General features: G+C 37.3%; 3 protein-coding genes across 9 annotated transcripts; all 3 read right to left on the bottom strand.

Moving 5' to 3' along the window:
- Nucleotides 1-8076: 8076 nt before the first annotated feature.
- Nucleotides 8077-37290, bottom strand: LOC110450922. Of its 5 annotated transcripts, none has more exons than XM_021498727.1 (9): nt 37157-37290; nt 20724-21000; nt 18044-18235; nt 17644-17704; nt 14376-14461; nt 12610-14135; nt 12025-12149; nt 10480-10675; nt 8077-9291 (listed from the first exon to the last, which is right to left on the bottom strand). In XM_021498727.1, the coding sequence occupies exons 3-9, from the start codon at nt 18154-18156 to the stop codon at nt 8717-8719; spliced, it is 2682 nt and encodes an 893-aa protein (XP_021354402.1). In that variant the 5' UTR covers nt 18157-18235; nt 20724-21000; nt 37157-37290; the 3' UTR covers nt 8077-8716. The 5 variants fall into 5 exon arrangements, with proteins under 5 accessions (XP_021354402.1, XP_021354401.1, XP_021354405.1 ...); XM_021498726.1 differs by having other exon boundaries at nt 20730-21000; XM_021498730.1 differs by lacking the exon at nt 37157-37290 and adding an exon at nt 33527-33599 and having other exon boundaries at nt 20730-21000.
- A 6639-nt stretch (nt 37291-43929) lies between these two features.
- LOC110450921 (serine-rich adhesin for platelets-like) lies at nt 43930-52572 on the bottom strand. Of its 3 annotated transcripts, none has more exons than XM_021498724.1 (5): nt 52495-52572; nt 49206-50746; nt 47169-47746; nt 45846-46063; nt 43930-45173 (listed from the first exon to the last, which is right to left on the bottom strand). In XM_021498724.1, exons 2-5 carry the CDS (start codon nt 50725-50727, stop codon nt 45083-45085), a joined length of 2409 nt encoding a protein of 802 aa, XP_021354399.1. In that variant the 5' UTR covers nt 50728-50746; nt 52495-52572; the 3' UTR covers nt 43930-45082. The 3 variants fall into 3 exon arrangements, with proteins under 3 accessions (XP_021354399.1, XP_021354398.1, XP_021354400.1); XM_021498723.1 differs by lacking the exon at nt 52495-52572 and adding an exon at nt 52256-52318; XM_021498725.1 differs by lacking the exon at nt 52495-52572 and adding an exon at nt 51417-51769.
- A 3646-nt stretch (nt 52573-56218) lies between these two features.
- On the bottom strand, nt 56219-57478 carry LOC110450945 (neuronal acetylcholine receptor subunit alpha-2-like). The gene has a single exon (XM_021498759.1). It carries the CDS (start codon nt 57476-57478, stop codon nt 56219-56221), a length of 1260 nt encoding a protein of 419 aa, XP_021354434.1.
- Nucleotides 57479-67012: the final 9534 nt, after the last annotated feature.

The raw sequence follows: 67012 nt of genomic DNA, 5'->3' as shown, positions 1-67012 counted from the left end.
AAAGGTTCAGAATGAAAAAATAATGCCTGGATGCACAACTTCAGGTGGTAGTTATCATACCTGGAAACTTTCGTTGAAATTGGCACCCTAGTTTTGGAGGATTTGTCTGGACAAGGATTTTTCCACAAAGGGACATAACTTTGTAAAAAAGGGTCAGAATGAAAAAAGACTACCTGGATGCACAACTTCAGATGATACTTATCATATCTGGAAAGTGTCGTTGAAATCGATCCGTAACTTTAGAAGGAGTTGTCCGGACAAAAAGTTTCAGGATTTGTGAAACAAAGGGCCATAACTTCGTTTAAAGGGGTCAGAATAAAAAAATAAATACCTGGATACACAACTTCAGGTAGAAGTTATCATATCTGGAAGTTCCATTACTTAAGAAGGAGTTGTCCGGACAAACTTTTTCAGACAGACAGACAGACTTTATATTTTAACTTCGGGATATCCCAGTCTTTGTTCGATAAAAAAAATAGCAGAGTAAAAAATTAACAATACAAAACATTTCAATTTAATATGTTTTTATTTTTATGTTGTTACACATACGTAATGATTCGATGACACATGACATATTTATTTCACAAAATGGTATATTTGTAATATACAATTATCTAAATGATGTCTAAATGAGATTTTTCTGATGATAAAAATAATGCTAAAACAAAAATGAATGAACTTCATCGTCACTACTTGTGTATAACCTCTGCTGTGAACACTAAACTGTCTGTATACATTTGCATTTTGCACAGCTTCTATGATAATCACCATATTTTTTAAGCAATATAATACTTGAATATTTATTTTAATGTTAAAAGAAAAACTTGTCACATTTACAAACAAAACATGACTAAACACAGTCGTACATTTTGGTTCGGATAATTTGCCTGTTCAAGTTTATCTTAATACATATGACCCTATAATCTGAGGAAGTCATATGTCAAATTAAGAAGTTAATTCAAAATTGAAGCATGTACAAAACTAACTAAAACTTGGGAAAGACTTACTAAAATACCAACCGCCTAAAATCTATATATGTGCTTCCTTCACTTAGCTCAAAGAAGACCTACAATCAATATTCCATAAACTTAATATTAATAACTCTGTAAAAGTATGATGGTGTCAATATGATAGTCTTGAGCCGTACCAAAGGCTAAAGGAAATCAAGATTGAAATTGAAGGGATAATTTGTCCTGATAAAATTAAGTTCCTCCTTGCACACAATGTGGTGAAATCAATATTAGTGAGAATACACATCTTCAAACTCTCCATATAATTCTTACTATACAAAAAGGCATGGTAGAAAAACTAGAATAACAACCAGGGCAAAGAACAGTGGTCACATGTTCTTAGGTTTTCTTTCTTTTTCTTTTTGAGTGTCAAAGTGAAACACCTGCCTATTTTAACGCTATGAAAACTAAAGGTCCTCAATGGAAGAGTATCCTAGGAGATATTAACCCTTTCACCCCTAGGTAACTTTAGTGAACTCTACCATGCATTTATTGGGATGAGTCCATTATGGTCTACAGTGGTGAAAGGGCTAAACTAGCCCACAAACGTTATTCATTGTTTTTGCTGTAGCAAATTAAACAGTAAGTAGACACTTTGTTATGCTAAGTTAATCAACGACTATAACTTTTAAAAAGCACTGAAAACAAACACATGCACAGGTTTATGTGATGGTAGGGAAATCTTTTAAAATTTGATTAAAATCAATCATGAACTTAATAAAGGGTAATCTTGATGCAATATTGTCCACAGACGGACAGACTATCCACCATATTGAAGTATATTTCACGCCAAAACTTCTTAGTGGTCTAGTAACAAAACATGATTCAATCTAATAATTTATTACTGGTTTTATGGTCTCAGCAACACACCAAGTGCTATGAAACGTTTGGTACATTGGGCAACACAAAATAGAATTCAGGTTTTGTGGATGTGGACACAAACTACAGGTAGTTACAATTTGGGGTTTTGTGGACTTGGACACAGACACAAACACAAACTAAGTACAATGAGTGGTTTGTTGACTTAACCCTTTCACCACTGTAGACCATAATGGACTCATCCATATCAATGCATGGTAGAGTCTACTAAAGTTACACAGGGGTGAAAGGGTTAAACACAAACCAGGTTTGACATTGAGTTATATGGACTCATATCTATCTGTGGTTAGTGCAGAGAACGTCCTGTGGCATTAGGAAGTTGGTCCAATAAACTCTTTACATCAATTTTGCTGAAGGAAAGCACACATTTTATACAACACAAAATTGTCTCAAAATATGTTCTAGTCTTTCAATTAACCCTTTCACCCCTAGGTAACTTTAGTAGACTCTTCCATACATTTATCTGGATGAGTCCATTGTGGTTCACAGTGGTGAAAGGGTTAAGCAATGGCAGAGTCCCTCTTTTTGATTTTTAGGGGAAGGGTCAACGACTTATGTTCAAATTTGTTTAACTTCCAACTGTCACTAGGACGTAAGGCATCAGGGTAAGGTGTGGACATTTGAGACAATTCTACAGAGTTATCTACCCTAGTTGCTAAAGTAACACAAACATTCCCTGTTATTTATATTTTTCTGATATGCCAGAGAGTTTTCTGTTCTAATTTTGTTTTTGTTCTAAAAAGTTTCTTGTAAACCTGCAGAACCTGTAATGTAACAATGTAACTCAAAACAATTATTTCTGGCTGCTCATTTCAAATACGTTTTCAGATATGACACTCTCCTGTAAAGTTAATTATAGAAGAGGGGGGGGGCTTATTTCTGAACGTGGGCTAATCAAAGAAAAAAACAACCCTCACAGAGAGATATGGATTTCAGACACATTTTGTTTTGTAAAGTTTTCAAAAATAAATAACAGTTTATGAAACTACACATAAAAAAATATATAACATAGTAATACACATGAGATTATAAGCAAAATTTCATCTATTTGATGATAATGGTATTATGCTAACATACATCATGGATCGAATTTCTAAATTTAACCCACATATTGCATCCCATCTTTGAAACATTTAACATATCAAAACATATGAGAGAAACAGCTGTTATGAAATAAATACTTGAAATCTTTTATTTCTAACCTTTTAACACAGAATGCTAAAAACATTAAACTAAAACACAACATAGAAAACAGTGTATTATTCTGAACTCATTCACCCCTGAAGACACATTTGAACTCTTCCAGTTCAAAGGTTGGAATTGTTCATTATGAAATTTCAGGGGCGAATGAGTTGTAATTGTCTTCCTCAATAGAAACATTATCACTATTTTCCCATAAACTTCACTTGAGTTCTATATATAGCATAACCCTAAGGTGTCACAATCTAATTAAAACAAGATCGCTGATTCGGCTCGGATACTCTACAGTCGGGGAAAGTAGAGTATCGGAGTGGAATTAAAGATCTGTTTTAAATCAGATTGAAGGCACTGTAATAGTCAAGCTATCTGTGGCATCAACAGAGCCTAGCATGACCTTATTTAAGGATTGACGTACCACTGCCTAAAACTATAACTCTGCAACGGAAACGGAAACTCTTTTTCCAGCATACTTTGCAGAAACTAAAACTTTGGAAAGACTTACTTGAAATACCACTACAACCCCCTAAACTCTATATATGTGCTTCCTTCATTTAGCTCGAAGATATGTACAAGAAATATTCCATAAACTTAATATTAGTAATTCTGTAAAAATACGATGGCGTCAATATGCCTGTTGCATATAAGATGGTCATAAGTCGTACCAAAGGTTAAAGGGATTCAAGCAAGATTGAAATTGAAAGGATAATTTTTCCTGATAAAATTAAATTCCACCTTGCACACTATGTGGTGAGAATGCGCAACTTTAAACTCTCAAATTAATTCTGGGTCAGATGCTGGTAAAGGCGTCCTTACCTGCACACTCTTGTGAATCCCGATGGGTCATTTAAATCTGCCCCACTTATAGTAATTGATAAGAAATGCCCAGAAAGCTTGACCCATATCAAATTTGTTTTGATACCTAGGGTGTTTACCAAAAGTTAGCACTCAAACTCGAGATTGCGTGAGTTACGCTTACTTTCGTTCTCTTCACCCCTGGTATATATAGAAATAAAAGATTCCCTAAGTGTCTCCTTGTGGATAATACAACTAGAATAGTTTGATCCTTTGATGTATACGAAAAGAATTGCACGGCAGCGACGCAGTAAAATTGCCTGGCCTTGAAATCAGGTGTTGCTCCTGTGTAATCTTCAAAGGACAGGTATCAGCCTAACGATTGGTCAGGATTTTTTTTAACTGCAACCAATCAAATAGCTTGTTGTGTGCCTTCGATTGTTAGATATGACAGATGTTCTCATGATTGGTAAAACAACCTGAAGGATAGGATAACTGAAAATCTGAGTATGGGGGACCGTTTAACATTTTGAAATTTTTGTTGATATTACAAGGATTGTTTTCAATTTGTAGAATAAAACATGATGCAAATAAACATACAAATAATAATAAAAAATTATACACAGGAGTCTGTATATACATTGTAAAAATATACAAATGCCATATACCTGACATCATAATATCTTTAACTTAAAAAGTGTGAATCTGCAAGCACTTGTAGCCATTGGTATTTAAGCTAACTTTTGCAAAACACTATTTTGCAAAACACTATTTAATACAACTGTTCTTACAACAAGACAAATTCAGAAAATGAAAAAAAAGAAGTTTTGCCAACTTTATAACCTACCTTGACCTTATTTTTTATTTTTTATTTTTTTACAGGAAAATGGAATAATTCACACGCCTTTAGCTTTATTTTCTGCAAAATGTGCCTTCCTTACTTGCACCTTTACAATAAGGCAGCTGTGCAGATACAATACACTATAAAATATCTCAACAACAATGCAGTGATCAGGGGCTAATATCAATCGGGAACCGTCAGAACTTTCCGTAAACGAGAAAATATTTTCTTGTTACTGAAAGTGCCGATGTTACCCGATTTGGGTAAACACGACCCCAGACATTCTTGCCCCCTAGCCCCCCGATTGACTTAGTATACCCCACCCCACCCCTACGACTTGAATAGGTAAATCCCTCACACACAACTACCCCCCTCCCCTACCCCCTCTCAAATGGCAAGTCAATGTATGTTTGCAAATAATATATCATCCACAATTTTTCATTAAATGAAAACCAAAAATTGCAAAGCTCTAGCACAGCTCCTCCGGTGAGAAAGTCATAGATGTCAAAACACTATTGTATATGCTATATGGAGTAAAACCTTGATATAAAGACATTCATTTCACTTGTAATTTTGTGTAACTGTTAACATATTTCAAAGTTCTTAACAGTCTCTGTAGATATTACCACATTATGTGGTCAAACCTCTTTATAATGACAAAAATTTGCCAATAGATCTACAATGTCAGTATAATAAGGTTTTACTGTATTTAAACATATAATTAAAAATATAAATAAATTAACACAAATACATTAAAAAATACAAAATGAGTCTTGTGCTTTTTCTCAAGAATATCTATTGTATCTTCTGTTACAGCTTCAAACTTTAACTCATTCACCCCTGTAGACACATTTGAACCCTTCCAATTCAAAGGTTGGAATAGTTCATTATGAAATTTTAGGGGTGAATGAGTTAACCTACAACAGATTTGTTTTAACTCATTCACCCCTGAAAACAAATTTGAACTCTTCCAATTCAAAGGCTGGAATAGTTCATTATGAAATTTCAGGGATAAATGAGTTAATATATTGAAATTTCCAGTTGATTTTGCCTTTTATGTCTGTGATAACTTAGAATCAGTCTATACCACTTAACCGTTTAGCCACTGTAGACCATAATGGACTTGTCCAGATCAATGCATGGTAGATTTTATTCAACTTACATATGGGTGAAAGGGTTAAGGTAGATAGAATTCAGAAACATTAGACATAACTGAATTATTGTAGTTATTAGTCTATACCACTTAACCCTTTCACCACTGTAGACCATAATGGACATATCCAGGTCGATGCATGGTAGAGTTTATTAAAATTACCTTGGGGTGAATAGATTCCAACCACTTTCTTTTCTATTGAACATTTAACATTTGTTTATTGAACAAGTACCCTTTGTGCCTCTTTTCAGGGTTTTTTAATTAAATAAAAAAAAAATCTACAACATTGAAGGAAACGATTATCTAAAATGGACTTTAAAAATTACTACAATAAATGTAATGTTACATGTAATAATTAAGGATCCCTGTACCACTGGATTGTGTTTTTTTTTCTCTCTAATGCATAGTTACCTCCCCTTAATTTGATTTTGGATGCAATTGTAGCATAATTGACAGTTCAATTTACCAGATAGCTCAGTTATTATAGTGACAGTATGACAAGACAATTTGCAGTTCTGGGTTCGAATCCCGGTCTAGCCCCGCTGAATTTGTACACCTAGAACACTGTTGTTGGTTATTCATCTTTATTTTTTTTCCATTTTATTATTTTTTCATTAAAGTCTTGCAAGGTATGATTTTCTTTTAAGAAATGATTTATCAAAGCTATCATCATGCCAGAAAAATAAACAGGTTCAAATGCACAGTCACAGTTTTTGGCAGTGGTACAGGCATCCTTAAAGAAAAGTAGTACATGTACATGAGTTTTGTAAAGGTCAAGGTTTGGAATGATATGAAGTCTGGTTAGAAAACTGACCAAAAACTGACACAATAATTTGACCAAAACAGTTGTAAAAAGCGTTAGCAAACAGAAAACCCAAAATGAAGGTTTGTTTTTCTGCGATAATTTAAAAAAAAAAAAAATCTGTTTATTTCCATCACAATAACAATACAGTATGTAATAAAAAGAAATAGTGATGGTCGTTTTACTTGTATGCATTGAATTTCACGACGAAATAAGTGAGTCAACAATTTTTGAAAAGGGGAGATAATTGGGTAATTCCCCCTTTAATATTTATAATGAAGTATTTATGAAGGCAATTATTAAAATGAAGCACCAGAAGTTCTTGCAGACTTTGAAACATTTTATAAAGTTTACATAATTCAACTCATTCACCCCTGATATTTCATAATGAATTATTCCATTCTTTGAATTGGAAGAGTTCAAATGTGTCTTCGGGGGTGAATGTGTTAGTACACAGACACAATGATGTACCGACACATAAATATAAAAGACAACATTAAAAGTATAGAGTATGTACAGTAATTTTCTACACAGAGTTGTCATCACTTACAATCACTAACACTTCTGTCATTGGCTAGAAAGTTGTCTGCATTATAAAAAGCTTCTGATCATGTGACACTTGGCCATGTGCCGTCAAACTGTACAATATGGCGGCCTTGGACAAGATTGACCACTTTATCATCAGGTAAGTTCACCAGAATGTCACTTTTCTGTCATACATATTCCAATACTTTGACCTGTTTGCCTGTTAAAACTAAAACCAGGTTCATATTTGTTTGCAATTTTTTATAATATAATCTCCGACACTCATCACGAATCCAACATGTGCTAACAGTGTGATCTTATTTATGTGATGTACGAAGATACCAAGCCGGATTACACAATGGCGAATGCAAACATAATCTTCTCAATTTTGTGTTGAAAAAAATCTTGCTGTTCCATATTTGCAAGAAATTAGGTGTAATGTGTTTAATGAATTGATCATAAAAAACGCTGCTGAAATATGTAGTAGATTTAGCCAATACAGGTTTTCAAAACTTTGGCAAAATTCCCTGCATTCAGCCGTTGACAGAGGTGTGATTGAATGTAAGGAAAGACAACTCTGGGTAGTGACTGATTTACATTAAGTCTGAAACACAATAATGATGCACGTTCATCTATATTGGTTTTGCCTGAACAGGAGAAATTGCCAATAAATTTTAACAAATTACTTTATACCACAACCTTAATACTGTGGAACCCCGCTAAACCTAAACATTGTTATTCATTACTTCAATTGTATGACAGGCCTTACTCTAAGCAGACATCATGCTACTTGCCATTAAAAAAAAATAAAAAATTGTGCTGTTCAGAATTATGCATATTTTTTATTCCAGAAATTATTGATAAAGTTACTGGTAGTATACATGTATGTACAATATAGCGGCTAAAATCAGTACATGTACTGTTTTTAAATGTTAAAATCAACATAAAAACAGTATTGCATACTGCTTCAATCAGTATATACTGTATTGTAAACTGCCAAAATCAGCATAAATTCTGTATTGTATACTGCTGAAATCAGTATATGTACAATATTTGTATACTGCTTAAATCAGCATATACTGTATTGTATACTGCAAAAATCAGTATATTTACAATACATGTATTGTATTTTATACTGCTAAAATCAGTATACATGTATGTATACAGTATTGTATACTGCAACAATCAGTATATAAACAGCATTAAAAGACCAATTCTTGCAATTATTGTTTAAAAACTATTGTAAGCAAGCAAAGCAAAACAATCAGTTTCCAATTACCATAAAATAATTGTTAAATTATAAATTTCAATTTCAGCAGCATTTAAACTTTTCCCCTCCCAACTGAAATTGAGATTTATTTTTATTTTGTATTGAGTGCATTTAAATCGGGCAGTATATATATATTAACTTTTTATCATTTGGTTTCTGGTAGGAATTTGAGATTACTTGTGACTTTAAGATTCTGTGTACATGGGTAATAAAATCATAACATGAATGAAATCAATTATATTTTTCACATTTTCTTGGATTTTGAGATTACTTGAGACTTCCTATTCAGTTCACGTTTCTGCTCCTGAACTTCGTTAATGTCCTCGTACATGTGAGAGCGTAAAGCGCGCGTCTGATTTCCTCTTGTCTCTGACGACGGTTTCACCTCTTCATAAACGTGATTTCTTTTTATCTTGGTGTCCGTCGAATTTTGTCCGTTTTCTTTCTTTTCTTCCAACACAAATGCTTTTGCTTTTGCTTCCTCTACACTTTCGTAATTGGGGTCAATGTCACAGTCAAGGTCAGGGTCATTGACACAATCCCTGACAGTCTGGTAATTGGGGTCAAGGATCACATTACCATTAGTGCCCCGGACATTGGGACTGGACACTTTTGGCTCTGCGTAACTTGTTCTGGCCGATGCCCCATATGGAGGCGAGTTGACAAAGGCGCTTGGCGACAACTGCTCTGGTATGCTGTGTCGAAATTCACTTTCTTCTGTGGATGACCTTGAACCTTGACGACCTTCATGGTGTGTCTTTGTCATGAGGTGAAGACTATCCAATGAGGGTGGGGCTGGAACACGAGCTTGCTGTTCTCCTGGGAATCAAAACATGTATATAAAGATTACTGTATTTATCCGGTACTAAGCCCACTCTTATATATTGCAGTTAAGTAGATTTACGAAAAAACAAAATTCTATTTTCCTGTAATAAGCCCAGCCACTTATTTTGAATCTGAGAAAATGTGTTGGCCCCTTAGTTTGTTTGTATTGTTTTATTAATAGATATGGTCATTTGATGATGTGCCAGGTTTTGATGGTTGAGGAAAGCCAGACCCTGAGAAAAAAACCCGACCTGCGGCCAGTACCTGGCAAATGTCTTGCGTAGGACTCGAACCCGAGACACAGTATTGGAGGGCTAGTGGTTGTAGACGGTCAGATGCCTTAACCACTCGGCCACTGTGGCCCTTAATAAATTAAATGAGAGGAAATGTAGTAAATACAGTATTTGTCCCATCATTAAAACTGCCAGTTCATTTAAAACTCCTTCTTACAATGTAGGTGGTGATGGATGACCCCTGTCACAGGGCGGTTGGTCAGTCAAATGATACTAGGATTGTTACACTGAAATATTACTGTTTGTCTATATTAACCAACCAGTTTTGTGGTCAGAGGTATCTGAACCCTGCAACTGTTACAGATTTTATTCATTCGACTAGGTAACTTACCAAGTTAATGTCAATTTTTAAAATATTTGATTTTATTAACTATATTTAAATTCTAGACTACAAATAGATTATACTCAAAGCGTGGGCTTCACGGGATACCCCTGTCTCTCCGCATATCTACAAAGTTTAGAGACCATTCATGAAACAGTGGCTAAGATATGCAGTAGAAATCTGAATTACAATTAATTCAGTACTTGAGGTGAAGGTCAAAGGTAAATTGAGGCCACAGTGACCTCGTATTAGGATGCGACACACAACTTTACTATGATGTACACATGTATTAACAAAGGTTGATGCCCATTCATGAAACAGCGTCCGAGATATGCTCTTGAACCCACAGTCAGAACGGCCGGATGGACGCACAGACACAGCAAATACATGTACTATAAACCCCCGACTTTGTCGAACATTTTCTATTCAGTTTCTCTAGAACAATACCTGGTAAGACAAAATTCATAAAGTAATTATTTGTTTATCTCATCATAATATTATCTGGTAATGTTGTGCTTTTATTAACATCCCTTACGAGTGATATTTTTACTGTTAATTTTCACATACCCGATGCTCCAATTTCTGCATAAAAGTCATTTGGCAGGCTGTTTCTGTTTGGTATAGGATTTGGGGAGGGTGCTGGTACAACCCCATCACCTGAACCCCCAATTTCTGCATAGAAGTCGTTGGGGAGGCTGGCTCGGCTAGGAACAGGATTTGTGGGTGCAGCCTGAACAATCCCATCTCCTGAACTACCTTCCACCTATAAAACGCATTATCAAACAAGTGATGTCATTAAAAAAGATAAATGGCAAAGTTTTCATGCATGAGGTGAAAGAACTGAATTAGCTGTGTATCTATATATAGCATTGCTTAAAACAAATGAAAAGGCAAAGGCATTAATGAAAATTAATAATTCAAACAAAAACACATTTTTTGATATTTTGTGTGAAAACCATGCTGATTGTTGAGCGGTTTTGGTTAGTTTGTGTTTTACGTCCTATTAACAGCTATGGTCATTTAAGGATGTGCCAGGTTTTGGTGGTGGAGGAAAACCGAAGTTCTCGGGGAAAAACTACAGACCTATACAGCCAGTACCTAGTGAGTGCCCCATGGAGGCCTAGAACCCGCGACCCAGTGGTGCAGGGCTTTTGGGAGCAGAATGTCAGATGCCTTAATCACTTGGCCACCGCGGCCTCTCTAGGAACAGGAGGTAGCTCACAAGCATGTATTAAACCTTACACTTCCAAATTTTGATAGCACTCCTGAGTATTACACTGTCTACTCAAATATTGCGTGGAGTATCGTATAGATACTGACATTGTTATTCTTTGCATATCATATTATCATTATGAGAGATCTAATGCTTAAAATATTGTACAGTCAGTTACTTTGATGTATAACGAAAGGTGTAAACAAAGGAAGCGTGGAGAACGATCAAAGTTGGTTTCGAAATAAGCAGCCAAGCATTCAGTCCGCATTTGAATCATTTGGTTTGTTTGTGTTTACGTCCTATTAACAGCTATGGTCATTTAAGAATGTGCCAGGTTTTGGTGGTGGAGGAAAGCCGGAGTTCCCTGAGAAAAACCATGGCTAGTACCTAGCGGGTGCCCTGCGTAGGCCTCGAACCAGCCACCCAGTGGTCGAGGGCTAGTTGTCGCAGAATGTCAGATGCTTTAACCACTCAGCCACTGCAGCCCCAATGAATCATAAAATAATCTAAAATGGCTCTGGCAAATAAAACTCTTAATAGGAACCATAGTATTTTCTAGATGTTGATCTGAATATAGAGATAAGACCACACTATATAGATTTCAATAGTAAGTATTGATATGTGCCTAGGCTTTTTTAGGTATGACAAGCTATTCAGATGAAATCGATTTTGCTTCAGCATTTTCTTCTTTGCCTTACAAAATAATGCCTGTGACATGTCATTTTAGAGAATTACTTGCCATATCTTGCAAATCATTCCATCAGGGAAAAAATGTGAAAATATTGCCCGGTAAATAAAAAGTCTTTTTTTTTTCAGGATGTTTGACTTTGATTAACATCATGTTATGCTAATCTGACCCTGAAGGACTTGGCCTTGATTCTCTCTAGAACAATACTTACTGTTGCATACATGTTTTCTGTCTCTGCCACAGTTTCGTACGTGTTGAGAGAGCGGCGTGCGTTAATGCTAGCCATCGACTCTCTTGACGTCAGCTTGATGTAGCCAGGTTCCCGGCGAGGAGGACCTAGAAATGCAAAAGGCAGGCTATAAAGTCATAGATGCTGAACGATAATTGGTAATGATATTGACTCTATCCTACTATCTTTAGAAACAGCAGGTCAATATTCACTTTATAACGTCATTTTAATTGTAATGTCACAATGCCCTCTGCCAAATGCTGTAGTTTACTCATGACAATTTTTATACCTTCTATCTTTTTTAATGATTTGAACATTATTTAGCATCTCATTTAATGTTACAATTAAATAAGGACTTTTGTTTTGGTTCATATGTGATTATATGGACCTGAAAAAATTACATTAACCTTGGCTTTGTCTCGCTTAATATCACTTTTTCAAGTCCATAAAAACACATAATCACCTCAACAAACGTCCATAATTCATAAACAATTTGCCACCCGTAGTGTACATTTAAATTCAGTGTTTTACTCATGTACTAATGTGTTGATTTAGCTCGTTACCTACCTGTGTCCTGCACAGCGTCTCCTTCAGCAGGTGAGGTTTGACTCACACTTGTAGCAGCTGAGGTCTGTGTTTGTGATTGGTTGACTGAACTGACTGGTGGCAGTGCGGATCCATGAGTTGAAGGCGGAGCTTGTACGGACGTTTCCTCACTCCTGTAATTCCTTGGGGGTTCAGGGGGCAGAGTATAGGGGCTGACCTCTGGGGGATTGTCTGTGACCATCGACTCGGTCACAACAGTGGCCACCGATGATGAGTCTGATCTATTTTTCACAACAACAGCATATTCATCCGTACCTTCCTCAACTTTGAATGTATCTACAACTTGGGGGGCACCAGCCGGAGAGGCAGTGGGCTCCTCAGCACCGTTATGAGTCACTGTAATTGTTGTCACCTGTTTCGCTTTCCTATTAGGATCAACCATGGAGTAAGGATATTTCGGATCCTCCGTAATATCAACAAAGTCATCCTCATCTACTTTGTTGTAAGGATCATCAATATCGTCTCCTTTTATTTTATTATAGGGTGGGTCATCCCCCTTTATTCTGTTGTACGGATCAACATCTTCAACCCTGTTGTAAGGGTCAACATCCTTGACCTTGTTGTATGGATCAGTGTCCTTGACCTTATTATAGGGGTCAACATCTTTGACCTTATTGTAAGGGTCAAAATCCATAAATGAACCACCTGACTCTCCTTCCTCTTTCACCCTGTTGTATGGGTCATCGTCCTTGACCTTGTTGTAGGGGTCATCTTTCTCTTTAACCTTGTTATAAGGGTCGTCATCTTTCACTTTGTTGTAAGGGTCATCTTTCTCTTTGAACCTATTGTAAGGGTCATCTTTCTCTTTAACCTTATTGTAAGGGTCGTCTTTCTCTTTGACCTTATTGTAAGGGTCATCTTTCTCTTTGACCCTATTGTAAGGGTCGTCTTTCTCTTTGACCTTATTGTAAGGGTCGTCTTTCTCTTTGACCTTGTTGTAAGGGTCATCTTTTTCCTTGACCTTGTTGTAGGGGTCATCTGGCTCTTTGACCTTATTATATGGGTCCTTTTTATCTTTTACTTTTGCGTATGGATCCTCTTTCTCTTTAACTTTCGCATATGGATCTTCTTTGCCCTTGATATTTTCCGGTAGCATTGGTTCCCTTTCATCACTGACCATTGCATATTCGTCCTCGTTTGAAGTCTCCAGAATGTTTACACGAGCCTTATTCGCCGATGTTTCCTGTTCCTTGACGGGTGTGTAGATGTTTTCTATGCTCACCTCGGCATAATCAGTATCACTTACAATTTTCCTTTCTTTGATTTTCACCGATCCATCCTCTCCGAGAATAACATGATCATAATTGGACCCACGCTTGTTTCCCGGTTTTACACTTTTTTCCAAATGGTCGTAATCATCACAATCGTTTTCGTCCATTGGAAGTGTTGGATTGACTGCGCCGTTGCTTTGGGGCGGTGCCGGGAGCTGTCGCTGGTTGGCGTGATGAGGGGAATGCCCAGGACTCCTTTGGCTATTGTTACTGATTCTGTGATATGAAATGTTCAAACAATGTCAGTAATGCAGGGAAAATATTTTCAGAAAAATATATAAAAGTCACTGTTGTTGACTGCCCCCTGCTTGACCATTCTCTTACCTTAGACTGCCCCCTGCTTGACCATGCTTTTACCTCAGACTGCCCCCTGCTTGATCATTCTCTTATCTAAGACTTCCCCCTGCTTGACCATTCTCTTACCTAAGACTGCCCCCTGCTTGACCATTCTCTTACCTAAGACTGCCTCCTGCTTGACCATTCTCTAATGGAACCAGACCATTGTCGACATCCACAGTCACGCTCTCCACAGGATTAGCAGCCTACAAGAGTAAACACATCTTACAGCTTATAGTTGAGACTACAACCTTTGTTTTGTCATAAATGTATATCACCATCCAAATCCAAGGGTTCTGAAGACATCCTGTTGGTAAGCTTAACAGGTACTTTATGATTTACAAAAAGGTGTGTGTGTGTGTGTGTGTGTGTGAGTGTGTGTGTTACAGTTTGGAGGGCTTATTACCAGGCATGGGAATATCACCAGTAAAACACAGTAGTTACCTTAAAATTAACACATGTCTGCTTCCATTCTGGATACTACAGATCTGTGATAATGAACACTGTAATATTTCATGCTGAAACTGGGTGGTCGGAGTGTTATATTACAATCCCAAAAACCGCTGTTTGACATAAGTTGAAATAAACTAATAGTGGAGGAGAGGCTAAAAGTGGTCTCTCAGCAATCTACCACTGGCAAGATGATACCGGTGTTCTAACTTCCTTCAATGACAAACTGTTCCCTGACAAACTCACTTCTGATTACTAAATGTTTGCGCTTCTTGATTGCTAACCATCTATCAACTGGTGACAAAATGTTTCCCATTTCCTAAACAGTTTGTATTGTTTGTATTTTATGTCCAATTGACAGCTAGGGTCATTTTAAGATGTGCCAGGTTCTGGTGGTGGAGGAAAGCCGGAGTACCCGGTGAAAAACCACTGTTCTGCAGCCAGTACCACTACCTGGTGACTACCCCACATAGGCCTTGTACCCACAACCATTGGTGGAGGGCTAATGATCAAAGATAATTGTTAGGCCACCACCTTAGCCTCCTTTCCTAACCAACTGACTTCCAATGACAAAATGTTTCCGTTTTCTTTACAAAATTTCTACAGAGGAAATGATGTATCAACTGTCCAACCAACTCTCTACCGCTGATAAGTGACTACCAGCTGTGTCTTAATCAACTCTCTACCACTGATAAGTGACTACCTGTGTCTTAATCAACTTTCTACCACTGATAAGTGACTACCTGTGTTAGAATCAACTTTCTACCACTGATAAGTGACTACCTGCGTCTTAATCAACTCTCTACCGCTGATAAGTGACTACCTGTGTCTTAATCAACTTTCTACCACTGATAATTGACTACCTGTGTTTTAATCAACTTTCTACCACTGATAAGTGACTACCTGCGTCTTAATCAACTCTCTACCACTGATAAGTGACTACCTGTGTCTTAATCAACTCTCTACCACTGATAAGTGACTACCTGTGTCTTAATCAACTCTCTACCACTGATAAGTGACTACCTGTGTCTTAATCAACTCTCTACCACTGATAAGTGACTACCTGTGTCTTAATCAACTCTCTACCACTGATAAGTGACTACCTGTGTCTTAATCAACTCTCTACCACTGATAAGTGACTACCTGTGTCTTAATCAACTCTCTACCACTGATAAGTGACTACCTGTGTCTTAATCAACTCTCTACCACTGATAAGTGACTACCTGTGTCTTAATCAACTTTCTACCACTGATAAGTGACTACCTGCGTCTTAATCAACTCTCTACCACTGATAAGTGACTATCTGTGTCTTAATCAACTCTCTACCACTGATAAGTGACTACCTGTGTCTTAATCAACTCTCTACCACTGATAAGTGACTACCTGTGTCTTAATCAACTCTCTACCACTGATAAGTGACTACCTGTGTCTTAATCAACTCTCTACCACTGATAAGTGACTACCTGTGTCTTAATCAACTCTCTACCACTGATAAGTGACTACCTGTGTCTTAATCAACTCTCTACCACTGATAAGTGACTACCTGTGTCTTAATCAACTTTCTACCACTGATAAGTGACTACCTGCGTCTTAATCAACTCTCTACCACTGATAAGTGACTATCTGTGTCTTAATCAACTCTCTACCACTGATAAGTGACTACCTGTGTCTTAATCAACTCTCTACCACTGATAAGTGACTACCTGTGTCTTAATCAACTCTCTACCACTGATAAGTGACTACCTGTGTCTTAATCAACTCTCTACCACTGATAAGTGACTACCTGTGTCTTAATCAACTCTCTACCACTGATAAGTGACTACCTGTGTCTTAATCAACTTTCTACCACTGATAAGTGACTACCTGCGTCTTAATCAACTCTCTACCACTGATAAGTGACTATCTGTGTCTTAATCAACTCTCTACCACTGATAAGTGACTACCTGTGTCTTAATCAACTTTTTACCACTGATAAGTGACTACCTGTGTCTTAATCAACTCTCTACCACTGATAAGTGACTACCTGTGTCTTAATCAACTTTCTACCACTGATAAGTGACTACCTGTGTCTTAATCAACTCTCTACCACTGATAAGTGACTACCTGTGTCTTAATCAACTCTCTACCACTGATAAGTGACTACCTGTGTCTTAATCAACTCTCTACCACTGATAAGTGACTACCTGTGTCTTAATCAACTCTCTACCACTGATAAGTGACTACCTGTGTCTTAATCAACTCTCTACCACTGATAAGTGACTACCTGTGTCTTAATCAACTCTCTACCACTGATAAGTGACTACCTGTGTCTTAATCAACTCTCTACCACTGATAAGTGACTACCTGTGTCTTAATCAACTCTCTACCACTGATAAGTGACTACCTGTGTCTTAATCAACTCTCTACCACTGATAAGTGACTACCAGCTGTGTCTTAATCAACTCTCTACCACTGATAAGTGACTACCTGTGTCTAAATCAACTCTCTACCACTGATAAGTGACTGCCTGTGTCTTAATCAACTTTCTACCACTGATAAGTGACTACCTGTGTCTTAATCAGCTCTCTTTCGCTGATAAGTGACTACCTGTGTCTAAATCAACTTTCTACCACTGATAAGTGACTAACTGTGTCTTAATCAACTCTCTTCCACTGATAAGTGACTACCGGTGTCTAAATCAACTCTCTACCACTGTTAAGTGACTGCCTGTGTCTTAATCAACTTTCTATCACTGATAAGTGACTACCTGTGTCTAAATCAACTCTCTTTCACTGATAAGTGAATACCTGTGTCTTAATCAACTCTCTTACACTGATAAGGGACTTCCTATGTCTGAATCAACTTTCTACCACTGACAAGATATAACTAATGAGCCGAAGCATTTCAATGAACTTAAGTTCCATGAACTGGTTCTACTGTACACAAATCCCATCCTTACCGTGTCCGTGTCCCGTCCTGATACATATTTGCCAGTACTCAGCGATGTTTCCTTTTGTTTCCTGTAAGAAAAAAATAAACCACAATATGTAGGAATGTCAAAATACACCTGGAGTGTATCATGATATAGTTTTTATCGCAAAACCTCATTACCATTCTTATATTTTCAAGAAAGTATCCAGTAAAATATCTGTTATGGAGGGTATTTTTACCAGCTTCTGGCTACAAATGAAACCCCTGAATATCACAGGTTATACCTGTTTAGTAAAAATCAAATTACTTTTTAATTAAGTAAATTTACCAAACAGTATATGAGGTGGAAAAAATAACCTACATCAAATTGAGTCGGCACATTTGATAAAGGGGAATAGCTCATTCATAACAAAATTAAAATCACTTACCCTCCTAAGCATAAACAACCCCCTACAACGTAGACGAGGAGAAAGAGGCCCACAACACCTCCGATCACAGGTATAAAGAACCCGTCAAGGTTCAAGGCCAACTCCACAGTCATGGCGATGTCAAAATGAAGGTCAAATGGCTAGGATGTATGTCTCTGCTTCATGACTTGTGTGTGTTTGGAGTTAATTACACTTGAAAAGAAATAGTAAATCATAATAATTCTATTATAGAAATTCAACATTAGGTAACAACTCTAGTCCTCACCACCACTTTTTTTAAGGATCCCTGTCCCATTAATTGTACCACATTTTTTTGTTTACACAGTAGCCTCCCCTTGTTTTGGATATAACTGTAGCACAGTAGGGCCAGGACACTACAATTCACCAGGTACCTTAGCCATTAAAAGTCAAGGTAAAACAATCTAAATTTTTGGTCCAAATCATGAAACATATGTATACCAGTAAGTAAAATCTCAAAAACATGAGGTCCAATGGGCCTGTACGGTCACTAGTTTTTGAATAGTGTTGGCAATCACATTTCACATCTATAGATCCGAGACCTTCAAGGGTCAGGGTAAAATATATTTGGGCAAACTCAATAGCAGGCTACTTTATACTATACTGGTACCAACGTACATCATTACTTTATACTCTATAGGTCAAGGAGATTTATGTAAACAAACTTGATAGACTGTACTCTAGTCCTTTTGGAGCTTCAACAGTCTTTTTTTACCCTTTTTTATGGATTCATTTACTCTTCTATCATTGACATCAGTTGAAATTTTTTCTTTCTCAGTTAACTTAGACACTGTGGAAGTCTGTCTTTTAAATATTGTATACTTTACAGTATACCAGGACATTTTTTGCCCAGTCAAAACTTTACCTTATGCCAATAAAATCTGTATTTGTTTGAAAATACTATGTTTATCATCAGTGATAGTGTTTGCCTGACTTTACAGCTGACTACTGACTGCTTCCCCGGACACGAAGGTGCTCTATTTACCCAAAATTTGGAAAAAAATGAAGAATATTTTGTCAATTTCAATGAAAATTATGTTACATTTTAACCATTCATGCATGCAGGAAACAGGCTGTTTTAAAATTTACATATAGAAAAACACTTATGTTGTTGACTGTTGTTCATTGCAATGTAAAATTTATCCTAATTGAGGAAGGTAAAAACGGCAAAAGTTGTACTGTAGGAAATATTTCCCTGTACACAGTATAAGTGATGATGCATGGATATATAGAACAAGCAAATTCGTGGAATTTATATCCCCCGCTTGCAGGACATATTGTAGGTAAACATTATTGAGGTTAGGTTTAAACATGTGAGTATCGTGCTGTTGAGACATAATGTATAGCTTGAAACTTGAAGAAAATAAAAGCCCTATACCTCATTGATTATCCGTAAATATGCACAAATCACATCGGTTGGCAAACTTAGCATGATTTTTGATTGAAACATCTGAACAGTATTTACAGCAATTATCACACGAAAAGCAAAAAGTGCCCAAGATGGGTGGAAAGACAAAGGAACACAAACATTGTCATCAAGTCTAAAGGATTTTGGCTAATATTTGCTAGAGTTATCAAGCTGAAACTGCAGATAATGACGTTTTCGTTAATCAAGGGGCCATAACTCTGCCAAATGGGGTCCCCTGAAAGTGGTCATCAAACTGTGCCGAGCCCTTAATGCATTAAACACTGTTACCCAGTTTAAAGACAATCGGATAATATTTGCGAGAGTTAATTAACAGAAACGGCAGATAATGACGTTTTTCATTATTCAAGGGGGTATAACTCTGCCAAATGGGGTCCTCTGAAAGTGGTCATCGAACTTTGCTGAGCCCTTAAGGCATTTAACCCTGTGACCAAGTTTGAAGAATGTCTGTTAACATTTGTTGTAGACAGACAGACAGACAGACGGACAAACCCAAATTAATATCCCAAGCTTCGGTGAAAGCGGGGCATAAAAATATAATATTTCTCTGTAAAGTAAATCTCTAAAGCCAGATATCACACTTTCCCCTGAAATATACTGTTCCCTATGATGTTAAGTAAGACAATATAAATTTTATTTAGCAAGCATTTATAAGATACCTTTTTAATGCACATTCCTGGTATAATGTGTAAAATAGCAAATATTCTTAAGGGAGGTACTGTAACTCACACCCAAGGTATAACGTGTAAGGTAGCTTAATACCATATACCTAAAGGGAGATAACTCTAACACACATGTGTAAAGCTAACAAATATCTTTAAGTCTTACACAAGTCACAGGTATAATATACATATATGTACATGTGTTAGTTAAAATATACACATCTTAGTAAAATAACTGTACCACATTCACATATCGTCGGTAAAATTTGCAAGGAAATGCGTCAAATCGGTATTGGAGAAAGACAACCCAATCTCAAGAAAATTCCACATAAAGAAATAACGTTTTGTGTCCGTGTCATTCCATGTCATTGTAGAATGCTTCAGGCTAAATTCCTTTCCGATTAGCTTTCACTTATCATCATCTGTCAACAGTGATTAATGTATGGCCATGACTGTAGGGAAATATTACACGATCAACAGCACTTCATATTGCATGTCTCAAATGACTGTGAGTGCACAATATTTCCCTTGTACACACTGTGCAATATAACCTGCTTGACATTTATAAACTTACACATACTTCAAACTTCCCGGCCGTCGTAGTAACCATGGTGGGTAGAACTGTCGCAAGATTTGTCTGAGAGTTCTACATCTTGACCTTTCACCTCCTCCAGTGAACCCTGCAATCGGCCTCTGTAGCAGCTATAGTTAACCTCTGATGACCTCCAACTGTCAGCCCACTGAGAAAAAGATCACCAAGTCATTGCTGGATGAGGATGGACAACATCTTATGACCTCTGACCCCTGTCACTTTAATCTTGAGCTAACATCAACACTCTAAAATCTATTGACTGAAAGAAAAAAACAAAAGTACACTTAAATATAGAATTCAGAGATCCACTGTTATATATTGTGTTATACATAAATACCAGGAAGAAATTTGCAATACATATAGTTTGTATATATTCATAACCTGATTGTTTCATGTTATTCAGAGATCCACTGTTATATATTGTGTTATACATAAATACCAGGAAGAAATTTGCAATACATATAGTTTGTATAATTCATAGCCTGATTGTTTCATGGTTTTTTTCTCTTTACTTTTTACTTTATATTATGACAATGGGTCTGTTATATACGCACATTTACAAATGTAATACTGGTATTTGTCATAAAGGTTGTTATATTTTTTCTATACCTCCCTAGGAGTCAGACCTGGGACTTTTTGTTTACTGTGTTTACACTTGACCGAATCTGAATAATATAGAACCCTGCGTAAACAAGTCTATATTTTCACCTAGCTACCATTGTATACTATACATTTCTATGCATATATCTTTCAATTATAGAACCTGTACACATATACCGGTAAATAAAACCAAAAACAAATGTCAATCATAAACAACAAACACCCTTTACAGGTAAATTTAACCTGCCCAATTAAAACCATATGTGTATAAGATAACCTGCCCAATTAAAACTATCTGTCTATAAGATAACCTGCCCAATTAAAACCATCTGTCTATAAGAAAACCTGTTAATATATAAAACCTGTTTATATAAACCATCTGTGTATAAGACAACATGTCAATAAAGACCACCTGTCTATATAAACCATCTGTGTATAAGACAACCTGTCAATATAGACCACCTTTAAGGAGGCATGGTAGTCCAGTGGTAGGACGCCGGGCTTGTGACCGAAGGGTTGCGGGTTTGCGCCACGGCACGGCAATGTGTTGTATCCTTAAGCAAGATACTTTACTCCGCTTGTTCCAGTTTACTCAGCTGTAAATGAGTTCGTGGCTGGGCAGTGCTAGAATTGTTGAATGGTAGCTGTTAGCGCCGAAATGGCAGCTCCAGCTGTATGCTCCCAAGGGAGTTGAGAAATGTACTGGCTAGTTGCAAAGGCCCTATAACCACGGATAATAATTTGTGAACCGCTTTGAGACGACCTACGAACTAGGTTGTGATAAAGCAGTATATAATAACCTCCAATTATTATTATTATTAATTATAAGATAACCAGTTAATATATATAACCTGTTTATATAAACCATCTGTGTATAAGACAACCTGTCAAGAAAGACCACCTGTTGAGAATGACAATCATAAGATTAATGGTATTTTCTATATAACAAGTCACCCCTGCAGGTGGGGGATAGGGAAAAGAATACACCAGCTGTTACCCACTGCATATATCGTAGGAGGCGACTAATGAGGGAACACCCTGCAGAATTGGGGATTTGCTTTGGTGTCCTCTATTTGGGAACACAAAAGCGACCAAAATATATCGACTGCAGCCATTGAAATATTTGGGATCTTTATCTTTCTAACTACCTTTTATTGCCTAACGCCTTGCTTGGCAACACCTCACGTTTGGCCTTAATGTTGAGCGTTCACCAACGTGGGAAGGCAATGGGTTCTATCCCTAGGCCTGCACATACCACCCTTAAAAATGGTAGTTGTTATTCCCTGCTTATAACGTTCAGCATTTAGGGGAATGGCAACAACTGGTTCACCTGTTGTCAGTATAAAGTGACCGGCGGAATGCTGTGATGGGTGCCTTCTGCATGGTATTCAGTGAGATAGCACTATAAAGTTGGCATCAGATCTGTGTAATCACAAGGAGGTAAGAACACCAACATAACCTGTCTCCTGCATACACACACGCAAGCACGCATATACACTACACATATGGAGACACATCCTTAAATGACCTTAGCTGTTAATAGGACGTTGAACAAAATTAAATCAAACCAAACTATATAAAACGCTCTTAATAAAGTTTTAATATTTCGCTTGAGTGATCTCAAGGGGTTTTACAGTTAAATATAAGCTTTGGCAAATTTTCCTTTATTCTGAACTGAGTTTTCTTAAAAAATTCAAAGGCAAATTTAAATGCACGTGTCCATAGAAAACAAATTTAAATATTGTTTAGGGAAAATTAGAATATGCAGTGATTATGAAAAAACATCTGAAACTTCTATGGGGAAAGTACTGATGATCTTTTCCACCAAATATACCTGCTGGTTTAACTAGAACTGTAAGCCAAAGGCTAACTAATACCCCCGCTGCTATATAAACCAGAACTGTAAGTTCAAGGCTTACTAAGGCAAAGCATTGCAAAGCAATCCATAGTCTCCCACCAGTAACAAGTTTTTCGCACAAAGGGGCATACCTCCATCAAAAAGGGTCGAAATCCCAAATTAAAACGAGGGTGCACAACTGCATAAGATACTGATCATTCATGCAATTTTTTAATGAAATCCACCTGTAAGTTAAGGAGGTGTTGTGCGTACAAGTTACTGCGGACGACAGACAGACAGACAGACAGGGTGATTCATGTATACCCCCCCTAACTTGGTTGCGGGGGTATAATTAACTCATTCACCCCTGATCATGAAGACACATTTGAACTCTTCCATTTCAAATGGTTCATTATGAAACTTCAGGAGTGAAGGAGTTAATTTGTAGTAAACTGCAACCTAACATGCAGAGACTGAGTGCCAAATATTGATTTAAGGGAGAAAAAATCTGAACTTACATTTTTCTGGATAACAAGTAAAATTGTATTTCCACTAACCATAATTAAGACGACGGTTAAATAAGGCAAAACAAAAATGGTGAAGCTTCAAAAATGATTACACTGGTAAGCCAATACATACATACATGTAATCTGAGACTACACTTCTCAACTAGGTCTCCAACATCCTGGTACAAAAGATGGGTAACTCATTAGATAAGATTAAAAAGCAATTTGAGATGTGCACAAGTTTGGAAGGTCTATATTTACATCATGTCCTATGTCATCTGAGGTTATCACTGCAGTAAGCAAACAACTTGTTTTTATCAGTTCAGCTTCCCACTTCATGTGTACAGAGTCTCAGTTTGTGTTTATACTCACTCTGAGATTAGACTGTGATTCACAATGAATTACTTCATATCAAGATTAAATGCCATTTTTTCAATGTTCATGCTGGTATGAATGCAAATTGGATACATTCATATTCAATGAGCCTGCTGCAACCTAAGTACTGGCATGAACATTGAAAAATGTCGTTCAATCCTTATATCTACATTAAAATTGTTGTAGTTATTATTGATCTAAAGCAGGCATTCACTTCTATTTTCCATATTTAAGTGTAACAGCCTATGATTACCAAAACGTTTGCACCTAATGATTGTTTCATGTTTTTCGAGGAGAAGCTTCAAGATGAAACTGATTAAATTGCGTTCATACCCCTATGAATGCAATTTATTCTAGTAAAGCTTATAGAGGAATGTGCAGAGGAAATGTAAATATACATATTTGATGTACAGCCTTAGAATTTACATGCAATAGTCAATTGGCCTATGTAATAACAATTTCTTGTAGACCTATTGAAATTTTCATAGCTAGCTTAGACCAGCTTTTGACCAACAAATTTGCTAAGTTTGAATAGTTTCATTTAGTACATTGTAGGAAATTACGAAAGTACATGTAATTATAAAGAAAGAAAGTAATTTTAAATGTTTTCGCTCACTACTATATACTGTTTATGTCATTGAACCATATACACATCATAGGTAATAACACCATAGATAATAGGTCTATGAAGTTAACCGTTCCCAATTTCCGATAGCTATATATACATGTATATATAGACCTACAGTGTTGTCTATGCTGGTGGTCTATGGGTCTATAAGCAACAGTAAAGTGCAAATATGGAAAAATAAAAATTTGCAGATAATATTTTACATAGAAATTTTACAAGAAGCATCAATCATGCCATACATAAATTAAACCTGTCGTAGAGTAGTCATATTTCCGAATGAGTCCTCATCAGTGGTAAAGATTTATGTAGATATATAATATAGCTGTATCATAATGTCAACGTCAAGTAGTTCAGAGGTTATAAGACACCAACTAAACGTCATCACTTCTACGTCCCCTTCTTCCTAGCTAGCTATATATACCAGGATTGCCACCTTCCTGCATTCCCAGACCTGTTTGTAATATCCGACGTGGCGTGAAGGGTTGTTAAAAACATATCTGTAATGACATGTTGAAGATGAGCTTATATCATGAAGAGAAGTAAAGTGCCACTTCACTTCAGTTTAAAAATAGGTTTCCAGTCGTTAAAACCAGGAAGCAATCAAAAAGTTAAAATAACAAATTGTGGCCTGCACTGAACACATCCCGCATAAAACCGGAAAGGCATGATACATATGTAGACTTGTATAAATGGGTTTTATATGCAAGCTTAAGGGTGTTGAATTGCTATTTTGACAGATTTTGACAGATTTTGACATATAATTACACGCTCCACCTGTATTTTTAATTAAAGTGTGCATTGAAAATTTTCACATTATGAATAGGGAAAACATAGCATTATTTCTACTGTTATTGAGAATACATTCCTTATTTTTTGTCATTTTGTGAAAATAACTAAGGTACCTTTTAGCTATGGGAAACAGCATGTATTCTGCTGTAAAATCTGGGCAAAAAAAAAATCACTGAAACCTTACATAAAATCTAGTCACAGACATTAGGCATATGAAATTATACACCTCAGATGTGATTATATAATAATAATAATAATTCCAGGATCTTATATACCGCTTTAATTTATCCCAACCTAGTTTGTAAGTTGTCTCAAAGCGGTTCATAAATTATTATCCATGGTTACATAGGGCCTTTGCAACCAGCCAATATCTTTTTCAACTCCCTTGGGAGCATACAGCCGGTGCTGCCATTTCGGCACTCACAGCTAGCTTTCAACAATTCTAGCATTGCCCAACCACGTACTCATTTACAGCCGAGTAGACTGGAACAAGCGGAGTAAAGTATCTTGCTCAAATATACAAAAAAGTGCAGTAATGTGACTTGAACCCGCAACCCTCTGATCACGAGCCTGGTGTGTCCTACCACTAGACTACCGTGCCTTCATGTGTTTACATCATAGAAAAGTTGTGTACACGCACACAAACATTTCACATCTGATTCAATTTTGGAATTACATTCAAACCGTATTGAAATAGCAGCATACATTTATTTATTAATTGTAATTACTTTGATTACATTACAACATAAAAAGGTAATATACCTGAAAAAATAGGGTACAGGTAGGTTGGTAGGCAATTTTTTGGTTTGTTTTTATTTTTTTATTTTCATGGATCAATTTTATGGTTTATATTAAATTTTACAATGCATTTCCAAACATATCAATGGCTATTTGTCAATAATAGGGTCAGACTTTCAGAAAAGGAAGAAAGTACATTTTAATGAGCGCGTTGCTGTAAACTTTAACTTACTTATAAATTGTGTTTTGCAACAATGTTTCATGAGTTCCCAAAAAAGGTTAGCCTTTAATGTGTGGACGCATTTGTCACTGGCCTCGCTGCCATACTTATATCTACATCAGATAAGAAGTTATAAGTACAAAATATATCTTTTTCACACGGGGAACACTTATGTCATATCTACTTGCATATTAACTCATGAAATAATTAACACCTATGATCAGGTATCAGACACACTAATGACTGAATGTGTTTCTCTCTCAAATGTGAATATAGATTTTTTAGATATTATTATTACATCACGGATCCCTGCCCTGTTGCATGCAAAAACACTAGACAATTCCACACTGTAGTTAGTCATATACACAGTAAACTCCCCTTAAATTTCTTTCATATAACTGTAGCGCAAAAACTGGGCCAGGTGACTTCAGATGACCAGGTATCTCATGAAGTTAATAAGGATGACAGTATACATGCACTGTGCATATGATCAGGGTTCCAGGGTTTGGATTCTGGTCTGATCCCGTTGATTACTCTTTCTTTATTTCATCTTGATTCATACAAGTGCTGCATGCATGGATCTCCTTTCAGAAATGATTTATCAAAACTTTTGCCACGATGGGAACAAAACTTTCCATTGCTTAGTTACAATTTTGGCGGTGTTATGGGCAGGTGATCCCACACACAATAAACACTAGTACTACATGACAATATTGTGATGTGCATAATTATCTAGCAGAACTGGAGTGGGTCGATCACTGGCGAACAAGTAGGTCAGTCGATAGAGCAGAGCGTCCATTTAGAGTTCAGAGGGGCTTGGGTTCAAATCCTGCTCTGGCAGTACATTTTTTCCTCTCCTGTTACATTTGGCCTCCAACAACATATACCCACTGAAAGTGGTTAAGGGTCTCATGTGTCTGTATAGTCAGGGACTTTGTTAAAGGAGGGAGGAATGTTGTGGAACTGGACTTGGTTGATCGTTGGCAACTAGATGTATAGGTAGCTCAATAGGTAGTGCATCCGTCTAAGAGTTTGGAGGGTCCCGAGTTCAAATCCCAGTCTGGCTGTTTCAAATGACGATGCTGATGATAATCGGAAAAAGTCTATCTTTCCTCAGTATCCACATGTATGTCCATGGTATGTTCGTAGTAATGTGATAAAAATTCATGAATTGTACATGTATGTTGTTGTATTATTTTAGATTTACGAGTTGTCCTTAATTTACGTTTTAACTCTGCATAGCCTAACTTAACAGTGCTCAATATTCTAGACTTGTATGGTAAATCTCACATGAAATGTCAACCCTATATAAATCTGTATACTTTACCCCGACATGTTCGTCTGCTGGATAACCGAACTACTGGGTAGTGAAGCGGACGAAAAACCTATCAATCAATCAATCAACCTTGACATGCTATGCTAAGCCTTGAAAAATATTACGGGTGTAACAGGATCGCTTTTAAATTTTACTTATTTAAATGTATAGTCAGGCCACAATGACCTTTTGTGTTGACCTTTGATTAGTGATTACCAGATTGACTGATTGGTTTGGTTTGATGAGATTTATCATCCTATTAGCAGCGAGGCTATCTAAGGATGTGGCTCTATGTCTGTATGTGTGCTGGAGGCAGGGTATATTGGTGTATTTGCCTCCTTGGATCCCGGATCTGACGCCGATTTTAGAGTGCTGTCTCACTGAATTACCACATGTCGAAGGCACCCAGCATCGTATTCCACATAGTCACAATTTAATGTTGACAGGTAAAGAAAAATCAATATTCAAACTTAAAAAGTTTTCGCTTTCGATACATATAGACATACCAGTATCTTCTCTGCATCCTTGGAATATGTCGTGACAAAATCAAGGTTAAGGTTCTTTACGCTATTTATTACGGATGATACATGGTCATTAGCCTAGTCTAAGGTCATACCCATTGATGAATATCAAATGAATCATGCAGCAGCATAATGGTATAATCAACAAGCCTTGAAGCATCTTCAAAAGACAGGTGTCAGCATAGCGATTGGTCAGATATTTATACCTAAACTAATCAAATAACTTTCTGCAAGCCTTTGATTTTGTTGTGACATATTCCCAGGGGTGTACATATTACGTAGAGATCAGAAGATATGTATATCAAGATTGTAACCCTTGGATGTCAGAGATCAGAAAATATGTATATCAAGTTTAACCCTTACATGTCGGAGATCAGAAGATATGTAAATCAAGTTTGTAACCCTTGGATATATATATCTAAGATGTTGGCATGGTAATATTAATGATACTTGACATATTAAATTTAATATGATCATGAATAGATGCACATATATCTGAAAATAAAAGTTTATGTAGTCGTCCAATAAGAACAAGTTACGTCGAGGTGATCAATGTGACAGTCGATCACAAGTCGTTTTGCTTTGGCTTTTCTTGACTGTATTATCTCAATGCACAAATAAAAGCATCAATTCAATCAAACTATTTTTAATCCTTAACACTCTCAAATGACTAGCTATGTAGGGGAATACTGAAATACTGAGCATGGACTAGACTATTGGTAATTATTATCATCAATTGATAGTTATGTTACAACATTGTTTGTGCTTTACATTCTATTAACAATTATGGACGTTTAAGGTGTGTCAGGTTTGTGGTGGAGGAAACCGGAGTACCGGAGAAAAACCACTGACCTGTCGCCAGTGCATGGTTATATTACCGACCCAGCTGGTAGGCCTCAAACCTGCGAGCCAATAATAGGGGCTAGTGATTTATAGATGGTCAGATGCCTTAACCACTTGGCCACTGCCAATGATACATCAGGTCAATATGCTACATAATTGTTTTTTCTGTACCTTTCAAAGACATGATACGGAAAATGCACCAATCCATGCTCCTGGGGCGTTGACTATCACCTGGTTGATAGTTTACAAGCTATCACGTGCACCTTCTGTATGACTATCAAATCCATTCACATTTTGACAGTTTTTTTTTCTCTACATGTGATTGGCTGTTTCTGAGCATTGATGATGTATATTAAGTATACTGACAGAATCAAAAGGACAACAAATTAAAACATTTATCAGCAGGCTGTTTGTAAGCTGATCAGCCTGAACTATTTACCTCAAGCTTTAATTTGTCCTCAGCAAACAGCTCCAGCCTCAAGGTTAACTCAATCACCCTTACATTTATGAACTGGACTTACCCAGTCTTTCATTTGGTAAGGTTCAAATGTGATTTTAGGGGTGAATGGGTTAATAAACACGCTCCTCAAAGCCAGATGATAATATAAGTGTATATTATCATGACTACATACCTGTATGAATACATGTATATGAATCTTGTTTGTGTGATGACAAACACGTTTAATTTATCACCATAGATACATACTATACCTGTGTATCATATCATATATCCAGGTAAACTATGTATACCTATATATAGATCAATACAAGAGGATAGAATTCCTGAGAGGTGACCAATGGTCATTTCTGGTCAGTGACCATAATATGTCTATTATACATGTATGTATTGGTCAAATATAGTTCAAAGTATTCGTATGGTCGTCTGAACATGATCGTATGAAATTCCGATTTAACATTTAATACTGAAAACAGATATGTTTATTCTTTAAGAAGATATCTGATTTTTGTTTTATCTCACATATATCTTGATTAATTGAATATATTTCATTCAAAGATATCTTCCATTTTATTTACAATCAAGACATCTCTATTTCATTGAGAGATACATCTCTGTTGCAATTGAAGATATTTTTATTATATTTAAATCAAATTGTCAGTTGTTATTTTTCTGACCTGGAGTTGCACTTCCATTTATGATAGAAAGCTTAAGACTGTAATACATGTACAAATATAAAACATTTATCCATCATAATTTTGTTTTTTCCGCAAACAAACTGTTTGGTTTGTTTGTGTTTTACTTCCCATTAACAGCTATATGGTCATTCAAGGACGTGTCAGGTTTTCACTGTGGAGGAAAGCCGGAGTTCCCAGAGAAAAACCACCGACCTACGGCCAGTACCTGGCAGAGAAAAACCACTGACCTACAGCCAGTACCTGGCAGAAAAAAAACACTGACCTACAGCCAGTACCTGGCAGAGAAAAACCACTGACCTACGGTCAGTACCTGGCAGAGAAAAAACACTGACCTACAGCCAGTACCTGGCAGAGAAAAACCACTGACCTACAGCCAATACCTGGCAGAGAAAAACCACTGACCTACGGCCAGTACCTGGCAGAGAAAAACCACTGACCTACAGCCAGTACCTGGCAGAGAAAAAACACTGACCTACAGCCAGTACCTGGCGAATGCCCAATGTAGGTCTCAAACCTGTGACCATTTTGATTCCACTAGGAGGATTTGATCCACAGACCACTTGGCTGTAAAGCAGGGATCAACCATTCTGCCACATGATATACAACATTACCGGGAACAGCCTCAAATTGTGTTAACTCCCTAAAAAGGCTTGCAACATAGAATTTGGTTTAGTTTGGTTTGTTTGTGTTTCACGTCCCATTAACAGCTATGGTCATTTAAGGATGTGCCAGGTTTTGGTAGTGGAGGAAAGCCAGAGTTCCCGGAGAAAAACCACCGACCAACGGCCAGTACCTGGTGACTGACCCCCGACCCATTGTTGGAGGGCTAGTGGTAGCAGATTGTCAGACGCCTTGGCCACCACGGCCCCAACACATAAAACTGTCTGTATACTGATATAGAGGTACATGTATAATAGATCTAATAGTAAAACAGCAGTAACTTTCTTTATTAAATCATATACATTTGAAAAGTAGGAGGGGGGGGGGGGGGGGGACACTACCTTATATACATATACAATATGCATATTTATATATACATATATACACTGTACACTATACAGAGATGGCATGTCACTTCAACTTACCTATACACATGAGCCTTAATGTTGCATATCAAGTACTTGATATTCTACCCAACCCCCCATTTTCTGTAACATCCACCCAACAACGGAAAAATATACAATACTTCCGGGTACATCAACTACACACACTTACATCTGTGGGGATTAATGTACAAGGATGGCAGATCAGTTTTTGGTTGTGTACACAGTTTATATATATATTCTACCGTAATAGAAGCTGAAAAATGCATGGCCAGACTGGGATTCGAACCCGAGACCCTCTGAACTCTACACATGTCACTCTTGACCCCTTAAACTAGATCTCTGACCATCAAAATATGATCAGGTGTAAAACTTGAAGTTAAGATACCATGCAGTATAATATATGAATATAAACTGAATATTTAATATGTCCATTAAATGAAAGCCTTTTAACTGTTTTGAATGGACGGGCATGACACATTGACATACCAATGAAGCGATTTCTTTATATATACCCCTCCACTCTATGAAGGGGATAGAGGAGCGAGTGGAAGGGTATAGGGGGAGGAAGGGGAGGAAGAGAAAGGGTAGGGGGAGGGAGAGGGAGGAAGGGTATAGGGGGAGGAAGGGTAAGGGGAGGAAGGGTAGGGGTATGATTAAATTTTACAGATTAATATTTTCATTACCATTTCGGAGGATTAGAGATGACTATATATAGAGCACTGATACAATCATACAGTACTAGTGCTGTCACCAGTAAATATATATTGATAAACATGACCAACAGATTTATATATCATCACCTATTTATAGAATGTACAGTCATATGAAATAGGTGATGAGGTATTCACTTTTTTGATACATACATGTACATGTTTCGGAAGGAGGAAACATATGCTAGGACCTAATAGTTTGTTTTTTCTTCCATGTTAAGCTATATTGTAGGTACATACACAAATATATATTTATAAATCTGTGCCTCATGTGTATTCATTAATACTCTTTGTTTTTGTACCTAATAGTATGAACATCATCCTCGATATCCGGGGGTTACGCTCACTTTCACTCTCTGCACCCCTGGAATACCCTGGTATGTCAGAGCAAAATTGAAGGCACCAAGATAGCTGTTTGATTGGTCTCAGGTGAAAAAAACTGACCAATCGCTAGGCTTCTACATACCTGTTCTTTGAAGATTCTTTTGATGTATATCAAAGGATCGAACTAGTCTTCTTGTCTCATCAACAAGGTGGTACACACTGAGCCTTCAATTTTGCCACGACATATTCCAGGGGTGTAGAGATCTAGAGAGTGAAAGTGAGCGTAACCCCTGGATATCGAGGATGTATAAACATGTACCTGATGTGATATCCCAGGGTTATCGGAGATTGAAAAATTAGGGGTGTCACAATACGACAAGAGTATATCACAATATATAGTAATACAGAATGAATGTATTGTGATATGCATCCCGATATATTGTCATAGGAAGGATGTGCTCAATTTTATAATAAGTTGTTGTCAAAATGTTATCAAACTTAATCATATATAAAATAGATTACATAGATTTAAGATTTTTGTCAAACCAACCATCGATTACAAAATGCTTATTTGCATATTAGAAATTATCTGTTAGAATTTATAGTAATTTGCAAAATTAAAACACCAAGCAGATACACATAAAAATATGCTTTTGAAAAATATTGTGATTCAGCAATATTTTATCTCTGTATTGTGGTACGAACAATATACCCGTCTATTGCGCCATGTGATATATCTGTTTTCCTATAAATTGTGACAGCCCTAGTGAAAATGAGTGTAACCCCAGGAGTATCGAGGTTGCCCAATCATATACAAAGATTCCTCAGTGAAAAGTATAAACACCATGTACAAACTTGCCCATGATTCAATCGACATTAAATTAATTCACCCCTGAAGTCACATTTGAACTCCTCCAATTCAAAGGTTGGAATAGTTCCTTATGAAATTTCAGGGTTGAAAGAGTTAAGATCAGGACTTAAAAAACATTTTCTACATATTCCACCCAACAGAATCACCCCTTTAAATGATGTTACTTATATATCTTCTTCTAAAAACACCTTTAAGCACCCCCCCCCCCCTCAGTTATCCCTAATTTGATTTCTCTTTTAGCCCATATGACTGACTTGGCATCCTTCAGGTAGAGTTAATGACTTTAAAGAACACAATCCAGACTGACCTGTTTCCAATGATCAAATGCAGGAGCTGTGCGCATGCCTGTTGGATTTGTTCCAAGGGGCCCCTAAAACAGCCGGACTGGTTTATATAGCTGTTTGTTAGATAGGGCCAATTGCAGGAAAAACACAACACACACACTCGTTGCAAAAATGATACCATGTACCAGGTACATATATATGATTCCATTTTTAAGCAGAATTAATTATATGGCCCCTTGGCCTCTGCAGTCGAAAATTTTGACATTTGACAGAACTTAATATGTCTATTGTTATGTACGGGGAACTCACATACATATATATATATATGATAAAACATTATATAATGCAGTGCGTGTGGATCTAGCTAGACATCAATGTTATTGTGACCTAAACTTAATTTACATGCCTCCCTGTACCTGACGCTGTACATGTGGATACATACCTTTATTATCTAAATAATTGTAAATGATAAATTGGCTACGTCGTCGTAAAATGGCCATGACCTCAAAATGTAGCACTTGTTATACTGTCACCATTCAATCATGTATTTTGGTTATGATGCACAAAGGCATTTATGTTTATTGCTAAATAAAGATATATGTATATCAATATTTGTATTATTTGTCAGGATAATGGAACGTATCTAGATTCAAATAAATAACATGCTTTATTTATAACAATTAAGTGACCATGACTTTTATTCCATGGCCCTGAGCTGAAAATTAATTTGAGGTACTTGCATGTTTACTGAACATGCAGTTATAATGGCAGTCAATATTTCAGTGGGATTGACAAATGACCATTTGGTGAAGTTCATCCCTGAAATCCAAGGGTTTTGTTACTAGTACACATCCTGTATATCGGGAAAACTTCACAACAGTGTAACTTTCGCCAAAAATGGGGAAAGTTTCCCAGTATACAGTCTTTAGATCTCTGCACCCCTAAAACATGTCTTTCCTCAATATCCAGGGGTCACGCTCACTTTCGTTCTCTACACCCCTGGAATATGTCATAACAAAATCTGATCACTTTCGCTCTCTACACACCTGGAATATGTCATAACAAAACCGCTCACTTTCGCTCTCTACACCCCTGGAATATGTCATAGCAAAATTGAAGGCTCAGTGTGCAACACCTTGTGGATGAGACAGAAGACTAGTTTGATCCTTTGATGTACATCAAAAGAATCTCGTGGCCATGGTAAAACTTACTGGCTTTAAAATTTGGTGTTGCTCCTCTGTAATCTTCAAAGGACAAGGATCAGCCTAGTGATTGGTCATTTTTTTTTACCTTACACCAATCAAATAGCTAGCTGCATTCCTTCATATTTGCTATGACATATTCCAGGGGTGTAGAAAGCGAAAGTGAGCGTAACCCCTGGATATCGAGGATGGAAACATGCCATGACAAACTTAAAGGCCCTTTACACAACATCTAGCGGAAGATACAAGTAGATTAGGCTGTTTGATGATTATCAAAATAAATCATGTGGCAGCATAATGGTAATATCATGAGGCTCTAAAGTTGGTTGTAGCTCCTTTATATAATCTCAAAGGACAAGTATCAGTGATTGGTAAGGTTTTCATACACTGAAATAAATAGCTTCTTGAATTGTGAGCCTTCAATTTTGTCATGACACATTCCAGCAGAAAATTAAAAGATACCAGGATATGTGTGTTTCGAGAGTGGAACCCTCGATTTTGAAGTTGGGTAAAGTTCTAACTTATGTTATATTATAACAGGAAAGAGACAACTGACTTCCACCAGGGGTTAAACAAGTGGCTCTCAGCTTCCCAGTCACACAGATACAGATACACAGATTTATTCTGACTGTCAGCTCATAACTCAAGGGAAATCCCCTCTAGCCAGAAGAAGAGCATGATCATTGTGTATAATTAAAATCTGCATAAATTACATCACATATCCTTTGTATATAATATAAAGCAAGTGCTCCACTCTGTGTTAGAAGGCCTTAGAGACTCCTCAATTTACATACATCTCTCCAGGCCATACTTGGGATTTCTGGTACTTGACCTCCTCCAGTCCATGTACATACCAAATGAGAGACAAACATCCTTAAGTTTATGTATGTAAGTGTGACAACACGACAACAAAACAATGCAAGTTATTATGTGCTTTCAAACAATGACGTTTTCAAACTGTACGCCACTTTTAAATGATTGCTGAACATAACATGTAAACTGTTTACCGGAGTTTCCTCAGGCCCTGACACCAACCATTTTGACAGGTAGAATGAATAATTGATTACTAAACATTACAAACAAACTGTTTACTGTAAACTAAAACCTTCGAGTAATTCCATTAATTAACTCCTGATCATTTACCCCTGATCATGAAGACACATTGAAATCTTCCAACTCAAAGGTTGGAATATTTCATTATGAAATTTCAGGGGTCAATGAGTTAATGTCTTGTTGTAGATGATACTTTATTACGATGGAACTGGATCCCGGACTGGGTTGAGGGTCAGGGAATAAGTACAATCTAGCTGGTAGAGTGTCTATCTAGACTTTGGAAGGTCCTGATCTTCGATACTCCAGAGGCTACATATACGCACACTCTTGCTCCCTGCACCCTGGAATATGTCATACCGAGATTGAAGGCACGTACTAAGATAGCTGTCGATTTTTACCGTTATGCAACCACAGGATTCTTTTGATGTACAACTAGTCTTCTTATGTCATCAACAATCTGGCAAACATTGAGCCTTCAATTTTGCTATGACATATTCCAGGGGTGCAGAGAGCGTAAGCGAACACTACTAACCCCTGATGAAAGGTTCTGGGTTCAAACCCCGGTCTGGCCATGCATTTTGTCTACTAGCTCCTACTCCTATTTGGTGCCTGTGACCAACCCTTGTTTCAAGTACTTGATGAATGCTTTACAAGGGGATACCCAAACTTGGGTTAACCCTTTCAACACTGTAGACCATAATGGACTCATCCATATCATTACATGGTAGAGTCTACTAAAGTTACATAGGGGTGAAAGGGTAAAGGTGTCTTCGGGGGGGGGGNGAGGGAGGGATGTAGCAGAACTTGACAGGGTCGATCGTGAGTCTAGAGTTCAGAAGTTCCTAGGTTCGAACCCCAGTCTGGCAGTGCATTTTTCCACTCCTTCTAAAATTACTATTAATTTTAATTACAAAGTCTTTTTGATTTTTAAGTGAAATCCTGCATGAATGGCTTATAATAATCGTTGTGAAATTTAAAAGTCTATTAAAATGCTATAAACAATCAGTATAGATCCGATCTGGGCATCCTGCCGTCAAAATATGCAACTTTATACCATATATGGCGTTAGAGTAAACCTCGGTCTAGCTGTACAAAGGTGAGGTATGATGAGTGTCAATATTGCAAGCAGTGTTACTCAATTCGTCACGGTTGAAGCTTGTTTCAATGGGGTATATATTCTAAAGACTACATCTACCATGAGCATATTATGTGCAGGTGAAAATCATTAGGATACCACTTCAAACCCCCTACCTGCATACAAAGACAATCGGTATTGGTGTCTCGTATGATAGCAAGTTGACTCATACTTACTAAAAGGAAACACACCTTTGAAAGCTGTCCAATCACGGATTTCGTTTACTTTCACTCAAATAAATATGACTGTCTGTTTCTACTTACCTTCAAATCAAATCAGTCGATGGGTGTAGGCGGTCACGATTTCAGACTCTGTCTGTGAACTGGAAAATCCACTCTACACATGAATCGTGTTTATCACTTTAAAACAGGAAGTAGATATCGACACTCATTTTTTACTCTCTAACCCAAATACAACAAGGGAGATAACTCATACAGAATGGCACTATGTAATGGTAAATTATTTATTAAATCAAGTAAAACATAATGACTTAAAATTCATCTTAATATATCGAGTGAATGACTATCAACCAAGGAATTATTGCTTCCGTATCTAATTATTTGTCATTTATCAAATTTCTTTTCATTTTTTAGTCTATCAAAATAATTTGTTCACATTTTTATATGGTAGAGAAATATTTCCAATTGAATGATAACAAACACCTCGGAAATATCTTCCTGTTGAATAGAAGTGTTTAGATAATTAATGCTATACATGTACATTAATATATTGTTATGTGTTAAAATGTGTAGGGAGACAATGTAGAATTAACAGCTAATGTCATTTAAGGACGTGCCTCCATGTGTGATGTGAAAGCGTGCATGTGTGTATGTGTGCTTGAGACAGGGTATGCTGGAGCAGTTGTCTCCTTGTGATAGCGCGGATCTGATGCCGATTTTTTTTTAGTTCTATCTCACTGAAAGACCATGCCGAAGGCCCCCAGCACAGCATTCCGCCCGGTCACATTATCCTGACAACAGGCCGGTGAACCAGTTGTTGCCACTCCCCTTAATGCTGCATGAACGTTAATAAAATTAAATAAATTAAAAAAAAGCAATGTCACATCCTTCACCGCAGTATATTAGAATCTACCAATAATTTTCCTCTTTTTGCACTGTCGATCAAATCAAAGGACAATGATTAATTGATATTGGGATATTATCTTTTTTCTTCTTTCTAAACAACTTTCTTCATCCTAATGTCCCCCTTGACAATGCCTCACTTTTGGCCTTTAGTTGAGCGTTCGCCCCTGTGAGGAAGGCTTTGGGTTCTGTGCCCTGGCCGAGACATACCAGAGTCTGTGAAAATGGTAGTTTCTACTTCTGTTTAACGCTCAGCAATTCAGGAGTGGGACGACTGGTTCGCCCGTTGTCAGTATAACGTGACCGGGTGTCCTGCTGGGTGTCTTCGGCAATATGTTTCAGTGAGGTAGTACTATAAAGTTGGTATCAGTTCCGGGCTATCACAAGGAGACAAACACGAACATATCGCAGCCTCACAAAACACACACGCATACACTACACGCGTGCATCTTGCACACAAGGGAGACCGTCCTTAAATGACCATAGCTGTTGATAGGACGTTAAACAATACTAAACTAAACTAAACCAAACCAATCACTCAGGAGTCTGCTCAACTTTCTCCCTATTGCATGTTTGCGGAAACGTATCTCTCACTTATGCGTGTTTATGAGGAAGACTATTATAACGAGTTTGCGGTAAAGGCCCGGCAAATATATCTTTGTAACAAGTGTGTGGGGAGTTCATCTCACACCGAGCCGTTTTCTGAAGAACGTCTGTGGGAAACGCGTCTTTAATGCAGTCGTGTATGTTAGAAAAGTCAAGTATCTTCCTATAACAAGTTTGTGGGGAACATAATCTCACAATCAGCCGTGTTTGTGAGAAAAGTCAAGTATTTCTGTTACTTTGTGGGGAGTCCACATCTCATTCAGCCGTGTATGTGCAGACAGTCAAGTACCCTTTGTAACAATTGTTCAGAGAACTTATTTATTATTTAGCCGTATTTTTTTTTAGAAAGTTTCAGCATCTCTTTGAACAAGAGAATAGGAAACACTTCTCAGTCTTTTTTGTAAGGAAATTTATGCATCTTGTCGTAACAAGTTTGTAAAAACGCGTCTCTAATTCCACCGTTTTTGTGAGAAAAGTCAACTGCTTCCCCATGACAAGTTTGTGGGAACATATCTCTCATTGAGTCGCGTATTTTTTTAGAAATTCAAAGTAGCTCTACCACAAGGGTTGGGAAAACACGTCTCTGTTTTGTTTGCGCAGAAAGACAAGTATCTCTTTTGTAACACGTGTGTGAAGAACTCTTCTCTTATTTAGCCGGGTGTTAACCATCTCTTTGTAACAAGAGAATGGGGCACTCGTCTCAGTTTTGTTTGTAAGAAAAGTCAAATATCTCTTTGTAACTAGTTTGTGGGCAACGCGTCTCTTATTCAACCTTGTTTGTGAGAAAAGTCAACACACATCTCACTCAGCCTAGTTTGCGAGTAAGGCAAATTATTTCTTTGAAACAAGTGTGTGAGTAAACCACATTTTACTCAAGTATCTCTTTGTTACCAGTCTGTAAGCAACACGTCTCCAATTCAACCATGTTTGTCTGTACCATTCCACATAACGGTAGTGATATTTCTATTCGACGTGTTCCGTTAATAACAACATTGTGCAACTAAACATGATGCGATTCCCTACAATGAACGTTTAGGAGTTGGTTCCTCACTAAACATATATGCGCGATAATAAAAATCCTCCTTTCCCTCACCCTCTATCTATCTCGCACCCATACATTCCCTCTCTAGCTCTCTCCCATCCTACTTTCTCTCTTATCCGTTTCCTACCCTCTCACAATTTCTCTTCCTGCATCTCTCTCTCTCATTCCTACTTCTTTTCTCTCTCTCATCTCACTTCTTCTATCCTACCCCCTCCTTTCTCTCATCCTGACAACATCTCCACTCTCTCACCCATTACTCTCTCTCGAAATCAATTTCACATATTTGAGGCCAATTTGGACTTAGGGGACCTTTGATAACACGTTAGTACATATTAATACTAGTGTGTTTGAAATGTAAACAGTCTGAACAGAGAAAATACGAGTAAAATCATACTACTATATAACAAATAAAATGGATTCTGCTAGATATACAATTTTTCACGATATGTTATTATTCTACTGCAATATTTTAACTTGCAGTCAATTTGTGGACGCGCTTTTGAATGTGTTTTAAATATTAATATTTTTCTTTTCTTTAAATCCGAGAAGTAACACATTGATAAATAATTATATTTTGGTTTAATTCTTGGGTAGGTACATGGTGGGTAACTCTGGATTTGTTTCATTTTACACCAGGTAGACTAGTTACAGCTAATCCCTCCCCACTACCGCTACTAATCCCTGTAATTATCTCTACCGTCACGAATAATACTCAGGTGTACGATGAACCGACTTCCCCTAAAATACAAAATATTATTGATGAAGATTGTTCGTCATAAAACAGTTGTAGCACAGGGTTCTGTAGCAGGATACCTACCTCCCCTATACTACATAGCTATCACAAGGACTGAAGCAGGATTCCAACCTGCCCTATACTACATAGCTACCACAGGGGTCTGTAGCAGGATACCTACCTCCCCTATACTAAAAGCTACCACAGGGACTGTAGCAGGATACCTACCTCCCCTATACTACATAGCTACCACAGGGGTCAGTAGCAGGATTCCAACCTCCCATTTACTACATAGCTATCACAGGGGTCTGTAGCAGAATACCTACCTCCCCTAAACTACATAGCTACCACAGGGGTCTGTAGCAGGATACCTACCTCCCCTATTCTACATAGCTACCACAGGGGACTGAAGCAGGATACCTACCTCCCCTATACTACATAGCTTCCACAGGGGACTGAAGCAGGATACCTACCTCCCCTATACTACATAGCTTCCACAGGGGACTGTAGCAGGATACCTACCTCCCCTATACTACATAGCTACCACAGGGGTCAGTAGCAGGATTCCAACCTTCCATTTACTACATAGCTATCACAGGGGTCTGTAGCAGGATACCTACCTCCCCTATTCTACATAGCTACCACAGGGGACTGAAGCAGGATACCTACCTCCCCTATACTACATAGCTACCACAGGGACTGTAGCAGGATACCTACCTCCCCTATATTACATAGCTACCACAGGTACTGTAGCAGGATCCCTACCTCCACTATACTACATAACTACCACAGGTGTCTGTAGCAGGATCCCTGCCTCCCCTATACTACATAGCTACTACAGGGGTCTGTAGCAGGATCCCTTCCTCCCCTATACTACATAGCCATCACAGGGGTCTGTAGCAGGATACCTACCTCCCCTATACTACATAGCTACCACAGGGGTCTGTAGCAGGATCCCTACCTCCCCTTTACTACATAGCTACCATAGGGGTCAGTAACAGGATACCTACCCCCTATACTACATAGCTATCACAGGGGTCTGAAGCAGGATCCCAACCTCCCCTTTATTACATAGCTACCACAGGGGTAAGTAGCAGGATCCCAGCATCCCCTTTATTGCATAGCTACCCCAGGGGACTGTAGCAGCATCCCAACATCTCCTCTATTGCATAGCTACCACAGGGGACTGTAACAGGATGCCCCCCTCCCCTTTACTACATAGCTACCCCAGGGGACTGTAGCAGCATCCCAACATCTCCTCTATTGCATAGCTACCACAGGGGACTGTAACAGGATGCCCACCTCCCCTTTACTACATACCTACCACAGGGGACTGTAGCAGGATGCCCACCCCCCCTTTACTACATAGCTACCACAGGGGCCTGTAGCAGGATATCTACATTCCCTTGACTACATAGCTACCACAGGGGACTGTACCAGGCTGCCCACCTCCCCTTTACTACATAGCTACCCCAGGGGACTGTAGCAGGATCCCAACCTCCCCTTTATTACATAGCTACCACAGGGACTGTAGCCGAATCCCTACCTCCCCTATATTACATACCTACCACAGGTACTGTAGCAGGATCCCTACCTCCCCTTTACTACAGAGCTACCATAGGGGTCAGTAACAGGATCCCTACCCCCTATACTACATAGCTATCACAGGGACTGTAGCAGGATACCTACCTCCCCTATACTACATAGCCACCACAGGGTCTGTAGCAGGATACCTTCCTCCCCTATACTACATAGCTATTCCACTATACTACATAACTACCACAGGTGTCTGTAGCAGGATCCCTACCCCCCCTATACAACAGAGCTACCACAGGGGACTGAAGCAGGATACCTACCTCCCCTATACTACATAGCTCAGGATTCCAACCTCCCATTTACTACATAGCTATCACAGGGGTCTGGAGCAGGATATCTACCGTCCCTTTATTACATAGCTACAACAGGGGACTGTAGCAGGATTCCAACATCCCCTTTACTACATAGCTATCACAGGGGTCTGTAGCAGGAGACCTACCTCCCCTATACTACATAGCCACCACAGGGTCTGTAGCAGGATACCTTCCTCCCCTATACTACATAGCTATTCCACTATACTACATAACTACCACAGGGGGCTGACATAACTACCACAGGGGTCTGTAGCAGGCTCCCTACCTCCACTATACTACATAGATACCACAGGGGTCTGTAGCAGGATTCCTACCTCCCCTATACTACATAGCCACCACAGGGGTCTGTAGCAGGATACTTGCCTCCCATATACTACATAGCTACAACAGGGGTCTGTAGCAGGATCCCTACCCCCCCTTTACTACATAACGACCATAGGGGGCAGTAACAGGATACCTACCCCCTATACTACTTAGCTATCACAGGGGTCTGAAGCAGGATACCTACCTCCCCTATACTACATAGCCACCACAGGGTCTGTAGCAGGATACCTTCCTCCCCTATACTACATAGCTACTACAGGGGTCTGTAGCAGGATCCCAACCTCACTTTTATCATAGCTACCACAGGGACTGTAGCAGTATCCCAACCTCACTTTTATTACATAGCTACCACAGGGACTGTAGCAGTATCCCAACCTCACTTTTATTACATAGCAACCACAGGGACTGTAGCAGGATCCCAACCTCCCCTTTATTGCATAGCTACCAAAGGGGACTGTAGCAGGATCCCAACATCCCCTTTATTGTAAGCTACCACAGGGGACTGTAGCAGGATCCCAACCTCACTTTTATCATAGCTACCACAGGGACTGTAGCAGTATCCCAACCTCACTTTTATTACATAGCAACCACAGGGACTGTAGCAGGATCCCAACCTCACTTTTATTACATAGCAACCACAGGGACTGTAGCAGGATCCCAACCTCCCCTTTATTACATAGCTACCACAGGGACTGTAGCAGTATCCCAACCTCACTTTTATTACATAGCAACCACAGGGACTGTAGCAGGATCCCAACCTCCCCTTTATTACATAGCTACCACAGGGGTCTGTAGCAGGATTCCAACATCCCCTTTACTACATAGCTATCACAGGGGTCTGTAGCAGGATATCTACCGTCCCTTTATTACATAGCTACAACAGGGGACTATAGCAGGATTCCCCCGATACATACTTCCTCTATATTACATAGTTACCACAGGGGTAAAATAAACCACCAAAATGCATCAAGTTCCTAGCGACTGTCCCACGTAGGCCTCTAACCCGTGAACCAAGGTGGAGGGCTAGTGATCGCAAACGGTCAGACCGCCTTAATCACTCGGCCACCGCGGCCCCCACGGCCCCACAGGGGACTGTAACATGATCTACGTCTCATGTACATCCCATAGCCATTTATCCGATATTTGTGTTAGGTTTTTCCAGCCAATACTTCCGTTTGATTTCTATTGTAATACATGAATTAAAAAGAATTGAGCTTACATCAAACTCCGTCTTCATCAAATTAAGGTTTTTTTTCTTGATTTAATTGTATATCTGCAAAGTTCAATAATATAAAATTCAATATTTATAATGCAAAAAACAAAACTCGAAAACATCATGTTCTTGTGATGGTATTTAATATAGAAAAATAACAACCCAATCAACCTGTTTCACTATAATATTTGTGACGTCATTGTTATGCAGTGTAAAATGAAATACTTTTCGATGACGCCGTAAGAGATATTGATCAAAAACATAATTGCTACAAAGCGATATATTAATTAAATTACATTGGTAGATCTTACATATTTTGAGACGAGAGAAAAGTACATCTGAAAAAGTCCGAATTTCCAGGGGGAAAATAAACCCTCTGGATCCGCCACTGGTCATCTATATATATTCAGTGTCTTTTTGATTTGTGCACATGGTTGCGGTGTTCTCACGACAAGAACCTCTCCCAATCAATTTTGGGGAATTTTTTTCCCCAAAAGAGAAGAATGCCTACATGTGTCACTAATCCGCGGGCGCAAATACCTTATGTAGACATTATTTTAATGACACCCCCCTAAAATGTAATAAAAAAATTCCCACAACAGTCACGTGACTCTTTTGAATGGATGAATCAGTGAGTGTGCGCTACTGCACACTGCAAGCAATACATTGTAGAATGGTATATAATGACAGTCATGTACTGTCAAATACAAAAAAGAACACCGTTATAATTAACACATTATGTAAATGCATTACTTACAAACATGTACGACATCGTATTAAGTATAGGCTAACGTTTCTAAGGCAGACAGTGTAGTAATCACAACACTTTGGTTTCTTTTGTGTACAGTGGAACCTCGTTAGTCCGACCATTTTTGTTTCTGTGTACACCGGGACCTCGACAGTTCGAATAATACGACTTTTCTTTTAGTATAACCTCGTTGTCCGTTTACGCTAGATTCCTCGTAATTTAGAACCTCCCGAGTCCGGCCACTTTGGTTTCTGTGTACACCGGGACAGCCATAGTTTGAACAATACGAATTATCTTTTAGTGGAACCTTGTTGTCCATTTACGTTATATTCCTCGTAATTTAGAACCTCGCTGGTCCGGTCACTTTGGTTTCTGTATAAAGCAGAACCTCTTCAGTCAGGACGTGAAGGTTTCTTTGTATTTAAAATTGTGCTGGTCTAGACACGTTTCTGAACAAAAACGTCCAAAAATTACTCTCTGAGAATCCGAGTTTGAATCAACAATATCTTTTTTCGTATATTGATAAAAATGTTACTCAAGGGGGTCAGTTGCCTCTGAAATTCCTTTAGCTGCCAATTCATCTTCTACACGTTTCAGGTACGAGGGATCCGGGTAACCGAATCTATTAAAAAATAACAAAATATATCATTATACCTCATTTCAATAACACCATGTCTGATTAAATAAGACCGTCCATCACTAAAGCTAGAACTAGTTTGGTAGTGACTTTGGTATATAATCATTGTCGAAAGTAGTATAACGAGGCCTTGACCTCTGATCTATGACGAAACTAAATTCGGTAGCTCCTTTATCTTTAATCAATGTCGGAACCAGTTTGAGGAGGGCCGTAATCTCTGATCATTTTTGTGACTAGTTTGAGGAGGGACTTGGCCTCTGATCAATATCGTAACTAATTTGAGGATTTACTTGTAAAAAAAACTTAAAGGGGAGAATATAAAGATCCTCGCTGTTGTAATGAGATCAGTATGTCAATTTTGGTCACTGAAGTGTCTATTAAGCAGATGGCACGAAAAAAAACCACTCTGCATCTCTCCAAATGCCCCACATTAGTCGCCTCAAACATTCATTAAGTTATGATAAAGCAGGTATATTCTTTCCACAATCGGCTGTCATTAACCTGTCAGATTAGTCTCATTTCGTAGAATTGAATTAAACAGCAATGTATTACCATTTCGATTTTCATGCAGATATACACCCCTCGAAAAAGAGCCGGAATCACCTGTACTAAATATTCATTGAAATTAAATCACAGATATTTCTATTTTATGGATACCTTTCAGGACCACCATGCATCCGGGTCTTGTGGTGAATATCATTCCATGTAACAACGTCTTCGCGCCCTGTAGTCCTGGAACTCCCGATGGTGAAGGTCAACTTCTGCTCAAAACTTTTTCGCAACAAGCGATGCACTTTCTGACCTTCTTGGTTGTCGGGTAAAAAAGCCTCACGATTGGTCCCCCTGTAATTTCTTCCTGGGTTTGGATGTTTTTTCTTAGATATGAAATAGAAACATGCATTATAAATATGTGACCGGCTTCACAAGACCTCTGCAGTTGTGACGACTTAAACAAAAATGTCTTTTGTATCGATATAGGGGTTATACCGATATTCGTACTGTAATGATATTCCCGTTGTACTGTACCGATATTTGTACTGAAACGATAATCCTATTACACCAATATTCTTACTATAACGTACCGACAATCGTACTGTACCGATAATCCTATCGTACCAATATACCTAGAGAACCAATACTCAAACTTTATCGTTGATTTTAAAGTATCGATATCCCTGCTATATCGATAAACGTACTGTACCGATATTTGGACTGAAACGATAACCATATTGTACATATATTCTTACTGTTCCGATATTTCTACAGTGCCAACAACCTTTCTGCACCGATAATTCTATTGGACGATATTCATACTGTATCGATAATCCTTCGGAGCGATAATCTCATTGTATTGATAATCTTAATATAAAGATATTTCTGCTGTACCGATTTACTATATCGATATTCGTACTGAACCGATATTCTGACTGTACAGATAATCGTACTGAACCGAAATTCTGACTGTACCGATATTCATACTGTATCGATATACTATATCGATATTTGCACTGTACCAATATTCTGACTGTATAGATACTCGTACTGAACCGATATTCTGACTGTACAGATAATCGTACTTAACCGAAATTCTGACTTACCGATATTCATACTGTATCGATATACTATATCGATATTTGCACTGTACAAATATTCTGACTGTACAGATAATCGTACTGAACCGAAATTCTGACTGTACCGATATTTATACTGTATCGATATACTATATTGATATTCGCACTGTACCAGGAAATCGTACTGAACCGATATTAATACCATGTAAATATTCCTTCTGTACCGATAACCCTTCAGAGTGAGTGTTCCAATGCTACTGTACCGATTTTACCAATAAGACTTATCTACCGAAATTCCTACTGTACAGATATTGTAGTTTTCTTTTTTATGCTTCTCGGAAAGAATAATTACGGATTGACAAATGCTCCAATAAAGAGAATTTTAACATTGCACATGAATCAGACTTACATCTTGTATGCCATCAGGGAATGCGTAGTAAATATGGATGATACCACATCCATCAAACCCGGGTAGGGACTCCTTTCGGAACACCTCGACCATACAACCCTCTGGCTGGATTCCTCGGACGATACCGTAGACAATGTTACATACTGGACATGCTGGTTTGACGACGAAGGTTTGTTTGATACACGTCAGACAAAAAACGTGATGGCATTGGTTTAACTCCACCCTTTCCTTCAATTCAATCTTGTCAATACATATTGGGCATTGTTCCTCATGTAAGACACTTTTTACCATCTCTTGTTTTACCGAATATCTCTCAATGAACGATAAAACACCCTTTTCAAAATGATCTTTGCCTGTTTTGCTTTTACCCACTCGGACATCGGGTGTTTTTGTCACTTCCGGTGTTTGGCAAAAAGGCAGTCGCTTAGCAACAGTTTCAATAGTTTTGACAGTGGAACGATCGGGATGAACGATGTAAATGGTCTGGAGCCAAATCTTGTCGGTTGATTTTTGGGAAAAGTCCAGAATCTGGTTGCAAATGAGGTCGATGACGAAACTCGTTGGAGCACCGTTTCGTCCTGTGGATTGAAAATATATTCATTGACAATCTCCTTTACATAATAATTATTAAGTGAGCTATAATTGAGCGCCAAGATACTGACAGCTTATACATAAAAAATGACAGAGAAGAAACAAACAAAACGTGTTCAGAGAGAAAAAAGATAGTATAGATGAAATTAACAACAGTGTTCCGAGAGTGAAAAGTGAAATTGGCCAGACGCGGATTCAAACCCTTGACCTCCAATCACAAATACTGGAAAAGGGGGCATTTTCGCGTTGTTTAAATGGTCATTAGCGCGAAAATATTCACATTCTTATTTATCTATTTTATTGAGATTTACGAGATTATATGTAAATCAGCTGTAAATAGCATATTTAGCCTCCAAGAACCATTACCAACGTGAAAATTTCAACTCGGCGTTCAGTTTAAAAAGTTACAATGCGAACGTTCCCACACACGAAAATTTCCCTTTTTACATTATATAGCTGTGAAATATAGTGAAATATATCTATTTGCGCATCAAACGAGTGATATCTGCGAGGTCCAACTATCACCTACGTGTAAGTGTGGTATTGCTTTGATTGATTATCTTCAATTGTTCTTTAAATGCAATTTATAAATCTTGCAACACATGTCTCATTATTACTCTGTACCAATGTGCGAGTTTGCCTCACGAAAATTTGGCCCGTATAATAATGGACACAACAATGACAAGACGACGTTGATGACCGATAAAACTTCGTGTTTCCATAGCAACAAAAATGGCGCAGATATGTTCGGAACCCATCCCTGTTTCATTTTGCCAGTTTGATCAATGGAAAACAACCGATGATCTGAGTTCCAGCCAAAATTGAGTTCTGTCCTCTGGGGCAATTCAGCATTACGTATTATCACACTGAGAAATAGGCTGTATCACTATAGTACAATACAAAATAAATAATAAAAATAATAATCTTTATCACAAACCTGTTGAATCTTGTTATAGTGATACAAGCAATTTTCAGACCATGAAATACAACGTTCTGTATTGCACATGTGCAATACGGAATGTTGTATTTACCTATAGCCGGAACTACTTTTTTATGGGAATCCCCTTGTCATGGCGAACTGAAAAGTTCCCGGTATTTGCAAAAAATATCAAAGTTTATAAAATCTTTGTATCGATCTCTACCAAAGACGGAAGGTATGTGATAAAAGCAAGACTTGTGTTTTTCTAACGAATCAGAAAGCACTCATTTATTGCGCGGACGTATAAATTCACGAGTGCGCGGAGCGCACGAGTGAATATATATTCGTCCGCGCAATAAACTCGTGCTTTCTGATTCGTTAGAAAAACACAAGTGTGTGGTCTTGCATATTTATTTAACGTCGTGTACAATTGTCAACAATAAAATAAGCTCTGAAGAGCTTTTATTACGACGCCGCTACATGTACAAATACACCAGATATCAACAAGATGTAATACAAAGACTTACCTGTGCCTAGCAAAGGAATGGCCATCGACCTAAACCCCATACAGTCGACTCTCTTCAATAATCTGCAAATGAGTTTAGTATAGTTTCTACACCATGTTTCCTGGTCGAATTCTTGAAGTCTTGGTATGTTGACATGCACTACATTTTTACACTTCAGATTGCCTGCTCCAGGCGTAAACATAAAGTGCCATTCTTTCAAACCACCAATGGCAAAACATGCCATTTCTTTATGCTGTTGATACCGTTCACCTCCCTTCTTCATCAGCTGTTTGGCCACCATGCCATATCCCTGGAGTACAGTATCCTCACTTGACACGACAACATCCACTTCTAATTCTGTTATCTCACATTTAGTGGGATTCACGAATATGTGACATGGAGGATGTTTAGAATTATTTCCGCCGTGATCGTCTGGCTTAGCAGCTTTTCTAGAATGATTGTCGCTCAAAGATTGAGTAGGTGGGCTCGACGGCGAGTTTGGATCTCTTGATGAAGCATTTTCTTGTTCTGTCCTTCCTCTCAAGTTTGCATCTGAAGGCTTTGAAAAAGTCGTTTGCTGTTTCGATTCATGCTTTGCAGTCATGGAGCTTGTATCCTTAGCTGCATTTGAGCTTCGTGCGTGTAGGTCACTCAAAGGCTTTGATTGCGATGTTTGGCTAGACGAAAATTTCACTTCTCCTGAGCTAGCATCTCCATTTCCCGACCCTTTACTTGAAGGCTTAAGTTGACGACCACAGTTTGTAGAAGACAGAACGTGATCATCGCTGGAATTGACAAGACCTTTCGAATTTTCTTTCTCATCATCAACCGATGCTCTAACTTTAGATTTCGTATCGACGGATGTAGATGCCTGTCTGAGTTCCGTTCTCTTACCTTGTTCTTTCTCCGATGTGGTATTTGATAAGTCAGTCACGGTGCCAGTCGCATCATCTCCAGAAACTATTCCAGTCCTATTCATCTTCGGTTTGGATTCTTTCGGGGTCGAGTCTTGTTCTTTCACAAGAACACGCACGCTTTTGTCGCTATCAGACATCCTGCTCTTCGTCTTCGAATCCTTCACCATAGGGGATGCTTCAACTGAAGGTCCATTCCCATTTTCCGGATTAGATGCCGAAGTTGCAGTAGCTGAAGATACATGTCGTTGTTCTTCGTGAGATTCAAGTTTTTCTGTATGATCCGGTTCTTGAACTGGATTTGATCCATGAATGGCTAGGGATGCTCTGCTATCCTGATTCTTCGGGTGGTGGCATGTTTTGGACTTATTTATGGTATCCGATCTTGTAGTTTCATGTCCAGTAACAACCGTGGATTTACTTCCCGATACATTTTCTCTAGGAATGTTGGTTTTGTCTCTAACAGTGGATCCTGTAGTTTGTTGATCATTACTATCAGTTTCAGAGTTATCACTAGGTTTTCCACTTGTTCCTTTCTTCTTACTCACCACTTTAGCAAGCAAAGATTCTTTCTTCTTGTGAACACTCTTCCCCATTTCCTTTCCTGAGGTGGGCCTTGTGCTTGACATAATGATCAGATGAAAATCACTGTTAAATGAAATAAAAAGGAAATAATTTGTTAACACCAGCTGGAATACGTACAAAAGTTCAGATTTTTACTCAATATATTTGACAATAAATTGATGCAATAATATAATTCGTTTCAGGTATCTTATATTTTACAAACCTTTAAAAGGACACAAACCGGTACCAGAAATGCAATTATGTTTAATATTATCTTCAATAAGATTCATCAGCTTGGAAATATGGGATCAAAGTTTAACTTTCTACACAAACAATGTACATTTTATTACGTACATTGTTTAATGAAGAAAGTAAAACTTTGATATAAAGTACACTAATATTTAAGTACAAAAGCCTGTTGCCCAATTTCTTTGTATCTAATATCTGAACAATAAATATTCTGAAATGAAACTTATACGTAGGTACAACTACAAGTTATATGTATGTGTATATTATTAAAGTAGGTAAAGATATATTTTATATGCGATACATATTTATTTAAAGTGTAGGTTATGATATAATATTTCTATTCACGAATGCGATTCGATTTCTATATTCATACAACTAATATATATTTTAATTTGGTACAGATATATTACAAATATAGGTAATGAATGTATATAACTTTTCAAATAATAAGCATGTTCTTTTCCATAATTATTATCTAGGAAAAGATATATGCAACAATACGTACCTTTGTATAGAGGAAGTTGGAACTTGTGCAAGTCTATACAATTCTTTGTATACTATACTGAATAAACTAGAATAGATATCTCAGCAACCACCTGACGATTTCAATACCATTTCAAATAAAATAGTTTTACTTGTTTGTGTCTTAATTTCTATTACTTAAGGGGTAGATTATGTCATTTGTGCATAGCAACGACGAGGAAGATAATCCCTGAAATTAATTTGCATAATAGGTCATGGATAAGTCAGTTTTATATTTTCACCTGATATAGTTTTCACATTATCAAATGATATCGTGATACATCGTTTATGATTAAACTACATACAAAAACATTTAAAAACTATAAATTGTTGGTTAAACATTTAAAAAGAACATACTGTACATACCTAATTAGCACCAACAAACAACCCGCCCCGTCTAAACTAACAGTATAATCTAGTTTCGGTTTTACAACGGTTATATAGTATTATGTAAACTTCCGGTTTCTACACCTGCTTATGTTTATTTATATACATGTATGTATACAATCACATATGTATGGAACTATATTGCACTTAAGGGAAACATCAAACGAAATATAAACTCATAGTATACATATAGTAGTACACACAGAAATCAAGTTATATAGAGTTACGTATTGTGAACGCTTACAGGGGCTTGTTACCCTGTATCTGCCGTCACGATCACTGCGGTTGGAGACAAAATCATTGTTGTGTGTCCCAAAACTTCGTACTGTGACCTGTGGAAACCGGTGCTTTGGGAGGGTTTCGGCCACATTTTGGAATAGCTTTATTAGAAAGTCAAATACCCTGGCTAAATTCAAGAAGGACATACAAACTCACCTCTTCACGTCTGTATTTAAGGCTCTTTGTACAGACGTCATGTACATGTGCGCATTGAGATGATTGTTTTCTTGCTTAATGTATAATGGTGATTTTAAGTCGTTTTTGTTTAACAATTATAACTAATATACTGTTATCCATAGGTTGTAAAGCGTTTTAGAGTAATTTTACAAATCATATAGGGCGCTATGCAAATTTTGTATATTATAATTATTATTATTATTATTAAACACACATACCTTACTCAGAGGAATGACGTTTGATCAGGACAAAATAGTTGATACTTCCTTGTAGTTAAGACGTATAATATATACGCCTCTGCTTGTAGTATTGAACAATTTCTTTAATAAACGTTGAAGGGAGACAACTGTTCCTATCCTATTTGATTTCCATATGTTATTTAGTGAAGTAACAACACCTCATCAATGTTTCATATTTAACATCATCGTTGAAACGTCTAAAATAGCAATGAGTTGATGTCATGAAATGATGGTGAAAGAAAATCAAAAAATCTTGTTTAGATGATTTGTCGAATTTATTGCGTGACAAAATGTGTTAAGTTGTTAACCTGTTCTCCTTAAAAAATATGTTAAAAAATAACCAAGTTTTTACTGTTGTAATGCGTGGGTGGAGTAACATTTTCACATAAAATTGATTACATTCCGCACGACCCTTTATAACAGAATTACAGAAATCCCTTGGTGCAAAACAGCAATGTAGTTGTTGTAACAATGACTATGTAATCTGTAAGACTGTTGTCATTAGCAACAGGAAGGTTAATCACATAATACACATCCAGTGATTACACAAAAAGTAAAATTGATAATTAAAACTTAAATAATAGTATCTAAAGATTGTTGATTGGCAAACTTGGTTCTGCTCTTCTTCTTCTGCAATATGATCTTGGCGATCGTTACATTGGGAATAGTGTTTCTATATGACATTCTTTGTTTTTTCCTTTGAAACCACATACCTAATGCATTGCTGACATTCACAGCTCCATGATTCGCTTTCTTATATTAGTAGCTCTATGTAGCATTCTCTTGACCGAGATGTGTGTATTTGTGTGGGTTGTTTTTTCTTCAATGGACACGAAATATTACCTTCTGCTGTTTGGTAGCTTTCGTTTAACCAACAAGGGTCATATGAACAATAGAAATTTACTCATAAATTTCATATTGTGTTTGAAAAGTCTATTTACATAGGATACTTTTCAAAAGAAATATTCCTTAAAAGTCACATATTGCGATGCATTTGACAGGGTTATAGTCATTAGATGTTTGAATGTTCGAAAATTTATAGAAATAAAAAAACAATATTTTTTTTTCGAAAACTACAAAAACTACAGGGTCGACCTCAGGACTTTTAAATTGCAAGAAACCCTCTTTAATACACAAGTGTGAAGTCAAATATCAGGTCAACAACCGTATTGTTTGATATCAAAAACACAGCGTGGTCGATAAAATTGATGACATAACCCTTCTTCAGATCCGTCGTGTCATTCAGAACCCGTAAGATGATGGTTACACTGTCTGAGACATACTTGAAAATTAAGAATTCGGTAACATTTTGTGACGTTTCGTTAAACCCAACAGTAAAACGCATTATGAAATAATGCTGTCCTCTGTCTAGCAATTCGCCATCCTCTTTGTATTTTCTTAAGACCGCAAATTCACCCACGCAGTCACTCGGTCAATCAGATTGTGGAGGATTTGTATATATTCAGCTTTTTTTAATTTACAACAATGATGAAACAAGTTTTTTCAACTTATATTAATCACTCTTGTTGGCCCTGATTTAAGCGCGCGGGGGGTCTTAATGTGGGATGAAACCGGGATACCGAGCAGGTGACCGAAAACCTTGTCACGCCCGATTGGGGAATCGAACCCCGACCGCCTTGGTGAAAGGCAAGTGCGCTATCCACTGCGCCACCCGACAAACTAATATGAGGATATTTTTCCAGTGATGTAGTCTAGTAATCGTATGACACATTTTCCTAATATCCTATTTTTATCATGTGTACAACATGTTCAGTGTTACACGCTTACCTTTCTGATTCACCAGGGCCCAGAGTCATGAAACCGTTTTCATGCTATAGCATGGATTCTGTGCTCATATCAGCTCCCTTGTTGCTCACTTAAACCATCCGACACAGTAAAAAAATGTCAAGTGCAAACATTTTAAACAGCTTTCTGTTTGAGTTCTCTTCAAAATTCTTCCAACCAATGGACAAAATGTGATTTTTCATTTATTTATCACTGGAACAAGAAATTGGGCTTGAGCACATAATCTGAATTTAAGCATAAGAACAACGTCATGAATACGGGCCCTGTTGTCGGAGGTTCAAGTTTATCCTGTCATGTAAATTTGTTACTAGGTTAAAATCATTTTATTTCGCGGTGTCAAAATTTCGAATTGTCTTGAACAAATAGACAGGGTCGTCATTGTCCTGTAAACAATAAACTTGTATCAGAATTCACCTATGACAGGCAAGTACTCGTGACGCTTCATTCTTGTGTTGCTTCGTCGGTTTGACATTAAATTAGTATCGCGTTTATGTTTATTTTTGAACGCCGGGTATTTTTTTTTTAACTATTTGGAACACCGCTTGTAACACGACTCCGTAGGACGATAACACCGCAACTTATATTACTGCAAACCAATAAATACATGACTCAACATCTATCAGTATGTTACAGTTACTGTGTAAGCTACGCTAAGTATATACCTTATTTATACAGCGCTCTTTAATTTGAAATATATCATTATTAGTAAGACATCTTCTGAATTCGTAATTTCTTAATTGATTTACTTTTAAAGCATAAACGGCATTCGGTTAAAACACATTACGAATACAGACCACTCCTTGGTGTAAGCTCAATATAAGCTGACCCACTTTCATGTTCTGCGCTATATCTCCGCAGAATTTTAACTGCCAGAACGAAGAAAATCTGGGCTAATTAGATAATAAATACGTGTGAATATCCATTATAACATATTGGTACTATGTTTTCAGCCGCAACGCATCTTACTTCAACGTAAGTTAATTATTCGTATGACCAGCGTGTTTATGATTCATTCTGTGCAAAACACATCTATTTTTACGCGGTTATGCATTTACCCAAAATACAACATGACAGAATCATTACCTTTAATTGTTTTAATCATAGTTAACCTTACTGTCAAGCATAAGCAAAAAAATATACAACAACACTTTACAAACCTACATTTATCCTATCTTAAATACCCTACAAAAACTGTCAGTGGCTCTTCGGGGTTACCCGTACGACTCTATTTATATATAAATGAACTGGTAGACTTCTTCCAACCAATAGTTAAAACTGGTATACTTCTAGGTCGTAGGTCGGTGTTTTTTCTCCGCAAACTCCACCACGAAAACATGGCACGTCCTTAATGACCATAGCTGTCAAAAGGGCGTAAAACACAAACAAACCCAACCCAAACCAACCAATTCGTCCAACGTATATTCAAGCAAGATGAAACATTGATACATATACAACATATTTATAAAAACCTTAATGTCGATACGAAGTTAAAAGTAACACCGGAGATAATGTGAACGACAAGATGAACTCAAATGCAACAGGAGAGAAGAAACCGGAAGTTCTATCTTAATTAGAATGGTATATGTCATGCTGTCTCCGTGGAAAGCTTGCGTATCCTCAAAGGCGTAAGTCTTGAGTAATAATAAATGTAGACCTGTTAGCAGTATCTTAAAAAATACCGACTTTGTACCCCATTTCCCTCGTCTTGTTTAAAAGTTCTAAATGGAACTGAACGTTCTTATGGGAAACACATATAAATTAAATATAACATTTTTTTATTAATGATTTTTTTTTCTTTTTTTTCTTTGTTAAAAACCCCCCATTAAAACTTACTCGATCATGAGAATACAGAGAGTTTTTAAAAATCCCAATGCAAGGCTAATCCATATACAAAAAATTATCTATAATATACAAGTGTGAAACCAAATATCAGTCCAACAACCGTAATCTCCGTTATCATAAACAGAGCCTTGTCGATGAAGTTTGTGACTTCGCCTTTTTCCGGATCCGTCAAGTCATTTCGAAAGTGTTCTTTCTTTATGTCTTCTTCCAATTCATTGTTGACGTTCTGTTCAGATGCATTCTCAGCAGGTGGTTTAATAGGGTACGTCTTCTCTTTACCTTTCCTTTTCTTAATTCGGAATACAAGTCGCCTCAACCATTTTGGAAACTGTTTTACATCCTTCTTTGCATGGCAGCTGAGAGTAAATATTGTCAGTATTATCAGCAGACAGCTAAACAACATTGCAACCAGGAGAAAGTAGGAAATCCCCGCCATTGGCTCAGATACCTTCGGCATGTTGTCTCCAATGAGCGTCATATAAACAGCCAGTGCCAAGAACATGGTGATGGTGTATGATATCCTCTCGCCAGAAGAGGCGGGAAGAAGAAACACAAAAGGGTTCAGTACACAAATAATATATACTGGCACGGTGGTCGATATAATAAAGTATGTCGACTTTCTTGTTAAAACTATGGTGAATGAGAGAGCATTGACAGCATGACCAAAGCCCTTATATCTTTCCACTGAAGTGCTGTCAACATTCCACTCGCCATTCTCATTGAAATACTCCATTTGGAAAGTCGGCTGTATGTATGCAAGTTGAATTTCGGTATACATGTATCCCCAGGGTAAGATAATCAATGAGCACCTCTGTGTGTCACTAGGGAAACGAGTCATGTCCACCGTACAGGAAGATTTGATCATCTTTCCAGAACTAGCCACGATCAAACCACTACTAAATATTCTTGCATCAAAATCTTGGAAACTAAACTTTTCCATGTCTGCTGAGGATGAAATGAGGAAAATGTTTGGCGTCCATATCTTAGAGGAATTGACCATCATGTCAATAATACCACCGTAATCAGAGGGTCGCCATTCCAATCTATAGTCTGTCCACAGCATGTTCATTCCACCACTCAAGCTTATTGATCCGGACACTTCATTAACATCAAGAATGAAGAGAAGAAAAAAACTAGTATTGACTGTTACGGTATTATCGAGATTCTTAGCGGGGCGTATCTCTCTACTGTAGTTTGCGAAAACGTCGTCCATAAGTCGAGTCAGATCCTCTAATGTGCCCGAAGCAACCACGTAACGTATCACGTGACTATAAAAAATTGTTAGCAGAACAAAGAAGAGTTTAATCCCTTTCATCCTCAAATTTTATAAGTTATCCTCCCTTGTTATCTTTCGTTATCCCCGATCGCGACGACCAGTCGTTACTCAATTTCTTTTGTCAATCTACGAAGAACCCACTTCTTTTATGTTAAAATTGTTTTTACTTTCATGAAGAGCTCTAAAATGAAAAGAAGGAAATGGTTGAGTTCAAACAGTAATGGCATACATGTATATTCAACATTAATCTTGATATGATATACTGCATCAATATAACAATAATGATATTGAAATCGGATTTAATTTCAGACAGTTGCTTCCTTATTTCATATCTCTAATATTTTCTTCAGTTACACAGTGGCTGATTCTGCTGGTGGACTATCATTCTCTGAGGTTGGCCATATCATTGTAGCTGGGATTTATTCTGGAATGGTTTTCTGGTTCATGAATAAATTATCTAACGTAGCCAGCAGTAATACATTTGCAGCGTTAGCAATGGTATTCACCTTTCAGGTGTGTTTACCGTTTTTGCCGGAAATTATCAGCTTTTCTCCCACCCTTCACAGGTGTGTTTACCGTTTTGGCCGGGAAAGATCAGCTTGTCACCCCGGAGGGGGAGATAGCCTCGTGCCGATTAGCAAGTACTCAAGGATGACGTCATTGAAATGTGTCACTGGAAATTGTGACGTCATCACAAGTGAAAGACGATATTAATACCCCATATGTGTGTTTGCTTACAAACATGGCACTGATGAGGCTCAAATTGACTAATGATGCAGTAAACTATTGATTTGTTTGGTTTTTCTGCGTCGGCAAAATACCTTTAAAAAACAACATATTTCGTTTCGGTATTAACTACTTAGAAAGAATGTGGTACCCTTCATGATATAAAACAAGTATTTAATATCAAATGTCTAAACATGTTTTGAAAATTGTATCTGTAAGTACTTTAAAACAAAGAATTCAAGAAGAAATGAACATTGAGACAAATGAGACGAAGAAAACAGCAAAATATTATTTTTAGGATCTGCTCTTCTGAGGTTCAAATCACAATCGAATCTTATCATGATCTAGTATAATAGATTTATTGTATCTAACATATTATTATCACTTTTAAAAGCAAACATGCATCTGAAAAATGTGTTGGAAACTAAATACTTATTCTTTTTAGATTTACTTTTTACAAACTTTTAGGGATTTTCTTTTCGATTGGGAAGCCATTTGCAAAACTATGTTTCTAAGCACAATCACATTCACAAAAAGGAATTATCGAAAATTAATTCAAAGCTTGACATGTAAAAGAAGCAAAAGAACCAAACGCAAATAAATTGGTTTCATTGTAAAAATAAATGATGTGTAAACAGAGACAGTTAGTTACGGTCAATCATGTATATATCACTAAAGAATATAAGGAACGGTCACTTACCTTATTCTAACCGTTCGGTAAACGTAATCACTTCTTTGGCATTACTTGGAATGGACCTAGTAAGCTGTGAGATATATTGCATTATCCCTTTTATTGAGATAAATTGATAGCATATGTTCAACGACTTTCCTCCGGCAGATTTTTTTCGAACGCTTTTGCTCCCCAAACCCTCTTCACCAAACTGCTCAAAGTGGTGCTGTCACAGATCATTAAGGACTTAACCACTCTCTCCCTGTCATAGTCCTTTTTATGACAATGGTCATACCAGCTCCATATTTAATCATCTTACCGTTGTGTGTTAATACATTTCGCTTGGTTTCTGGTCAATGGGTATGGTCTCTTTGATGATTTGATGAAAGAGAAAAGTATTTCCCATGATATTTTAACGCAAACAGTCAATCCTAGAGAGGAATTCGTAACATAAAATAGGAAGTTTAGACAATAAATGAGGCATGAAGGACAATTCAACAATGTTCTTATTTAATGAAAAATGAATATTAATGTGAATCAAGCGATGTATTGATAAAAGTGATTATGTCTTCTGAACCATATGCACTGCTTGGCTTATGTAATTCAGAACATAGTTTTATTTGTGTTCAATTACTAGATTTAATGAAAATATCGAGCAATGATTGTAATGATTTTTCGAATTCGATATAATTAGGTGACAGACAAAAAACCATTCTAGCGTTGTATTCTCCAGCATCACTTTTACATGTACATGTGTTTCCGGTCCATTGGCGCATGAGCACCACATACATGCGTATAACTTAATGCCCTAATATATACACATTTATAACAACTTAGAACGACTCGAATAAAACAATACTAAAGAAGAATAATGTAAACTCATTTGATAATATCAAAATAGAGGTGGTCGGTAGGCGCAGTGGATAGCGCTATCGCCTTTCACCAAGGCGACAGGGGTTCGATTCCCAGATCGGACGTGAAAAGGAATGGGTCACCTGCCCGCCCACATGGGTTTTCTCCGGGTACTCCGGTTTCTCCCACCATTAAGACGCACTGCGCGCTAATTTCAGAGTCAACAAGAGTGATTAATATAAGTTGAAATAACTTGTTTCATAATTGTTATAAAATTTTATTATTTTAAAGTTGAGGAACCTTTTAGACTTGCTTTTTGATACAAATGGGACACCAGTATTAACACACAAGGTTAGTACAAAATCTATAACCTCTGCATAAAACAATTGGACCCATGGATGCTTCGAAACGAAAATACAGGTTAACGTATTTTTGTCACTCTTTATTTCGATAATTAAAATGACACAAGATTTATAAATGGAATTAAAAGAGCATACATAATCCAACGCCAGCAATGACAGATACATTGTCATCATATCAAATCACCTTGCTTTTTACTCGCACTCAGTATTATCTCGGTCAATTTACATTTACGACTGACTTCACAGAACTTCAGACATGGTTTTAGTTTAAGATATCCTGAATTATGTACATTACAGACGGGGATCAATGATCTACATGTAGTTGTGTCTGTTTACAAGGAATCTGATCAATTATTCGTTGTCTGCAAATACTGTATCATTGTTAGCAAAGACGAAAAAATATCTTATCACTCATTTGTATTTAAATCATTCCGGATACCTTCAATGATAAAGATGTGGACCGAATCTTTTGTTTTGGACTGTGTGACTTCAAAAGATATTTTTTTTCTCAATATTGGATCGATGGCTCTTCTATTTGCCCAACCAGACCATTGTCAATAATCAGTAATCGATAAACATTTGTAGTCCTACCTTTCATTATTTTTTTTCTCTCTTTATTCGCCCTCCGCAAGCCTCTTCTCGTTTGAATTAAATAATAAAATAGTTGAAAACCAAATGTTTGCTCAGTTTTTGATAATCATCTGACTGTATCTGCACTTTCTAAAGAATCGTTGACCTGTACCTTGCTGCTTTATAACGCAGCAATAATCAAACGTAATTGGATACCATACTTGTAATTATATTTGCTTTGAAATTATTAGCTATAAAGTGCTTTCAATTACGATAAAAAAAACCTGGTAACAACAAGTATTTCATCAGATTGTAAAATTGCGAAAAAGCAATTTCAAATTGATTATTTAATGCACGGCGAAGATAAGAATGGCATCTAATCGTTATACATGTTAATAGAAAATTAGTATTGGCAAACACACAAGCATACACGTTAAAACCATATTGTTAATTAAAGAAATACTTCCCATAAAATTTATACATATATTATTTATATTATATTAATTATATATATATATTTTTTTATAAAATTCTAGTATGCTCCTCCCTCTTAATATATTTCTCTTTCTTCAAATTAAATGTATTTTTTTTTCGATATTTGTTAATAAATTACATATCGTACTGTAAATGTTGGAATTTTCGATTTGAAATGTTCGCGTTTTGACCCTTTAAACTGATCACGATGTGAAAACATTCGCTTTAGGCTATGTATTCCGTCTTTGCGTATAGCAGAGTTATCCTCTCTTGTGAGCAGGTATTGATTGTCACGTCATTGGTTTGTGTGTGAAAATTACGTCGTTTTCTCAAAAATTGATGACGTTACTCTCACAAACAAATGACGTAACAACCAATACCTGCTCGCAAGTGCAGATAACTCTGCAATACGAAAAGACGGAATAATATATCATTTCTGTGTGTTGAAGACAGATAAATCTCAATCCGAGGGTATGCTGTTCGAAAGTTAGCAATATGTTTTACCGAGTGCTCAACTTCACAACCTCACCCCGAGGATATTTTAACTCTATTATAAAGAATAATTCTTCCACATTTACTACCGTAATATGTAATGGTAAACCCAGTGCTTAGCGCCATCATCATAGCGCATCAAATATGTGGTAAAATTGACGACGTTAAAATTGGTTACCCTGGCTACGCTGCATAAAATTAAGATGCGACGGTGACGTTTTCTGAATAATAACGTGCATGACCTGTCTTTTCTCTAGGTATGTAAAGACAGAATTTTCTCTTACCTTAGACAGGCGTATCCACACTTTTACCAGTGAGAGATATTATTGTGTTACCCTAGGTTTGAAACAGGGGGATTCCCCAATCATAACTCTGACATGACGTCACGGCAACAATGAATTGAGCCTGTAAAGTTAGCATTGCCTTATCCTCATGACAGGTTCAGCAGGGTAAGAGCAAAAATTATAATTTACCCCCTTGAGGTGATATGGGGAATCTCAACCCTCGGGAAAAGATTATTGAATCGCCAAACACGAGGCGAAGAACCTTCCCATCCACCTTTGAAATGTGGCAGCAAATAATGGCATAGCTCTGCTGTGTTTTGAGACTTTAGGTTGTAGAGCGGAGGCAGTGAAATGGATACTCGCAATAGAATAATCACGATATAACATTACAAATATGAAACTCAATAAGACCACTTCAATGAATAAGGTGAACCACCGGGGGAATCGACTTTTTGATATATTTGTGTGCTTTTCAAAAAGCTCTGTCCCTGTGCCTTGAATTATTTGACACCAATATCATCTGATGTGAGGCGAAATAACAATCCCTTTTCATAGTCACGCTCTGTGGTATATCTGACAAACTAACGAGTCGTCTGCAGAGGGTCCAGAACACTGCAGCACGGCTAGTTACTCGTACTCGAAAGAGAGAGCACATCACACCTGCGCTTTATTCGTTGCACTGGTTACCTGTACGGTACAGCTCGCAGTACAAAATTCCGGTATACGCATACAAGGCACTGAATGGAACAGCTCCTCAGTATCTACAGGAGCTTATTACCCTGTATCAGCCGTCAAGATCACTGCGGTCGGAGTCAGAATCTTTGTTGTGTGTCCCAAAATCTCGTACTGTGACCTACGGAAACAGATGCTTTGGGAGGGTTTCGGCTACGTTGTGGAATAGCTTACCATCTGCTATTAGGAAGTCAAATACCCTGGCAAAGTTCAAGAGGGACATAACAACTCACCTCTTCACGGTATGTGCACATTGCTTGTTAAATGTACGAAAGTGATTGCAAGCCTTTGTTGTTTGTTTTCAGAATTATAACCATTACTATTATCCATATGTTGTAAAGCGCCTTAGAGTAACTTTACAAATTATATAGGGCGCTATATAAATGTTGTATAATATTATTATTATTATCATTATTTTGATCGTGACGTCGTCTATAATCGATTTCATGACGTGCATGGGGCAGTAAAGGTAATCGATTTCGCTAGTTGTTGACTATTGTCCCAGTAATAAGAAACTTATATTTGGGATAAAATAAGTGTTAACTAATAAGGAAAAGCAGAGCAATGCTTATAATATCTAAATGAAAATGAAAAGCATTTCATTTGGAACATTTTATCCATCGATTTTTTTTCTATATTTAGATACATAAGTATAGTATTTTTTTAAAATTCAACCTGTAATTAACAATTACGTTTAAAATCATACTTATATTAGTCTATAAATATAGAAGGAAATGACGTTTTCAGATCACATGATAAGTGTTACAAGGGAAGAGAACATGTTTTTCCTTCTTTTTGTTTTATGTTTCTGGTTTCTGTCAGACTCAACCGTTTATTTCTTTGTGTACTTCATATTCTCATGATGTTTTCTAAAAAATGATCACTAGAATACGACGAAGGGATCACTTATTTTAAGAATGTACTATGTCGATAAGAAAAGCCAAAACAAAGTAAACGTATTTACTTCATCATATGGCCATTTTTTCTCATGAAATGTTCACAAATCTTGATATTTTAATCTTACTTAATGGTCAAAAATAATTTATGTTTTCCATTAAAGATCAAGAGAAACAAGGAGTACATTCCGTTACTTTATACCTTTAAGGTTTGTGCTTTAATCATATTATTTACTAGTTTATTTTTGAGAGTTTATGGTTTTGCACTGACCCGTTTATGATTCAATCCTCAATATAATTATTTCGTTTGGATTTCTGTCATCATTAGCTGTATGATGCCGTGCAATTCATTTTTGGGATACCGTATCTATTCTATCAAACGTGCAGTCACCTTAATGTGTGTTGCGTTTATCTTTCAAGGTAAATGACGTACACTCTGCTTGTGGATTGTTAAGTCCAAGAAGTTTGTCGTAACTTATACATAATACATGTTATGCATACTCCACATAAAACTCAACGCAAATATAGAATTGAACAAGGCCATCATAAGATGACAATTTATTACATCACGACACAAAGAATGAAAATGATGTTTACTGTCAATTTACACCCTTAGATGGGGATTCGATAGAATTACGCCACGCCAACACACATATGTATAGATCACAAAACAAACAATATTTAAGGGTGGCATGTAAGGTTGGGTTTTTCAATAAGGCAAATTTTGTATAAATTTCTAAAAATATGCTGCCACAAAATGGCGCCGTTGAAAAATTTCTTAAAGATGAAGAAAGGGGCCTACAGATTGTAGCGTGGGGTGTTAGCCAATCAAAAATCTCAAAACAACGGAGGCACCAAGAAGGGGGGAGAGGCTAATTATATAGCTTGCATATATACAAACTATTCGATTTCAAATTTACCAACATACCTTTTTATTTTGAATTTTATATGTTAATGTGTCTTACGCATCTCCCACTTTGTTTGAACAGTAGTTTAGTCCAATTCGGATGTTCATCTGTTTGTCCCCTAGCATCACCGATATGATCTAGAAGGACGAGACAGATGTATGATGTAGTGTATTTCATTTTTGGCGTGCTGTATCAATAACCAAATTGTAAAAGTGCAATCATCTTTGTCTGTGTTACGTAAATCACTGTACCATTGAGTCATTTCGCCGATTCGTCCAAGTATAAATTCAAGCTTAATGAAATATTTAAACATGTTTAACATACCGGAGTCTGAACAAAAAAAAGGACGAAATCTCCAAGTAGATTCTAGGTCTGTTTCCAAAAGTTGTAAATTTATTTTACTAAGCTAAATTTTGGTCATAAAACACTTATGAATATAGCTGTTAAGAGTTCATTATAATAAAATATGAATGTGATTTTTTAGTACTTTCAGAAAAGAAGCAGCAATATAACTCACTCGATTACGAATTACCGAATGTTAACTGTATTTGAGGAGAAGGTAGAGAGTTTAATGTATGACAATGCAAGCCTCATCTATGTACAAAACTACCTGTAATACACAAGTGTGAAACCAAAAATCAGTCCAACAACCGCTATCTCTGATATCACAAACAAAGCCTGATCAATGAAATGGTTGATGTCGTCTTTTTCCAGATCCGTTGTATCACTTAGAGTATTCAAGTGTTCTTTTTTCCCGCCCTCTTCCGGTTCATTGGTGACGTTCGGCTCGGATTTATTTTGAATACTTTCATTCTTAGCGAGTGGTTTAATATAGGAAATCTTATCCCAATCTGTCTTTTTTCTTTTTTTTAAACGTAACACAAGTCGCCTCAACCAATTTGGAAACTGTTTTACGTCCTTCTTTTTTTCACAGCGAAGGGTGAATATTGTCAGTATTATTAGCAGAGAGCTGAACAACATTGCAATTAGGAGAAAGTAGGAAATTCCCGCCATTGGCTCAGATACCTTCGGCATGTTGTCTCCAATGAGCGTCATATAAACCGCCAGTGCCAAGAACATGGTGATGGTATATGACATCCTCTCGCCAGAAGAGGAGGGAAGAAGAAACACAAAAGGATTCAGTACACAAATAATATATACTGGCACGGTCGTCGAGATAATAAAGTATGCCGATTTTCGTGTCATAACCATTGAATACGAAAGGACATTGGAACCAGGTCCAAAGCCTTGATATCTTTCAACCGAGGTACTGTCAACATTCCATTCGCCATTTTGATTGAAGTGTTGCATTTGGAAATGTGGAAATCGGAAAGAAAGTTGAATTTGTTCAGGAGTGTATCCCCAGGGCAATATAAGTAAGGAACATCTCTGTGTGTCTTTAGGAAAATTCGTCATGTCCACTATACAGGTAGACTTGACCATCTTTCCTGGGCTAACACTGACCAAACCACTACTAAAAATTCTTACATCATAGTCGTGCAAGCTGAACTTTTCCATATCTGCTGCAGATGATATTAGAAAAATTGTCGGTGTCCAAATTTTAGAAGAATTGACCGTTATGTACCATATATCACCGTAATCGGAGGGTTCCCATTCCAGTCTAAAATCTTCCCACATTAAAGTCATTCCTCCACTCAGCCATATAGATCCGGCTACTTCATCAACATCAAGAATATGGAGAAGAAAGAAGGATGTGTTCACTGTTACAGCGGCACTGGTGTTCTTGGCGGGCCGTATCTCTCTACTGTAGTTAGAGACCAGGTCGTCCATAAGTCGAGTCATGTCCTCTATTGTACCCGAAGTAACCACATAGGATGTCAAACGATAATGAAACATCGTAACTAAGACAACGATAAGCTCACCTCCTTTCATCCTGAATTACTCGAAATGATCGTAACTTATTATATTTGGCATCCACGGCGATCAATCCTTATTCATTTTCAAGAAGGACGCACTTGTTTCACTAGAATAATATTGTAAACTTCACGTAGATCTCTAAAATGAGAAGAAAAAACGAGTTCTCACCGTATTGCAGCGTTTTTGAAATTTGTTTGTATATGATAAACATGATAAATATATCTAATTTTCGCAGTTAATTATTTATAATTACTTTCTTGCTTGTTTCGTATATCTAATAATTTTAACCAATTTGGAATTCCACCTCCCATGTTTCTTACCATCACCGATGAGTCATATAGAAAGACTAAACAGCGGTAATTCAATTTTGACGTTCTATACCTACACGTAGTCTTAGTTTTTAATGTGCAATCACACGTATGTCTTTCCAGTACCTTGATAGCTTTGCGTAACTAGGAGAATGGATATGCTGGTTGACTACCCGACCGTCTCCAGGGTTGGTCATAACCTAGCTTGTTGGCGATGTAAATAGCAACAGTTTAGTTACGTATTTATCGGTAAATGCTGCAATCATGGTCAAACAAAATCAGATTGGTTACTCACCTTATTCTCATCAGCCATTTAACGCCATCATCCTGTATAAGGTGTTATGCTTTCATGGGTAAAACTTCTTCTAAATACATTATAACTTAAACGGTGCCAACGATTGGCTGAATAAATACGTTGCCC

This window comes from Mizuhopecten yessoensis, unplaced genomic scaffold (assembly GCF_002113885.1).
Source record: "Mizuhopecten yessoensis strain PY_sf001 unplaced genomic scaffold, ASM211388v2 scaffold5547, whole genome shotgun sequence".
Classification (NCBI taxonomy): domain Eukaryota; kingdom Metazoa; phylum Mollusca; class Bivalvia; order Pectinida; family Pectinidae; genus Mizuhopecten; species Mizuhopecten yessoensis.
This window is presented reverse-complemented; position numbering and strand designations above follow the sequence as displayed.

Coding starts and splice junctions, on each gene's coding strand:
- LOC110450922 (XM_021498727.1), bottom strand. CDS start 18,156: ATGACTGTGGAGTTGGCCTTGAACCTTGACGGGTTCTTTATACCTGTG. Junction 14,136..14,375: donor CAAGCAGGAGGCAGTCTTAG/GTAAGAGAATGG, acceptor TTCATATCACAG/AATCAGTAACAATAGCCAAA. Junction 12,150..12,609: donor AGACGCTGTGCAGGACACAG/GTAGGTAACGAG, acceptor TTGCATTTCTAG/GTCCTCCTCGCCGGGAACCT.
- LOC110450921 (XM_021498723.1), bottom strand. CDS start 52,302: ATGTACATGACGTCTGTACAAAGAGCCTTAAATACAGACGTGAAGAG. Junction 50,747..52,255: donor TTAAATACAGACGTGAAGAG/GTGAGTTTGTAT, acceptor TTCATTTAACAG/TGATTTTCATCTGATCATTA. Junction 47,747..49,205: donor CATTCCTTTGCTAGGCACAG/GTAAGTCTTTGT, acceptor TTCAATCCACAG/GACGAAACGGTGCTCCAACG.
- LOC110450945 (XM_021498759.1), bottom strand. CDS start 57,478: ATGAAAGGGATTAAACTCTTCTTTGTTCTGCTAACAATTTTTTATAGT.